At 35.6% G+C, this 64,428-nt stretch overlaps 5 protein-coding genes, 1 long non-coding RNA gene and 1 pseudogene across 7 annotated transcripts; 2 read left to right on the forward strand and 5 right to left on the reverse strand.

The window, feature by feature from the left end:
* Nucleotides 1-11,696: 11,696 nt before the first annotated feature.
* Nucleotides 11,697-12,690, reverse strand: LOC108852401 (uncharacterized). Its single transcript, XM_018625901.2, has one exon. It carries the CDS (start codon nucleotides 12,422-12,424, stop codon nucleotides 11,981-11,983), a length of 444 nt encoding a protein of 147 aa, XP_018481403.2. The 5' UTR covers nucleotides 12,425-12,690; the 3' UTR covers nucleotides 11,697-11,980.
* A 14,161-nt stretch (nucleotides 12,691-26,851) lies between these two features.
* On the forward strand, nucleotides 26,852-32,383 carry LOC108833989 (uncharacterized). Its single transcript, XM_057008029.1, has 3 exons — nucleotides 26,852-28,039; nucleotides 28,288-29,784; nucleotides 29,855-32,383. The coding sequence occupies exons 1-3, from the start codon at nucleotides 26,852-26,854 to the stop codon at nucleotides 32,381-32,383; spliced, it is 5,214 nt and encodes a 1,737-aa protein (XP_056864009.1).
* A 679-nt stretch (nucleotides 32,384-33,062) lies between these two features.
* LOC108854563 (uncharacterized) lies at nucleotides 33,063-34,835 on the forward strand. The gene is made up of 3 exons (XM_018628161.2): nucleotides 33,063-33,285; nucleotides 33,421-33,569; nucleotides 33,691-34,835. Exons 1-3 carry the CDS (start codon nucleotides 33,208-33,210, stop codon nucleotides 34,655-34,657), a joined length of 1,194 nt encoding a protein of 397 aa, XP_018483663.2. The 5' UTR covers nucleotides 33,063-33,207; the 3' UTR covers nucleotides 34,658-34,835.
* A 61-nt stretch (nucleotides 34,836-34,896) lies between these two features.
* LOC108854562 (cellulose synthase A catalytic subunit 4 [UDP-forming]) lies at nucleotides 34,897-39,112 on the reverse strand. The gene is made up of 11 exons (XM_018628160.2): nucleotides 38,997-39,112; nucleotides 38,717-38,909; nucleotides 38,526-38,644; nucleotides 38,361-38,430; nucleotides 38,118-38,277; nucleotides 37,413-38,025; nucleotides 37,181-37,318; nucleotides 36,975-37,100; nucleotides 36,690-36,902; nucleotides 35,676-36,563; nucleotides 34,897-35,596 (listed from the first exon to the last, which is right to left on the reverse strand). The coding sequence occupies exons 1-11, from the start codon at nucleotides 39,030-39,032 to the stop codon at nucleotides 35,009-35,011; spliced, it is 3,144 nt and encodes a 1,047-aa protein (XP_018483662.2). The 5' UTR covers nucleotides 39,033-39,112; the 3' UTR covers nucleotides 34,897-35,008.
* Nucleotides 39,113-39,467: 355 nt separating this feature from the next.
* Nucleotides 39,468-41,460, reverse strand: LOC108848913 (acid phosphatase 1). Its single transcript, XM_018622376.2, has 3 exons — nucleotides 40,961-41,460; nucleotides 40,159-40,368; nucleotides 39,468-39,906 (listed from the first exon to the last, which is right to left on the reverse strand). The coding sequence occupies exons 1-3, from the start codon at nucleotides 41,389-41,391 to the stop codon at nucleotides 39,729-39,731; spliced, it is 819 nt and encodes a 272-aa protein (XP_018477878.1). The 5' UTR covers nucleotides 41,392-41,460; the 3' UTR covers nucleotides 39,468-39,728.
* A 12,090-nt stretch (nucleotides 41,461-53,550) lies between these two features.
* On the reverse strand, nucleotides 53,551-55,581 carry LOC108853018 (uncharacterized). Of its 2 annotated transcripts, none has more exons than XR_008944237.1 (7): nucleotides 55,377-55,581; nucleotides 55,098-55,294; nucleotides 54,697-54,994; nucleotides 54,380-54,607; nucleotides 54,216-54,316; nucleotides 54,018-54,123; nucleotides 53,551-53,913 (listed from the first exon to the last, which is right to left on the reverse strand). It is a non-coding gene; the product is annotated as an uncharacterized LOC108853018 (long non-coding RNA). The 2 variants fall into 2 exon arrangements; XR_001949650.2 differs by having other exon boundaries at nucleotides 54,697-54,852; nucleotides 55,377-55,577.
* A 3,435-nt stretch (nucleotides 55,582-59,016) lies between these two features.
* Nucleotides 59,017-63,045, reverse strand: LOC108850516 (putative auxin response factor 21; annotated as a pseudogene).
* Between the last annotated feature and the right edge of the window lie 1,383 nt (nucleotides 63,046-64,428).

Genomic DNA, 64,428 nt, shown 5'->3' on the forward strand with positions numbered 1-64,428 from the left:
TTCCGAGTACTAGTCTCTGGATCATCATTGAAGTGTACTCCAGTACGCATGTTGCTTGGAGCTTGGTACTGCTGGTTTCGGTTTGGAAACCTTTCAGCAGTTTGGTTAGCTTGAGCCGCGGGTCTCTGCTCAACTCTGGTTAGCCTATCTCCAAGGTCTTGGCGCATCTCCTTCATCTCTTCCCTCATGGCGTTGAAGGCTTGCATCATAGTAGCCAACTCGGATGCTTCTCCCATGGTTCCTGTAAGTTAAAAGATTAAACCTTAGTGCTGTTCAAGGAAAAGAAATAAGTAAAGATGGGATTTGATGCAAAAAGGAAAAGCAAATCAAAGAAAGAAACAAAAGGAAAATCGAATACACTAATATGACAAAGTCTACCAAAAAGGAAATTTGAAATATGCAATTTGAAGAACACGTTTTGAAATTTCTTTTTTTTTTTTGAAAAGATGATCTAGCTAAACAAAATAACTCGATCTGATGATGCACTAATGAAGAACACACTTTTTATGGGTTTTCAAATATGGATATGCAATTTCTATCTATATGAAAAGGAAACAAACGATTTACTTTTTTTTTTGAATGAAAAGATGAACTAACACAATTTTAAAACAAGTAAAGAGGATAGATACAACCTGATGCTGAAGGAACTTCAGCTCTGATACCAGAAATGATACAAGCCTAGGCTGAGAAAGGCTGTAAGATCCAAGCAAGAGAGATGGAGCCGACTAGATCAAGAGGTGGTTCTTTTGTTTGATCTAATCAACCAAGAGAAACCGTGTGATAAGGACGAGGTGGATTGAAGTGCACCACACGAGAGATGGAAAGCTCGTGATACAACACAAAGGAACCTTCAAGCCGTGGAGGTATTGGTCTCACAAGGCAAGGAGGCGGCGAGTTCTGTTCGAGAGCTCTAGGTTTTCTTTGAAAGAAATTTTTATAAAATATCAAGTGTACTAAGAAAAATGGTTTTGCAAACATATAAATAGACTAAGGAACAGGCTCCTTTGCGTCACAAATAAAGATAATAAGCTATAGTTCAAATAAGGAAATTTTGAAGAATGGAGTCTTCTTTAATCTTGGACCGAGATGCATATAGGTGATGTGATAAGCTAGTTGTGGCCTCGTTAAAAACCTTCCTCCGGAAAACCTCATGGGACAAAACCAAGAGCAAGGAAAAGAGCACACACAAAGAGCTTGCCTAGTTGCTAGCGCCGTCCAAGAGTCTTCTTAATCATTTGGATCTTCTATGGTAATGATCATCAAATGGTTGTGGCTTTGATCAGGGATGAATGGCCAAAGATCTTCTCTTGATGCTTGATAGTTCTCAATCGGCTCTTCCATCTTCACATCAACTCTCTTAGTGTCATCTTTGTTAGCTCCATCAGCTGGTTTAACCTGTCCAAGATCAGAAGCAAGTATCATGCTCTCATTAAATTTATGTTGAAGTATCTTAGCTCTTTGTCTAGTGATAGCTCCCCTGAACACGGTTGGTATGGGCACTTCTTGCTTTATCTCTGGTTTGGTAATGTTGCTGATCATGTCTTGAATGTCTGGTTCGGTTAGGTCTGGTTCAATGTCCTCATCAGACAACAACACTAGCTTCTTTCATGCTTCGGTTAAAGCATGCAGACAAAGAAACCAACTGACGAAGCTGGTTGATGATGATGGGAGAGAGGCCTCTACGATATCAGAAATGGGGAAGGTAGCGACTGATTATTTTGATAATCTCTTTAAGTCATCACCCTCCAACAACATATCGGAGTTTCTGGATGGGCTCAATCCGAGAGTGACAGAGAGGATGAACCAGAGGCTGATAAAGGAGATAAGTGCGACAGAAATACGAGCTGCTGTCTTCTCTATCAATGCCGCTAGCGCTCCTGGTAGTGATGGTATGAATGGGCTTTTCTTCCAGGAATATTGGGATATTGTGGGAGTAGAAGTCATAAAGGAAGTCAAAGACTTCTTCTCTAATGGGACCTTCCCGGTGGGGGTGGAACTTGACACATATTTGTCTGATACCTAAAGTCAACAACCCGACCAAGATGGTTGATCTAAGACCAATCAGCTTGTGTTCAGTGATGTACAAGATCGTAGCCAAGGTCCTTGTTAATAGACTCAAACCGCTGCTGGAGTCTATTGTATCTCCGACGCAGTCTGCTTTTGTGCCGGGGAGACTCATCTCTGACAATATTATTATTGCTCATGAGATGGTACATGGGCTCAGAACTCATGAAAGAATATCTAAAGAGTTCATGGCGATAAAAACAGATATGTCCAAAGCATATGACCGCATTGAGTGGACGTACTTGGAGAGGTTGCTAGCTGCTCTTGGCTTTCACTCTGTCTTCTGTGACTGGATAATGCGATGTGTAAGATCAGTTTCGTATACGGTGTTGATAAATGGGGAGGAGCAAGGAAAGGTGCTGCCCAACAGAGGATTGCGACAAGGGAATCCTCTGTCTCCTTTTCTTTTCGATCTTTGCACTGAAGGTTTATCTCACAAACTGAATGAGGCAGAGAGAAGAGGGGAGATCACGGGTATAAGTTTCTCAGAAGAAGGACCGGCAGTGCACCATCTCTTTTTTGCAGACGATTCTCTGCTTTTATTGAAAGCAAACAAAGCTGAATGCGCAGCAGTCTGTAAGATCTTGAGAGAATATGAAGCAGTGTCTGGTCAGATGATCAGTTTTCAGAAATCTGCGATCACCTTTGGTAACAAGGTTAGTGAAGAAATGAAAGCAAAGATCAAGGAAGCGACTGGGAATTCCAATGAAGGTGGGACTGGAAAATACTTGGGCTTGCCGGAGTGTTTTAGTGGTTCGAAAGTGGAGATGCTGCAGTATATATATGAGAAGATGACGGCTAGATTTCATGGATGGTATGCTTTTTTCTTGTCGACTGGGAGGAAGGAAGTATTACTGAAGTCTGTAGCTATGGCTATGCCAGTTTTCGCAATGTCTGTTTTCAGACTTCCAAAAACAACTTGTAAAAGGCTTACTAGTGCGATGACAAACTTTTGGTGGAATGCACAAGAAGGGAAGAATAAAATGCATTGGGTGTCTTGGGAGAGAATGTGTTTGGATAAGGAGGATGGTGGAATGGGATTTAAAGATCTCGAGAAGTTTAATCAAGCTTTGCTTGCAAAGCAAGGTTGGCGGCTACTAATGGATCCATCATCACTTTGTGCTAGAGTTTTGAAGAACATGTATTATCCATCGGGGCTTTTTCTAGAGGCTATGCTTGGCTCAAGACCATCGTATGCGTGGCGAAGTGTCTTATATGGTCGTGAGCTGTTGACTAAGGGCCTTAGACGCAATGTAGGCTCGGGAGAGAAGATTAATGTCTGGGTGGATAAGTGGCTTTTCGATGAGGTCCCAATTGCACCGATGAGAAAGCAAACTTTCTTCAATGTGGGCTTAAGAGTGTGTGATCTCATAAATCCACAAACAAAATCGTGGGACAGAGGGAAGTTGGAGGAAGTCTTTTTTCTCTGTGATATAGAGAGAGTTTTGAAGATCAAACCGGCTTTGGGGAAGGAAGATTCACATGAGTGGGTTCACAACAGAAGTGGGGCTTATTCAGTGAAATCTGGTTATTGGCTGGCGTGTAAGCTTGATCAATCAACTGTGAGGAAGCAAGCTCAGAGTAAACCATCACTTAATGGTCTTAGGAGTCGGGTCTGGCAAGTAAGAACAGCTCCAAAGATCAAAATATTTATGTGGAAGGCTCTGTCGAATGCTCTTGCAGTTGCTGAAGAGTGTCTATCTAGGGGAATGAAGGTGGACTCTAGGTGCCAGAACTGTGGTGAAGATGGAGAATCAATAAATCATGTCCTCTTCACTTGTCCAGCTGCTCGTGTTGTGTGGGCATCATCGGGTATTCCATTCCCACCTAGAGGTTTTGAGAACAGAACTCTGCATGAAAACTTCTACTATCTTCTCAACCTGTGTAAAGATCGAAGGATACCAACGGAAGTAAGTCGTGTGTTCCCGTGGGTTCTTTGGATTTTATGGAAAAACAAGAACGTCTTCAGGTTCGAAGGGAAAGGGTATGAGCCGGAGGCTACGGTTATAAAATGCAGGGAAGAGGCGAGTCGTTGGTTTGACGCTAACGCAGCAGCACGTTGTGAAGAGGCTAGGATCCTGAGGAAGTCCAAGGTAGTGAAGGCATGGAGAACGCCAGAGTTCGGTCGATTAAAGTGCAATATTGGTGTTGCGTGGGATAAGAAATCCAAGTTGGTGGGACTAGGATGGATAGTCCGTAATGCAGAAGGAAGTACAGTATTGCATAGTCGAAGAGCTTTTAATGGAGCTCAATCTATTTTAGAGGCTAAGCGTTTGGGGCTGATTTGGGCTGCTGAGAGTATGATTTCTCATAGGATTCACAATGTCACCTTGGAGATCGAGTGTCCTGAGTTGGAGGGGGCCGTTAACAGACCAAAAGAGTGCCCGGCGTACAGAGGATATGGCGTGTAGTTGGAACTTGTTCTAAATAATATTGCAGAATGGGAGGTGGCTACTGTGTCTCGAGCCTCAAACAGAGCTGCTTACTTGATAGCAGCTAGTGTCACGAAGGGAAAGAGGCTTCAGTCCTATGTAGCGCAAGGAAGTCCGTCGTGGTTTCGGAACCTGATTGTGGAGGAGACTACGACATCTGCAGTGGGATAGTACTCTGATCCCGACTGGTGGTTTTGGCTTTTGGAGTCTTGAGAAATGGTTTTTAGGCTCGCTTTCTTTTTCTCGGTTTGTTTTGTTTTTCCAGCTCAGGTTTGTTGTTTCTTTAGTTGTACGCTACCTCCATCATACTTTTTTCTTTCAGAGTTTAAAAAAAAAAACTTCATCTAAACATAATATTATCTATTAATAACAAAAGAGAAGTGCCTGTGAAAAATTGGATTCAGACCGCTTGGAATCAGTTGAGAGGAACACACAAAAGAACGAGATCCAAACTCTGATGCTAACAGTCAGCCACAGATGATGAAGCTAGCTTTGACTAGTAAACCGAAAGGAGAGATCCAAACTCTGATGCTAACAGTCGGCCACAAATGATGAAGCTAGCTTTGACTAGAAAATCGAAAGGAGTGGGGACAAGCAATGGTTGTGAGAGGGGAAAAGATACACCCTTTGAATTGCGCATCACAGAGGGTGGGTGCCGAAATATGTCGATGAGGAGTGAAAAACTGGTAGCATCTCTGTGTTAAACTTTTTTTTTTGTTTATTCAGTAATAAAGTGTTTGTTTGCAGGGTTACATCTTCCTTGGTCGGTTACTTGTTTCGTTTGCCAGTCGGTTTTGTTTTTGTGAAGGCTAAACAATTTAGTAACAGCTTAACAGACCTTGAACATTATCTGTTTAATCTTTTCTCGGGACGGTTAAAATGGAGTTTAATAATATGTCTGGTCGTATTGGTTTGCTAAATTCACTTGTAACCGTTGGTGTAATGAATTGTCTGTTTCAGGATTGCATCTTTGTTAGTCGGTTACTTGGTGTGTTAGTCTAATAATTTGTTTTTGTTAAGGCTAAACATTTAAGTAATCGAACTTGGATGATAGCAGTATGTTTAATCTTTTAATGGAACTGTTAGAAAGGGGAGTTTAGCAAGGAGTCTGGTCGTTTTGGTCTGTTAACTTCACTTCTAACATAGAATCAGTTAAAAAATAAACTCCACTTGTAAAAGTTAAATATATATCGAGCCCCTGGGAAAAAATCATAACATAAACAGACCAGAGTTCCGGTGAAACGAAAATTGCTAGGTTACATGGAAAAAAAGAAACACACCTAAACAACAAATCTAAAACAAACTAGAAGAGATGTGGGGAAGAAGACGAAGGAGGTAGAGCCTCCACCTCCAACAGATGCAGATGGCCAGAAAATCATGTTATCTGGGACATCACTACAGCGGAGTGTCCATGCCAGCCCATAGAATCATCACCAATGCACCTTCAAAGCTAAGCCATCTCGGAGGGATCCCGCGGCCACATAACGCCAGAACCATAAATAACACACGACTCTCGAACTCTTCCGTCTTTTATTGAGAAGGGTCTCCACTTTCTCACACTGGCACTAGAAGCCATAGAAATCCAAGCTATTGACACTGTTAATTGAGAATGGAAACGATGAACATAAACAAAACTGATTTATAAAGAAGAAGTATTAAAAAGGTTTCGAGACACTAGAAATTTAGTTTTATGGGGAAGAAATAGGAAAATAATATAATATGGCAAGTAGTCTGAAAATTAAGATTTCGTGTAATCCCTTATATAATAAAGTAGAAACATTTTGTAAAGTGTGTTCACACACATTGACACAAAAATGTTTACGTGTCAGTCTCACGTTCATTTAACAATTAATGTTTTCACACACTACTTTCTTAATTCTATTGTAGACAATTTAATGTGTTCACACACTAATTTTTTTAATTAACTCTTTTTAGTTTTCGTATTATTAATTTTTGTATTAGTGAATTTAAGTTCTCTCCAGACAAGTACTAAATAATATCATTACTGAAAAAAGTTACAAAATCATTAAGATTTACATCAACTAAAATGTCAGAATGAAAATGTTTTTCAAAATTTAAAATTCTGTGTTTTGCCGAACTTGGCCATAGTTAGGTTTATGCATACAAAAGAAACAAATAATTATGATTGGTTATTAAGAAAATTTAGATGAAAAACACCACACAAATTTAGATCTTAGGTGATTTTTGTGATAATTATTGGACCACACTTTAGGAATACCAATAAAATGGTTGGGCGTGGTGTTAATAGTGTTGGGTAAGATAGTTGTACTTTTATAAAAATATTTGGTAAATATAACAAAAACACAATATACTCAAGTGAAATGGGTTAGATTTGCCTCGGAAATAATGTGATCTCTTCACTCGATACATGAATTATGTTTTTTCGATCGATTTTGCAAAAAAAATTTAAAAGCTTTTCTGATTTTTTCTACAATCTGATTATGTTTCTAATTCTAAACACAAAATAAAACATATAAAGTACTCAAATGAATCTAAAGTTTAATATCCGGATAACCAGATCCGAATCCAATCCAAACTAAAATATTGTGGATACCGAAAATATCTAAAACACAATTATATACTTAAATATATTAGTTCTTTTAAATCTTATATCTATTAGATATTAATTAATATGAAAATACCTAAAATAATAAAATATGTTCAAAATACTAAAAATATATTATTTTATACATTTAAATATTTAAATTAAATTAGTTTAATGTAAATTTAAGTATTTAGTCTTATATTATTTAAAATTTTATATTTATATTATTTTATTTTGGATTTTGAGGATTACGTATATTTAATTGTTTTTTAAAAATTACATAATTAAAAATATACCCAAACTCGAACCTGACCTGAACATGTAATGCTTCGAACCAAATCCAAACCACATTCAAATCAAAAATTGTAAATATCCGAATCATATTTAAATTTCTAACTCTAAAAATCAAAATCCAAAATCAAAATATATCAACTAAATTCGTATAGATATTTTAATGCTCATCCCTTGAAAAAAATATACGACATATCTCTTATTACAACTTAAATAAATAATCTAATTAATTAATTCACTCTGTGCACAGCGCAGATTACTACATAGTGGTTGTTAATAATCAAAACCAAACACATGCAAATAGGTATCATACGAAATAGGAATAGGGGTAGAATGATCCATAAATTTTTGACAAAAACAAAGAAATGCCTAAATGTTTATAGAGCTAAATATGGAATAAAGTGTGTGTGTAGAGTGCAAATACTCTTTTTTTTTAATATAAAACCACACTATAACCCGATATGTAAAATACCTTTGACATTGTTCTTAACTATTAAAAAGAGTTTATTAAATTATCATTTATCAAAACGATATGCAATTAAAATACAGATATTTCTGTTTATATTTATGCAATTAAAATACAGATTTTTTTTTTAATTAGGGTGTTTTGTTCCAATTTTAAATCTCAAAAATACATAGACGTATGTCTTATATGTATGTGTGTGGTTTGTGATACTAATAATAGATTTCAATCCAGAAGAACTGAGGAGCAACATGGGAAAAAGATAAGTAAGTCTGTAAATTTATTTACAGTTTTTTAAAGATAAATGTGTTTCCAGTTAGTCAGTGTTATTACAATTTTGATTTTTTTGTTTGCTGTTAATCAGTGGTAAATGTGTTAATATTTATTATGTTTATTTTGGCTAATTAAGTTTTACTCATGAAAACTATGGGTATATATTACTAAACTTTTTTTAGTAAGAAAATATATTTCATGTGCAGCACAGGGCAAACACTAGTTTAATATATGTTACGGGTCATGAAGGGCGTATACAATTTTGATTTCATTTGAAGCCTACGTAAAGTATGCAACAAGAGAGAGGTTCAACTTTAGATTTTTTGTAATTGTTTTCACCTTTCTGTTGTTATTTTACCTTTATCATAGACTACAGATTAATAAATTATAAAAGATAATATATTTGAAAATAGTCTTTTTTATCAATACAATAGAATAACCAATTCATATAAAGGAAATATAGGAAGATGGGTTAAAAAATCTGTAGTATATAGAAAATATGCTTTTTGTTTTTTACTATCATATAATATAATGGAAAACGAGATTACAAAAGGAAACAAATAAGAGAAAAGACTTGGAAGACTTTTTTTCTTTGGCTTGGAAGACTTTTTTTCTTTGGCTTGGAAGATTTCGTAGGTACATTAGGTATATTGACGAAACAAATACAGAAGTAAGCAAATTAAAAAGAAAACAAATCTCAGAGAAGAAATAATAAAAAGAAACATTGAACTTGACGTGGTGATGACACACTGTCTTTTAGTTCATCCTCATCCTCCTCGCCCTCCAGGCTGTATATATCTATGGTTCTCTCTTCTTCTCCAACCCAACACACATGTTCTTCAGTCTCGTTTCGTGTCCTCCAAGTTTTTCTACACTGCAACCGGCAAAAAGTAGGAGAACTTGTAAGATTCGTAACGTAGACTGGATGACCTACCTGATAAACCGGAGATAAAATCCAATGGTGGTAGTAACAGTGCCAGAAAGAAGAGTCTTCTTCGAACGGTGGGCAAGGAAACGCAGAGATAGGACTATCTTCCTCACATTTGTAGAGAATACCCAGATTCTAGAGCAGAAGTGCATGCCTACTTTATCTAAGTACCACGTAAAGTAGGCATGCACTTCTGCTCTAGAAACTGGGTATCCTCTAGAAAATGTGAGGAAGATAGTTCTATCATCTGCCGTTTCCTCGCCCACCGTTTGTTCCTTGTTGAGGACCCCTTAAGAACCACCTATTACTTGATTCAACTTTTTGGAAAAAAACTGTCAATTCCCATCTGGTTCCTCTTCACTATCGCCCTTAGCCTCGCTTCCATCTCTCTGTAGTTAAAAGCTGGGATGCACACAGGCGTTAAATGCTGCTTCATCTAAAATAGAATGTTTTTGCGGTCGTTGTGGATGACTATGAGGTCTAAGTGCTCTCCTGTGATACTCGTGATATAAGGTATCTCTGGAGAGATGTTGCATATCCTCAAGTTGGCCACGAATGTGCTGATAATTGTGTTTGTTTTACAATAATGAAAGAAAAGAAACTTAGTTTCCCAAAACCGAGTAAAACATATTTGCATAACAATCCTTATGATTGTGACTAATAACAGAAAAAGAGTTTTACTCTTAACTTGAGAGAGAAACAATAATTTTTTATTTATCTGAGAAAATATGAATATAGTTTACAAAACAGTGACCATGTCTTTATGTAGACATGAAACAACACTAATGAAAGAGTGCAAAGGTAAGAGACATAACCCTTCTCTCTTGTAACCCTTAACATACTAACTACCCTTTTATACATACAATTCAAACTAAACAATGTGACTCTTGATATTGAGACACAACTATTCAACCAAGAGACACAACTTTTACATACACCCTTTAATAATATATGACCAAACTTAATTATAAACCAACAGAATGCTGGAAAATCTGCGTAGGACAAGCACATCAGGCACGTCACGAGTTGGTCAGCGACCATGCTATTAAAGTAAAGTTTTGTTTCCTTTTATTTATTCTAATGATTATAGACAAATAGAAAGAAACAAAATTCCAGTTTGATCTCGGGTTTACAAGAAAAATTCATTTCACCTTTCAAAATATCTTTTATTTTCATTTTATATTTTATTATTTATTCTCTTTTACTCCAAACTTTAAAACGTGTCCACGTTAATCGTTTAATCACCAACCGCCAATGGCTTGTCAACCGGGGCATTTTGAGACAACTAGCGTAAAAACTCAAAAGTTTAACCAACATTTGTTTTCTAAATTTTGAGGATACAGTCATTTTAGTAGGATGAAAATTTAATAAATTTGGATAAAATCGTTTAAAACAAGTAAAAATGGCTGGACTCGTGAGAAAGAATAATTGGAGGCGGGAATTAGGGTAACAATTGTGGAAGATAAATCAGTCAGTCAGAAATTGAACGTGAATTGAATAAGATTTAGAAAACGGTGAAAAGATCTACATAAATAGATCTCTAAGATAGTTTGCATGAATTTGACTAATATTAATGATAATAAATACAAAGAATTAAAAATAAGAAATTGCAACAGAGAGAGTAATATAAATATGGAGTAGGTAAGGCAAATGGTTCATGATGAATAATTCAAATGGTTCATGATGAATAATGATCTAGACTTTGTCTTTTATACTGATCAACTCGTTCCAACTACTCTGCATATCTAGGATGCACGTGTCGTGCCTTTCTTCAGAGATTGTGGTATGTTGTGTAACCGATTGACCGCGAATTGATTGGGCCTTAAATGTTATCACTAGATTTAGAATCCGTTACCTCGGGCCTCAAGGTAACCCGTTTTATAGATCATATCTTCATTGTTAATTCAGTCTGTTGTATTTGGGTCTTTATGTACCTGACTTATGTGATAAGCCATGTTCCAACAACAGTCGACGTGACTGAGGAATAATTCACTATAGGTCATCACACGCTATTCAAACGTTTCAACTATATCATGGAAGGCTCGAACCACTAGATTGCAATGGAATTACATGTTAACAATACATATACTTAAAAATAAGTCAGTTTGACCTGTTCCGCAGCACTAACGCTCTATAATTTAGAACTCTATATAATCTCCCAAATTTATAGTAAAGTTGAATAATATATATACATACATAAAATTACAAATATTTAGAACACCAATTAATTTAACTGAATGATAGGTGGTCCAAAAAAAACTGAACGATAAGTAAGATGTTTTTTTTGTTAAAGTCAATAAGGAAGTTGTAAGTGGGTTTTCATTACAAACAAAGCAAATTAAAGATTGCGTACCTAAGAGGTCGAAGAGACACTAAAACCGCATGATTTATATGATCAAAGATAAGGTCAAAAGAGTATAAGCAAGATTCGAGCCTGACTGTGTTTAAAATGCAGTTAAATGTCAACGCCGTGATCCCAATTACAAAGAAGAGATGCTTAAAGAGTCAAAAAGATTCTGCTTCACCACCAAGAATCAATAAATAGCTTCAGATCAATGGCTTTAAAGTGCCAGTTTTTGGTTGGATTCAACAATTTTTTAGCAAATAAAAAAAAACCTTCAGATAACCAAATGTAAACTTAATACCCAAAGAAAAATAAAAATAAAATGAAAACGCTGATGAATAAAAACATTGATCTATTTATCATGCACATCGGAAGCGGAAAATTCGCAGAAATGATATGATATTTAAACCGGCATTCAATTTTTCAACACATTGACTAATCGATAAAATCACCCGATTTACAATAACACATTACATCTAATCCCAAACAGCAACAACAACAAAACACCATAATATTTCCGAGTCAATTTTGAAGAAGGCAACGAGGAGGAATGTCTTATGACTTTCTTGATTTTCCGGTGGACCAAACCAATTTGATTCCTCCACTTGTATTTACGCCATCACAATTTAAGGGATCGGGCAAGCTGTGAAGGGTTGACGATACCTGGCATGAAGGACCCCTCTGCCCTGAGGATATCAGCTACCTCCACATATCTCCTCCGTTTATTATCACTCGGCTCTTTACCATGGCTCTGCTTATTCTTCCTCCCCTCAGCAATCGATTCGGATCGAGCCGGATTCCACTTCTCTCCGAAGAGTGTGCCTTTGTTTAGATACTCGTGAGCCAAATAACCGGCAAGGAGCTGATTCGAACCGGCTTGCTCGGCGGTCGCAGACGTTGGCGGTGGAGCCACAATCAGAGTTTTCTTGAGAATAGATTTCATGGACGGTGGTGGATTTGTTACGGTTGTCTCAGTCGGTTTCTCGGCGACGCCACTCGGGAGAGTTCGTTTGTCTGACGTCAGCAGACGACGTGGCGGAAGATGCATCGTTCTGGTGTTCATGGCCGTTTGTTATTGGATGAACGCCACGTCAGCAGTATTTAAATAATATAACTACTGCAGTGAAACAGTAATCTTGAAATCAATAGAAGGAAAGGATAATTTAATCAGAGATGAATATTTTATATCTATCTCTGTTTATTAATCATAGATATAATATTTAGAAGTAGAGAGACAGAGAGAGAGAGATTAGACGCTGAGAGAGAGCGGGAGAGAAAAGAAGAATGAAAGGGCAAAGGGAGTCTGTAGGGTTCGGACAATATGTAGAGAGATATACATAGAGATACGATGCAAACTCTGCCCCTTAATATACGATGCAAACACCTTCTCTTCTTTACCATAATAAGTAGAGAAAAAAGGATTCTCCTCTTTTGGATTTTGTTTTGGTCAACACTCAACAGATATGTTTTCTATTTAATTCCGATTATTGTTTTCATTAAGGTAATAAAATCTAATATACTTAATATTGTTGACCAAAAAATACGAGTATAAGTAATTCACTTAATTTTGTCCTAATGCAACTGTTATACTATTTTTTTATAAATCATATCGGTTGATTCGGTCAGCCAAAAAAAACATATTCAAAACTAATAACTTGATTAACCTGAAAGTATATTATATTACCATCCTAGTTTGGAATAACTTCCGACTAGTATGAGGGTGGATAAATCATCTATTACGGTCCATCACATTAACCACTTGTGTCAAATCCCAAACACATACTGGTCAAATAATGATAATTTAATTCCTAATAAAAAAAATCAATCTCAGGACTGATATGGATACACACCAAAGCCCAAAATTTTGCCACTACACTACCATCACTTGGTTAGTAATAGTATATTCGCTAATCTAGAGTGCCTTGTATCGTAGAATGGATCTATGTATTACAGACTCCTTTGATGGTTATTTCAGTATTGGATGATTTAACTCATCTATAAACATATTGCAGTCACTTAGAAAAGCCACTTGCTTAAAACCAAACGTTCTTTATTGCTACCGTGCCATCAACACTACTTGAGCTTCTGGTTCCAATTGGTAATAGTTGGTCCGATTGACTAATCTATTCCTCCATGCTCATCTGATCCTTTCCGTGAAGCATCAACCAAACAATAATATTGAGAGTTCATGTAATGTAATATTTGCTTGTACTTTCTATGCAAACGTGAGGATGGATGTAATACGTTGATCTTTTTCTTTTTTTGGTAGTTTGCTTTCTGCCATTGCTGATATAGTCTCTTAATGTACCATGTACCATCTGTAGAATATGCTCCATTTTATGTTGGAAGATTATATTTTCTAATTTTCCAACCAACAAAAATATTTAAAACTTATCTTGGGATTTTTTTCTTGGTCTGAGCCAAAAGCACTTTAATATTATAGGATATTTTCCTGATTTAAGTCTAGTTCTTTATACTCAGTAGGTACAAGAGACCATATTTCCTTCAATATTCTACAGATATACATCAGGTGATTTTGGGTTTCATTTTTTTTTCCACACACTTTTCAAGTGCTATCAATTTTAACTCCTCTTTTCTTCAAATTTTCTGCAACTTCCACTCCTTGATGAACTAGTTTCCTAAATCCCATTCTTTTTGAAACTATAATTTTGTTCCAACCAATCTAAGGAATTATTTCTATCTTTTCGCGAGGACCACTGAAATTGTTTCATACGTGATGTGATTTCCTTTAGTAGCCTTTTTGGAAAAAGAAAGCAGGATATTGCATAGGTAGGTATTGCTGTGATTACAGTTTTTTAAAAGATCTATTTCCCTGCTTGACTAAGGAACTTATTATACCAACAATCCAACTTGTGTAAAATTCTTTGCTTAATATACTCAAAAGCCTTTTTTCTACGCCCTATTATTTCTTGTAATTCTAGATATTTTTCAAACCCTCCTACTTTATTTATCCACGTCCCAGCCTTTAAATTGTTTTGAGTATTTACAGAATTACCTTTGGAGAATGTGATTGCCGATTTTCCGTAAATAACTTACTGTCCTGAGATTTTTTGATACTGTAAACGTATTCATTAGTGTTTGAGATTCCTGCTCTGTAGCTCTGCAAAACACAAGTAAATCATCAGAAAAAAACAAGTGAGAGATAGCTGGACCTCCTCTTGAAGCCTTGTATCTATGAAGTCGACTTTTTTTAATTGTCTTTTTAATGAGTCTTGACAATGGTTATGTGCAGATGATATACATATAAGGCAAAATTGGGTCTCCTTCTCTTATTCCCCTTTGAAGTGTAATGGTTTTTCTTGGCTCTCCATTAATAAGAACCGAGTATCTCCTGGCTTTAGAAATATTGTGGACATTTTAAAACATTGCAGGTGAGTGAAGCATACAGAAAAGAGTCATAATACGATAATTATTCGCAACTTCTATCGAAAATTTGATGAACAAAATTAATTAACCTAAAAGTGTGTTTGTCAACATGATCTTTTTATATAATTTATGCTTTCTTTTTGCTAAGAGTGAGAGATTATTTTTCTCAAATGTTTATTTTAGAGATCAGATGTTTTTGTCTTACCGTAGTGCCTGGCTTTTAGTATAAGTTCTTTCGAGTCAAAAGTTAAAGCAATACAATGACTTGAGAAATTTTGGCTCATCTCTTGTATTTTCAGCATCAAATACTTTCCTCTTTCTATCTCTCTTGTCCTCGGTAAATTCTCTTCTGTCTCATTGTTTGTTGACATAGTTATAGGTTCTGCTTTTTATGTGTATAATAATACTTAATTCCTTTGATCTATTTTGGTTGATTTTTTTTTGGAAAGTCAGTGTATACTGCCTGTTTTTTGTTTTCAAGGAATTTCACTTCTTCTAATGGCTTTAGGTTTTGAAGGTTTGTGTTAACACAACCTACTATGTATTGTAATTTGAAGAGTTGCAGCCCACTGGATTTATCCCTCTCCCTCTGTTGGTCCTTCTCTGAATCTCTAGTGACTTCTCTGTCTGCTCGTTGTGTAACTTTTGGTTGCCTCTGTGTCTCTTTGTGGCTCACTTACTACAGTACGCATGTTCTATACCCGCTACTCTTTGGATCCTTCTAAAGCTATCAAGTTCTGTACTTGATATATTTCTCAGATTTATAGGTCTTTGTAAGATGGGTTTGTTAAAAGAAGAGATATACCTTCTGGTCTGGACTGTGAAGTTTTGCCCTCCCCCTTCCCAATGATTGTGTTGGTCATGGGTTGGTTCATGTACAAGTTTAATTATTTTTTTAACACTTCTTTTTTGAGTTATACAAGTTTAGTTTTTCACTTGCAGTGTTCTTGATAAGTAGATATAGTTTCAATGTACAAGGGACGTTCTTTTTATAGCCTTGGTACAATCTTTTATTGTAGTGGGCAGTTTTATTTGGTTTGTGATGTAACCATAGATGCATTGATGTTATTTTCTCTCCATTTGCGGCAGATTAGAAGGAAAAGTGATAGTATTTGCTTCTTTATGTTGAATCAAATTCGCTTGGGTTTTCATAGCTTGGTGTTCTCTTTGATGAAACCTGTTTTTATTCCAATTTTTTCACTTGGGTTGAGCAATAGTTTCGAAGGGAGTTGTGACAGATTCACAAGCTGATTATCTCGAAAACCCGGTTTAGCTATCATATTTACTTTATGATTTCGGTTCAATAATTTGAGGTTTGTCCCATTCATTTTACTTTTGCTTTTTGCTTTAGACAGCTTATTAGTCATGTGTGACCGTTGCTGAGCTTACTTTATGTATTGTGTGACTGCTTTTTGCAGAGTATCAATCAAAATAACAACTTCATCTTATCCTCTCTACGCTTTCAAAGCAAGCTCTATCATCATTGAGATCCTGTTCCTTCAAGGTGATCTTTCTTCCTTTGATCACTTTTAGACTTGATTTCTCATACCTTAAGCTCTTGGTGAATTTTAGACGGGTTTTTTACTCTGTTCTGACCTAAACTATTACATGAGTATTGTGTCAATGAAAATTTTCCGCTTTTTGGTCTCATGTACAAGTACATGTTCAAGACTCCCCAGTATTGTAATGTTCAATTTATGACCTTTCTACTATTGTTGCTGAGTAGTAGCCGTTTTGGATGAAAAAGTTACGATTATTTCAACTGGCTTCTCGAACTCGTCTGCAAATCAAACAGTTAAGAACTCATTCACCTTTTTAGAAATTTATTTTTTTAAATGTTCTCTGAATCTTATCGGCTATTCGATCTTTTATATTATGTTTTGATGATTTATATGCTCATCTTGTGTTTTATTATGCTAATAGTGATATGGCAAACTCCCGGGTTTGTGATGCCTTATTATGTTGTAATATTTTCTTCTCTGATAGACTTTGAAACTTAATTTTAATTTAATGAAGTAAGGTTTGAATAAAAAAAATATGGAACATACAATTTCATTCTTTTCTTGAATGATTTTCTTCTTCTCTAAACAAAATTAAATTTGTCAATCCAAAATTCTTTTCACAGAACTTAAACCATGAAAGATATAGTGATGGAATCGATGGTAGAATACATGGGCTGACAGGTTTTGAACCTCCAGAGACATAACTCTAACATACATGGAGACATAATCCAAACAAAAGAAACTACAAAGAAAACTGATCAATAGAGACTTGAGACAAAATCACCATAGAGTGAACACCAGAAATAACCCAGAACAGAGAAGATAAAAGAAACTAGATAATAAGTTAAGAAGTGAGACATCCTAGTAGCCACTCTAAAGACATCCTAGTAGCCACTCTATTGGCGAAGGAAGAACCAGCCATCAAAACTAGGAGTCATGCTGATACAACCACCAGAGGAAACCACACCGCTATCTTCTACAGAACCAAGACAAAGAGCAACATCATAACCAGCCACGTTCATGCATCTAGACCAAACTGTCATCCAAACCAACCAGAAAAGAATATGGAACTCAATGATTCTTGCGAGTTATGCTGGCTATATAATTAATTTGTCCCTTTCCTATTTATGGACATATATACACATTTACACCCACTACATGCTAATGTTTATTAAAAGTTTAACTTAGAAGTTTCCTGAGTTACTTTGTAATCTCTTCTTAGTCTTAAACCAAAACCTAAAAAAAGTTCAAACCCAAATTAGAAGTGCAAATAAAACCCCACTAATAACATACTTCCTTTTTCTGCTAACGTAATTTTTTTAAATATACTAGGATTTTGTTCGCAATGTACATCTATACTATTAAAAGAGAAGGAGTCTTAAAAATCTACTTAAAAAGGTTGTTGGACCTATTGAACCTGTCTAATACTATTTATTAATTAATTTTTGGCCATATAATAAATTAATCTAACTATAATTAACCTAACTATAACTATGCAATATCAATAATGCTTCATACCCTATATTTTCTCCTATAATTAAACGGAAATTATAAATAATCCAATCAAATTTATTATACTTTCCATATACAAAAATTCTCCTAGACAGGATATGGCATTTTAATAGTTAATATAGATTGACTGTAACATTAAAAAAAAAGAAAAATACAGTACTCATGTGAACATGAATCTGAATAGTATCTAATTATAAAGTTACTAGGTGATCACCCGCGCCATGCGCGGAGTGATGATTTTAGAAACAAAAATTGATTTTGAATTTAATATTTGTGCAATAGAAATTGGAAATTCGTAAATTAAGCTATAATAGATTATATACGTATAATGTTGCATTTTGTCTTTTGCGTATAATAACACAGAAATGAATATCAATCAAGGCATAATTATATATTCTTTCTTTCTATGAGTATATAAATGTGTCCAGCAGTAATATTGAAAAATGTCAGATGAGTTGATGTTGAAATTGTTTATTATGAGGTGATATGCATGCATGGACGAATCTACATACACCAGCATGGGGGCAAGTGCCCCCGTAAAATTTATATTATTTCACATTTAGGCTGTAAACTATAGGTAAAATATTCTGGTGGTTTTAATATGCCCCCATCATTTTTCAAGATTGGCGGTTCAATGCATCTTCGATATTGTATTTTTCATTTTCTTTCTCTTTTGGGTTCCACATAAATAATCAAGATCAGAGTATTCCGTGTAAATCAATAATTTCCTTATTCTGTAAATTATCTTTTTTGTCAACTAATTATTTCCTTTCTTTGTCAACTCTAATGATTTCTTTAAGAAAAAATTAAAGACTTATCTCATGCATGCTATAGAAATATATTTGGTAGTACTTAAGTTTATATACTTGGAGACAATTTAGTCTATTTCATTAAAAATTTAAAAATATTTATTAAAAAATTAAATAACTTAAAAGAAATAAGATAATAAAAATTTAGTCAACAGATTCTGAATATTTTTTTTAAGTCACAATATATTTTATATAATGGACTAAAATCAAAGTTTTATAGTTCACTTATTATATAATTTTATTTAAAATAATAATTATAAATTAATTATAATATATAAAATATATATGCCCCCAGTAAAAAAAATCCTAGATCCGCCACTGTATGCATGTGGTTGAACTTTATGCATGTTTGTTATATATATAGTTTAAAAAAAATATCACGAGTTTTGAGTACCTTAAATAGAATATGGTAAAAGAAACGTTGAAGCAATTAGGGCAAATTATAATGATAATTTCTAATTTATAAATCTTCTAATTAAATTGATACTTCCTTATTTATAAATCGTAATTGAAGAGAACTCCCAATTAATGGGATCTGATGTTAATTATCATTATTTTTTTACAACTTGTTTTCCAAGTAAATCCGATATTTGCTACTCCACTTCATAAATATGGTAATTTAATCTGCCATGAGTTTATAAGCAAGTATACGATATGTTAAGATCAATATTGTCGATTTTTTGATTATATATAGTAAAAATAATCTGCCGTGATTGAATAAATATGGAGATTGGATCTTATATCAGTGTATAAATAAATATATTTTGATTCGAAAATACCTTTTCCTGGATTTTTATCCAGGGACGAAAGTAAAAAAATTAAAGGCTTCAAACTGTTTTTGATATAAACTTTAATGTGGTCAATTAATTACTAATTATATACACTATGAATGAGTATTTATACTTTCTAATATTTTTTATGATTGATACTGCATATATGGAGGGCTTTATTTGATATAACTTAAAATAAAAGATCAATTCATATAAGTTAATTTTTTTAATTAAAATATATGTGTATATGTTTTAATAAAAAAATTAACAGCACTCATATATTATAGGTTGTAGGAAAAATCTCCATATGTTTTTTAGAATGATTAAAAATTGTTGAATATTGGGTAAATCATATTGTATGATGCTAACTATAATCAATTCAGTTTCTATTAAAAAATGGCTATGCAAATTAATATAGTAATACACAAGCGTAAGAATAATATAGGCAATCCCGAATTGATCAATAATTATAGAAAAAAATATTTTTCCCAGACAATGATAAAATGTGAGGAGATATAGCAATAAGGCCAAGTATTTATATACACAACATGCATAGGTCTACGATGCAATCAACGCTATTAATGAAATAATTATGGGTCGAAATATTTACATCACATATTTGTTGCAAGGTTTGCGATTTACACAAGGCGATTGCCAGTAATTTAGGAAAGATTCCGAATAAATGAATTCTCAAGTAAATGCCGAGAAGCAATATGGAATATAATTTGAATCAAATATTACGTTTCCATTTGTATTTATGATTCGACGTCTATAATCATTACCCTAATACCATAAAGTACGCTTGGATACATAATCAATGGTTGACAGTGTTATAAATCATGGATGATTGTTCGGGCGAAATCGTGATTGAGAGTTGATAATGGTTGTTTTAGGAAAGCACATAAACCAAATCAATTAAAACAATTTGTGGTTTGCGAGAGTGAATATTCGTTTATCAGTCTCTGGCAAATTGTTCCACCAAATTAATAACCAATATTATCATCGTCGACATATGTAATAATTCAATCAAAATTGTTTATTATATGTTATTTAACCAAAATTAATTCTCTCAACATATATGTAACATCATGACAATATTAATCACAAATCAAACATAGTCTATACATAATATTTTGATTGTATTTGTCACATAGACTGAAGTTCTATAATCGGATAAAAATACTGTATTTCAATGTAAAGTCATACATTGTATTTGTCACATAAAATGAAGTTGTATTCTTGATATGTACATCATGCAAATAATATAGACTCCAGCACCATTATTTTATACATATGATACAATATAATAGATTCCTAAAGAATCTCAGATATAAAATTGATGAGTTAACCGAATGATACACTTTCTAAAAAGTGTTAAATTGGTCAAAGAAAGTTACAATAAGCAAACATGAATCGTGGGTTAATTAATTAATATTGGTCAGTTATATATTGTAGTGACCAATGGCATATGTTGTAGTAATCCTAGTTAACAAAGGGTTTTTCAAAAAAGATGTGAGAGGACTTATGACACTGCCACGTAGGAAATGGCACTCATGTAAATCACACATGAAGTTAAAGTTATTTTTTGTGTGTGCCCCTAAAATAATATATAGGGGATTCCATAACATATTTCCTACGTTTTTGACCGTGAAACATTAGTAATACATTTTTTTAACATTAGTAATACTGTACATATGTTCCGTGTTTATAAAACTCTACTATTGTCAATTGATTATAAGTTATCCCTTTTACATTCGAACTGGATGTTATATACCATGAACCATAAGCAATACTTATTACCAACCTTACAGAAACTTTAGTGTCATCGACCAATTACATGTTTTTTTAGCTGATAATTGGCTCAATACCCATATGGAAGATTGATATTTGATATTTGCCTATAATAAGACACAAAGGTAGAATACTGTTGTTTTTTTCTCCCAAGCTTCCAAAAATATCCGTACTATCTCATCTTCATTCCTCTTTCTTCTTCCCCTTCGCTTCTATTTCTTCTTTTTTTCCTTTTGAAAATTTCCAGATTGCATTACTTCTGATGATCACAAAGCTTTATATTTTTTGTATTTTAAATATAGTGATAATTTCTGCTTAATTTTTTTCTGATTTTAACTTTGCTGCTTTATTAACATACTAAAAAGATAAGTTAATTGTAATATGTTAATTATCATATATTATGAATATGAAGTTAATATCATCCCTAAAACATTAATTATTAACCGCTAACAAAAATAGTACTATCAGTTAAACAAATCATTTATGTTGTCAACAAAATATTTATCCAGGTTAAAATGAATCATATTTCTCAAAAAAAAAACAAATCAAAATACATTAACAAACCATGTAACCGCTAAAAGTTATTTAGCGACTAACAATTCTTGTAGCATCTAAAGATAACTATTTCGTAACATCAGGGCAGTTATTAACAAACAATGTAACCACTAACAAACTATGTAATGACTAACAATCCATGTAGCGATTAACAATTAAGTTATTAACATGATACAAATTTTATTTACATAAAATACTATTTTTTACACGCTAAGAATTTTGTTATCGATTTATATTCATTTATAAAGCTTTAAACAAATCATTAACTAATAAATTATATAATTTAGTATTATTTATCAATTTAATACATTATTTAATGGCGAAAACATAAAGTTAACCAATTAAGATTAAAAATAACGAGCAAAATAAAAAAGATTACCATGTTATAAAACAAGTTAGCATGTTAACAATGATAGTATTCTACAAAAAAAATATTTACTTTTATATATATCTTTAAAGTGCTAACATAAAAGTTATTTTGAGAATACAAACAATGACACATATCAAAACAAAATCATTTGGAACCAGATGTGAATGCACAAATAGAAATTATTTGAGAAAATAATTCTGATTGCTGTACCAAATAACTCAAAGAACAGACCCGGCACAAAAGCAATAAACAAACACCCCCAACTGAAGAAAGCAACACTTACGTAAGCTTTGGACTGAGTTATCTTTCCTGAAAACAAAATCAATTACCAAATCTTGCTCTGTTTCAGAGCTATGTAGGGTTTCGGCTCATAGTGACCAAAAAAAAGCAAGAGAACTATAGAGAAGAAGAAGTTCAACAAAGAGAATATGCTATTAGATGTTTCAGAGTTTCAATTTGATTTATTTATTTTGATTTAGTTACAAATTAAAGAAGAAATAAGGTTAGAGATGAAAAAAAGGTCATAAATAAAGTTAGAAGAAGAAGAAGAAATGTAGTTGCACAAGAAAGAGAAGAGATAAGAGAGGTCACAGAGAAGAAAGAGAGCAGGAAAGAGAAATGGAAATATGGGTATTATCGGAATAATATTGAAACTGTCATTTCATGGGTAAAGCTCAAATTGAGACTCTTTTTATGGGTATAAGTGCCAATTTTCTTTTTTAGAGAGAAATCTAGATTATATATATATATATAACATGAACCATATTTACTAATTATCTATATTATTAAAAGATAATCATTTTCAAAATCTACTCTAATTTTTTTTTAAAATCCATATATAACTAATTAGTATTTTTATCCTACCATTAATTACTCTAACCATAAGATTTCAAATATTTTAAATGATTTATTATTACTCCTCATTTGAGTACACCATATATATGCTCAATATAGACTTAAATATTTAGACATTAATTGTAAAAATGAGTTAGCATATATCATAGAATTTTTATACCATGTTATTTTACATTATATAACTAAATATTTACAAAAAAAATTGATAAACACTTTAGTAAACCATCTGTTAAATCAAAATTATATATACTACGTTAAATTATTTTATAAAATTATTTATTATAGCAATTTGTTATTAAAGATAAGTTTTAAAATTATTAAAGCCCTAAAAACTTTGTTCGATTTTTTTTCAACAAAAAGAAAATAATTCTACAAACTATTAAATTAACCAAAAATCTCTCGAGTAAATCATAAGTTTCACTAAATAAACAAATGTAACTCCTATAAAAACCACACAAAATATAATGAGAGAACTAGGTTTGGGCATTCAGGTCTTCGGGTCAGGTATAAACGATTCCTTTCGAGTCCATTTTCTTCGGGGTCCTAGACATTTGAACCTGACTAGGTGTTTAAAAAAAATTGGTTTGGGTTCAAGTCGATTCCTTTTGGATCCAGTTCAAGTCAATAATTCAAATATCTGTAAAATATATGTAAATTGCTACATAACGCGTCGGATCGGTTTTGTATCTAGGACGAAAATACTCAAATTAGGTCGAAACACGAAAAACACCCGAAAATCAAATGAATACCTGCAAATATTCAAATACTCAAACCCAAAATTTTACTCGATATCTTACCCAATGAACCAAAAATATCCAAAGTTTTATCTGTCTACCCAAAATTTCTTTTTTAAAAATTTGAAATTTTATCTTAAACCAAAACTATAACTGAAAACCTGAAACCAGAACTTAAAAAATATTTGAAATACTGAAAATATATCTAAAATACCCAAATATAAATAACACACAGAAAAATATTTTGGGTACTTGGGATACCCGAACTTGAACAGATATCTTCTGGTCCAAAAGAATCCAGTAGGTACTTTGCCCCCATCCCAGATTAAAACATGTCTTTCGTGTTGGTTTCTTAATATTCTTTTAGGGTCAGATAAAATGTGCATGTCTAAGAAAAAGTTACACAAGATGAATACAAAAACTCAAAAAAACTTATTCATAATTATATAATTTTAAACAAATTTCTCTCTTCAATATGATATGAATGATTAACATAAGAATGTACAATAAACCCAAAATATTAATTATATTTAATTTTGTTTGTAACCCGGAAAAACCCGCGTTTTCGAAGCGCGGGTCAAAATTTAGTGATCTATCTTATTAATTTAGAGTCCTATTTTTATATCCTGTTATAAAGTTATCATTTAAATTTGAACCTATTCAATTATAGTTTCATTAAACTAAATATAATCCTGAATATAACATAATCAACTCTATTAATTTAGTTAAACATTACTCCGTTTTAAACGTGCCATGATTTCTGTCAGTATCATTAAGTGGTTGCTACGTTAAAACTTTCCTATATTTATGGTATGATTCCATATATCTTAACAATTAATTTAAACTTAATGTTTTCTGTTAAATTCATTAATACTTGACATAATCTTTTATATTCTACCTGAATACGTATATGAACGAAAATAGCCATAAATATACAGCTTCTCCTGAAACTTTTCATTATCACAAAAGAACCAAAAAAATTATAGAAAAAAAGACAATTCATTTTTCAATGGTTCCTTCCTTTAGAATCTATAACCTTGCTAACAGCGGAGCTGCATCGATTGAAGAGTTTGATAAGTTAAATTTTCTGATGGGTGAAGATATATAAAAAAATTGATCAGAGTTGATCTAAAATATATTCTCCCAGTTTCTAAAAATTGTCATTTTGACATTTTTCACACAAATTAACAAAATAGCTGAAATATATGTAAAATTTTATTAATTACACATCTATGAACAATAGTATTTAAAATAAAAAAATACTTATAAAATCAGTGCAGTTTCCGATTATTTTTAGCTGAAACTAAGTATAATTTACATTAGAATTATAAAGTGATATTTTTCTATAACAAGAAAAATAAAATGACACTTATTATGAAACATAGAGTATTTCTTTTGAGAAAACGATATTCGAGAAACTCTAACCTTGATATTTGTTGACTAACTTATTAATCTGTCAAAAGATTAGTGAGGAAAGTGTTGGCATGAATCAATCTTTCTTTTATCTTGATATTGTCAATATTATTTTGACAAAACGGATGTCCAAAATTTATAAATAATAGCTGAAATCAGAATTTTGAATATAAGTGATTGCAATGACTATTTTATGTTGTAATTATATGACTATAAAATATGAATAAAATTATATAAGGGAAATAATATTATATCATTGTATCTATGCAATTTACTATTTCACTTTCAAAATATAAAAAAAATTTCAAAAATAATACCATTAACAAAAAATGCCATTTAAGAAATAATATTAAGCAAAGTATAATATTAAAAAATAAAAAATAAATAATATTAAGCAAAGTATAATATTTAAAATATAAAAAATAAAAATAATAATTCTTATTTATCAAAATGGCTTAACACACATGTAAATAATTCAATACAATTATGTAAAAGCAATAATAGTTTATACAAACTGGTAATATTAAAATCATTTATTTATAAATTGTAAGCATAAATAAAAAATATAAATGAATACTATGGCACGATCGTGTGGGTATGAATCTAGTTGTAAATTATATTCAGCTGTAAAATTTAAATTGGAAGCTGCATGAAAGTTTAATTAAATTGCTGTAATTCCTAGTAACAATCTCCGCCGCTTATAAAGAAAGGTTCATGAAGGCTTACACAAGTGAAGAATATTAAACAAAATATTGGAAGCTTCCCTGGATTTTGTTGTAAAATACAGAGCACTGAGATACATGTGCTTTTCAGCTGTAAAATACGAAATTTTTTTTTGGCTAAAAATATAAAACACACAACCTTTAACTGAAGCATAAAGTAAAAATCCATTTCAGGTTCACAAAACAAAACTTGGAATAAACAAAAAACATTTGGATTATAAACCTAAGACTTGTAAAAATCAGTGTTTTTGAAACCGGACCGACTAACGAATCAAAAATATTTTGGATCATGGATTATTTTGGTTCAATTAGATTTAAATGGATTAAATTGAATTTAATGATATTCTGTAAATAATATGAATATTCTTGCAAAGAGAGATTATATCAAATAAAATATTTTAAAAACCGTAATGTTTAGAATTTTTTTTTAAAAATAACAAACTGAATATATAATGAAGATAATAAAATAACTTAACTGTTCAAATCTAACATCAATACTAAAAAGAACATTTCAACTTTATTCCTTAGATCTTTATCACTCTAAATCTTCATACTTTTAAAAATAAAGTATACATACATTAGTTTAGTTTTGAAATAAAATTTAAAATCATACTATGATTGAGTTCTTCGCCATCTTCACGGTATTCCTCAAGAAATTTATTTTCTACTTAAAAAAAAAACAAGTTCCCCGTCTCCTTCTCCTTCCATGATTAAAAATTATGTTTTATTAATTGACTCAAGATCATATTAACATATTACAAAATGAATGATAACACACAAATATTTGTATAAACTTCACAATTAACTAACATGTTGTGTGTTAATTTCCTTTCCTCATCTCTGCAACTCTTGCCTTACTTGGCTCCCTAAGATCTCTCAATATCTTTTCCTCTTTCCTTTTTTCTTAAAATTGATTGATCTTCTTTCCTTGTTCAATGATGTCATTAAGGATTAGCGTTCAATATTGCGCTATCAGAGGAAAATTTTCTTTGACTCTTTCGGACCTCTTACCGAAGAACCACGGCGCTTTCCCGCTACAGCACCACCACCTCCGCTTCTGTTTGGGGACTATGGCTGATCTGTTGCACCAGAGTCTCCGTTCAATGTCTATTGACGATGATGAGGTGCCTCTTACACTACCGGACAGTCCGAGATTCCAAGTAGTTGATGGTAATTCGCTGAGTTTGTTGGGTAGGCTGCTGAACCCGGATTGTCAGATCATGGCGAAGATGATAGACTACATGCCGACGGCGTGGCGTGTCTATGGAAGAGTTAGGGGTATGGCCCTATCTAGAGACAGATTTCAGTTTATCTTCCAGAGAGAGGAAGATCTCCTAACTGTTCTCAAAGATCGCCCTTGGTCATACAACCACTGGCCAATGGTTCTGGAGAGATGGACGGAGAACCCTGCACCTGATTTCCTCCGTTACATGCTGATTTGGATCCGCATCAAAAACATTCCAAGCAAGTTCTTCACTGGTGATACGATGTACATACTTGCATCTGAAGTAGGTCATGTTGAGGAAATTGCGTATGATCCTAAGGTGTCACACACGAAGGACTACATACGAGCTCTGATCACTTTTGATACAGAGAACCCGGCGAAAGCATCTCAGAAGCTTACAGTGAGCAAAGAGGAAACAGTTACCATTGAGTTTGAGTACGAGAGGATTCATAAAAAATGCTACCACTGCTTTCGTCTTACCCATGAGAAGTTCAGGTGTCCTATGTTGAAGAAGGGACCTAAACAACAGGCCGCGGCATCTTCATCTAATGGTTCTCACGGCAAGACCCAAGAGGAACTAGTTCCTGCTCCTGTTGCTCAACCATCCTTGGATAGCCCTCCTGGTTTTCCTCCTCTGTTTCCTGAGCTTCCCCCTCAAGAGAGAAAGCAAGCCTTAATATATATTTCCCACTCTGATAGTACGGAGAGACAAGCTAGGATCATGCGTGTCCGACAATCCATTGAGGACCAAAGACAATCGCATACTGCGATCCTTACAAGGTTCACTTCTGACTTGGAGAAAGGAAAAGGTCATGTCTTCTCATACCCAGACTCTGACCAACTCCCCCATGATCGCCAGAACCCGAGACAGACCTTGTCGCTTCCTGGGATCAGAGACAAAGATGCGCAAGAAGCTTCATCAGAATCTGAAAGCTCTGGTGCTGCTATGAACTTAATGTCCTCTATTTCTACGGGTTTCCAGATTGGTCAGTCTGACAAGACACCATCTGCCGGTGATAGTAGTGCTATTAAGGTGGCTCGTCGCCCCCCCCCCCCCCCTCGTGGAGACGTCGTGCACAAGCTGGCAAGTTACCTCAGAAAGCATCAGTATCGACTGCGTTTACTCCACCATCGTCGGAGTCTGGTGGAAAGCGTAAGCCTGATTCAGTCTCCATGTCTCCTTCCAAGAAACTCTCAACTCCCTCAACTAATTCGGTGGCTTCCGGTTTGAAGCCGCTGCTCCCCCAATGAGTGTTTGGAGCTGGAACTGCCGAGGTGCAGGGAGCACTGAGGCAGTTCAAACTATCCGAGAAGTTCGTCGGCGATGCTTTCCGGATATTGTGTTTTTTGATGGAGACTAAACAAAAGTTTGAGTACATGTCAGGGTTACAAAAGAGTTTGGGTTACGATAAGATTTTTACGGTTGAACCTCGTGGTCTTAGTGGAGGTTTGGCGGTTCTCTGGAAGGATAGTTACAACATTGAGATTCTTTCTGGAGATAGCATAATTATTGATTTGAAAGTTACTTGCCGTTCGATGTCTTTTTTCCTCTCGTGCGTCTATGGCGACCCAGTGAGAGCGAGAAGACAAGATGTTTGGGATAGGCTGACTGATATTGGAGTTGGAAGAGATGAAGCTTGGTTGTTGACAGGGGATTTCAATGAACACATGTCTAACGATGACAAACTAGGTGGTGTGTTGCGTGATGAGTCCACTTTCTGTGGCTTCAAAAACATGGCTCTGTTCTGTAAAATCAGAGAATTACGAAGCTCAGGGAATGTACTTTCTTGGCACGGTTGGCGTGATGGAGTCTGGGTTCAGTGTCGACTGGACAGGTGTTTTGGGAATGATGAATGGTTTAATCTATTTCCAAGATCGAGTGTTGAGTACGGTGGGATGTGGGGATCTGATCACAGAGATCTACTCATTGGTTTCACGATGGAACAAAAGGAGCTTAACAGGGGGAGATTCTACCTTGATAATAGAATGTTCTCAAAACCAGGGTTTGAGGAGGCGATAGTGGAAGGCTGGGGCTTGAGTGATGGTCAAGCAAACCTCATGGATCGTATAGCTAGCTGTAGAAGGGAAATATCCAGATGGAGGAAATCCTCAGACCTTAACTCACATGAGAGGATCGTTCGCCTTAAAGCAGCTTACGAGATTGAATTTTCTAAGGTTTTTCCCTCTCGTGTGATAATGAAAAGTTTGAAGCAGCAGCTGGCTGAAGCTTACATGGAGGAGGAGTTCTTTTGGAGACAAAAATGTCGAGAGGAGTGGCTAAAAGATGGTGATCGCAACACCAAATACTTTCACAATGTTGTCAAGGGTCGCAAAGTGAGAAACAGAATTCTAATGCTACTTGACGATCTGGGAAGAGAACATTTCTCTGAAGGCTCCAAAGGTGAAATAGCGGTTGAGTATTTTCGAGAGCTGTTCCTCAGTACGAACCCTTTCGACTTGGAGTTTCTGTTTACTGATTTCCCCAGCCGTATTACAAGTGAGATGAATGAAGGTCTCACGGCTGCTGTTTCGGTTGAGGAAATTAGAAAAGCTGCAATGTGTGTGAAGGGTGGAAGCGCTCCTGGTGAAGATAGGCTTACTGGTTCCTTCTATCACAAGTATTGGCATATTGTTGGTCTGGCGATTACAAAGGAGATTCTGCAGTTCTTCGAGACTTCAGTCATGCCAGATGGTTGGAACCATACCCAATTAAGCTTAATTCCGAAGATCACTAGTCCAGTTCAGATGCAAGATATGAGACCCATTAGCTTGTGCTCGGTGCAGTATAAAATCATATCTAACATACTGTGCAACCGGCTTAAGGGTATCTTGCCTGTGGTGGTTTCAGAGACTCAGGGAGCCTTTGTCGGGTCGTCTAATCTCTGATAATATTATCATCGCTAGTGAGATGATCCACTCGTTGCATACTAATGAGAGAGTCTCGGAGGAGTTCATGGCTGTCAAAACCGATATGTTGAAAGCATACGACCGAGTAGAGTGGAGTTTCCTAGAGACTTTATTGGAAAGAATGGGTTTTGATCGAGTCTGGGTTCGGTGGATCATGACTTGTGTCAACTCTGTTTCTTACTCGGTTATGTTGAACGGGAGCTCACATGGATATATCAGACCAGAGCACGGATTGAGACAAGGAGACCCACTATCTCCTTTCTTATTTATCTTATGCTCGGAAGCTCTCGTCAACTGCTTGAATACCTCAGCTGCTACTGGTCATCTTCATGGCATCCAGATAGGGCAACAGGGTCCTGCAGTTCACCATCTCCTTTTTGCAGATGATAGCTTACTGATATGTAAAGCTAATGCTCAAGAAGCATCGGAGATTATCAGTTGCCTAAAGCGGTACAGTGACGCCTCTGGTCAAAGAATTAATTTTCAAAAATCTTCGATCATCTTTGGCTCGAAAGTGGTTAATGCAGTTAAGGATGAGGTTAAGCAGACCTTGGGTATTGAATCGGAGGGGGGAGACGGGACTTATCTTGGGCTTCCTGAGTGCTTCAGTGGCTCTAAGCGCCAGCTGCTTGGGTTCTTACGTGAAAAGCTTCAAGGTCGTCTCAATGGGTGGTTTGCGAAATCCCTTTCTCAAGGGGGTAAAGAGATTCTCCTTAAGTCTATCTGCTTGGTGCTTCCCATCTATGTCATGTCTTGCTTTCGACTTCCGAAAGATACATGTGCTAAGCTACGAAGTGCGATGATCAAATTCTGGTGGAGTACTGGTAATAACCGGAAGAAGATTGCGTGGGTGTCCTGGCAAAAGCTTTGCAAATCCAAGAAACAAGGAGGGTTGGGTTTCAAAGATCTGGAGAAATTTAATCAAGCCTTACTAGCCAAGCAAGCAGCTAGAGTTTTTAATAATCCGGAGTCTCTTCTAGCCCAAGTGCTAAAGCAACGGTATTTCAAAAATAACTCTTTCCTTGAGTGTGGCCTAGGCTCGCGACCTTCATTTGCGTGGAGAAGCATATTGCATGGGCGAGAACTTTTGCAACAGGGCTTGATGACGAAAATTGGTAATGGTGTGGGTACCAAAGTGTGGTGGGATCGTTGGATTCTCGATGGAGCTCCCCGAGTTCCAGAGTATAGAGAGGGCTCTGTTGTTGACCTTACTCTTACAGTTGAGGATCTTATTGATCATAACTCACGGGTCTGGGACAAAGCGCTTGTCGAAGAGACGTTTTCACACAAAGATGCAGGGATTATATTGAAGCAGAAGCTCGACCTTGATCGTCCAGATGCAGTGGTGTGGAGCCTCACTAAGAATGGAAGATACTCATCCAAGAGTGGATATGATTTGCTTGACTCGCTCGAGGAACTAGCCTCTCCGTCTCCTCCAGTCCCTCCAATTGAACAACAGCTCTGGCAAGCTCTATGGAAAACGAAAACGTCTCCGAAGCTTCGTCACTTTCTTTGGCGCATTCGATCGGGAGCTCTGGCTGTTAAAGAGAGACTGAGCACAAGAGGTATTCACTTGAACACAACGTGTCCCTCGTGTAACGATGGAACGGAAGACATTGGTCATGTCCTCTTTCACTGCCGGTTTGCGCAAGATGTTTGGGCTTTGTCTTCAGTTCCAATGCCGCCTTCTGGTTCTTGGTCTACCTCTGTGTTCCTCAATCTATATCACCTAATAGCTTGCAGTAAAAAGAGTGATCAGAATCCGGAGGCAGGTCTTATTTTCCCTTGGATTCTGTGGCACATATGGAAAGCTAGGAACAGCTTCTGTTTTGAGCATATTCGCTTGGACCCAGCGGTGATATTGGATAAGGCTACAGTAGAAGCGGAAATTTGGAGAAAGCTTCAGAACCCAGGGCAAGCTAGAGCTCATGTCTCCGCAGTGCAAGATTTGACTCCTGTTGTTTGGACTAAACCTCCGCAGAACTGGGTCAAATGTAACGTTGCTTCATCGTGGGCTCCAAATATTTCCCTCAGTGGAGGTGCATGGGTTGTTAGAAATGATGCAGGTGCAGTGATTTTCCATAGCAGAAGATCCTTTAGTAACCTGGAGACTACATTGCTCGCTGATCTTATCTCTCTCCAACGGGCGGTGGAGGCAATGGCTAGTCTAAGAGTTGACAATGTTTTCTTTGAAACATCATCTTTTGTGCTTCAAGAGGCCTTTCATAGAAGATCCCTGTCTCCACAGATTAACCAACTGGTATCAGGTATTCTTCAGAGCCTCAATTCCCTTTCAAATTGGAGGTTAGAACATGTGGAGAATGGGAGGAACAGAGTTGCTGGTCTTATTGCTCAAAGTGTCACTTCCGACCTCCGATTTCACTCGTATGTAGCAACAGGGGGTCCGTCCTGGTTCCACTCTCTGCTTGCTCAGGAAGCGTCTACAAACTTTCCACAAAATCTTTCCTAGTGTGACCTTACACTTGCTGTGGAAGACGTGCTGTAATACTACCTACTGGTGGTCTTTTTCTTTTAATTTTCCTTTTATTTCCTTTGTTTCTTTGCCTTTGTTGTTTGGTGTGGTTTTTCTTTATTTCTTTTCCTTCTTTGTAGTTGTTTCTATTAAGGCTCTGTCCTCGTAGGGAACAGATTTTTCGTTTTCCTTATTCAATGAAACTTTCAGTGTTAAAAAAAAACTAACATGTTGTATGTAAATGAAAGCTATAGTACAGAGATGTTAAAAAAAAATAGATGATACTTTATTATTATTTCACAAACCATATTTTTATTTAAAAAGAAGAAAATTTAACTGTTTTACTAGTAAAGTTTTGGTTTGTATACGAATCAGGGTTTTGGCCGGTTCATTGGATCGCTGGTTTTCAGAGTTTAACAGTTCAATATAAATTTTAACCGGTTCAATATAAATTTTTAACCGGTTTAATTTTCATTGAGCTAAATTTCAGTGGACCGATAATATATTTGATAATAAGGCCCATTGATTACTTTTACATTTCTTTACAGTAAAGCGAGGCCCCACAGAGCAACGGTCCAATTTCGAAGCCTAATGTGTGTGGGGTCAGATTCAGAGACTCAGACATTGTAACGGTCGTTTTTCCTTTTCCCCCTCAAAATAAACATTTTAATAAAAGGTAAAATTTAAAACAAAAGGAAATCTGAAAAGAATAAATAAAAGATAACCTAAACACACCCCAAATCAATGTCGAGTCTTTAATCTTGGATCAAGAATCGGTGAAAGCTCCTCGAAGGAACTTTATCTTCTACTCTCTCGAAGGAATGGGTTGCTTTCCAGGTTGCTTCGGTGGCCGGAAGAATCGCCGGCGTCAGAGACGCAGGGAGGAGCCTCGTTTAAATGTAAGTTCTCTTTCTGAGCTGCTTCAGTTAAAGCTAGCTGGTTTTTTTCTGTAGTATCTTAACAAAGTTTTCAGCTTTAGTTTATGTTTGTTTTTTCTGAACTAAAGTAATATTTTTTATTTAATTTATATGTAGAAAATCTCTGAGGGTTCTACAAAGATTGTTCATCTGAATCTTAGTGTTCCTATTGTTGAAGAAGTTCCCAAGTCTAAAAATGATGTTAGGGTTCTTGCTGCTGTTGAGGAAGTCACTAAGGTTTCTGTCACTCCGACCACAGACATCTGGTTAGTTTTGTTATATTCTTTTAGATAAAACTGTTGACTCTTTATGTTCTTGTACCTAGTATCATGTTTTTAGCTTAAACAGAATTTGAGTTATTGATTTTGTTTATTTTTAATTTTGCAGTGAAGAGAAAACTGAGGAGAACATCAGTCCGAGTCCAACTCGTAAGAGAGTGACTTTTGACTCCAAGGTAAAAACTTATGAACACATTGCAGTAGATGAATCTGTTGAGCTCTTTGAAGAGGAGAAGAAGAAGGACGAAGAGGTGAAGCCTTTGAAGTCGAGTCAGGCTCCATGTTCATCAGAGGGAAGCGATGTTACTTCCAACTCGTCAAGTTCTTTTCCTTCAAACCATAGATATCAGAATTGCAGAGAAAGTGACGATGAGGAAGAAGAGGATGATGATGCTGTAACAGATTGTGATGAAAGTGATCTAGAAGATGATGATGATGGTGATGGTGGTCTGCTTGATGAAGACTATTATGATGATGATGATTATGAGGAGAAGCAGCACAACTGGGATAACAACAAAGTTTACACCGAGGAGATAGCGGATAATGTTTTGAATAAAGACAAGTCTAACACGAGTGCTAGAGACAGAACCGGATATGTCAACGCCGTACTGAACCCCATCGAGAATCTCTCCCAGTGGAAAGCTGTGAAATCCAAAGGAAGAACAATGCAGACGCAGTCTCGAAAGGAGAACGTGGATCTCATCTCCGACCAAGAACGACACAAACTAAATGCATCCTTCAGCTTAGTGGAGCCTCAGGTTGTTGATGAGTTGCCATCATTCAGCTTGAAACCGAAATCAAGAGATGAAATCAAGAAACAGAGATCCCAACAAGTACCAGCTGTTGACGCTAGTCTCTCGACATGGTTATCTACATCGCAGACCACCACCAGCTATTCAAAACCGGATCAAAGCTACGATGAAAGACCTATACTTGGGGGGTTAACTACAGAGGAGATAAAACAGTTCTCAGCAACCAACTCTCCAAGGAAATCTCCAAGTAGAAGCCCTGAATCACCTATTATCGGAACAGTTGGTGGCTACTGGAACAGTCACTCAATGGCCACAAGCAGGTAGCGGAGAAGAAGTATGATGTCCAAGCTCTAATGATGGCTTACGGTTCCACACAGGTTTGGTTACAATGAGTTAATTTTTTTTCATTTATTTAAGATTAATTAATTGGTTTTATGTGTTTTTCTGTGTATTATAAACCAAATCGTTGTGTTTGTTGCAGCATATGTGGTGTGTTTCAATTTATTTGTTTGTATTTTATATGATCCTTTTATCATAACTTGTTTGCTCAAATAAAAGAAATATAACACCCAAAAACAAGAGTAAAACTAGCCCTCTCAAGCAAGATGGCTCAAAAGGACGGCCAAAACGCAAACGCGATACAAAACGCACATTTATAGTCTTTAGTTTCCCCCATTAACAGTCGACGCCACATTGCTTCAGTAACGGACCCGTCTGTTTCGCCAAAAACGGATCGATCCGAACCCAAACCAGCGAGAAAATAGACGCCAAGAGGATCGACCAAAGCACAACGATCGTCGGAGTTCGGTTCTGTCGACCCATCAAACCCTTGAGGAACGGGTAAAGATGAACGATGACCCAAAACGCGAAAAACAGTTTCCCGAAAAGCGGTCCCCACGAGCCGTACCCATTGTTAATGGCGTCGGAAACTCCTGCGACAACACCGACCATGTTGAGGATGATGAGGGTGGTGGGAGGGATGAGAAGAGTTGTCCATTTGAAGAGGTAAAGATCTCCAAACTCGTCGGCTTCGTCTGAGGCTCCTTTCGACGTGACGGTGAAGTTTGTGTCGACGCCGAAGAGGACTTTGAGGAGACCTTGAAAGACTGCGAAGAGGTGAGCGGAGACTCCTCCTATCACCCAGAACTGCTCGTTACGCCAGAGGTCAGTGATGCTCACTTCGCTCCACCTCAGCTCCAAGATCGCCGTCGCAATGATTGATAGGAACAACGCAAGGAACCATATACTCGCAAAATTATTGATCTGATCAAATAAAAAAAAATATATAAACTTTGGGGGTAAAAAAATAGGAGTTTAAGGGTAAAAAAGTAAACAGACTAACCGTTGGAATAATAAACTTGCCGGTGAGAAGGCAAACGGCTGGGATAGTACAATAAGCGAGGAGAGGAATAGAAGTGAAAGGATAGACAATGGTGTTGATGTAAGCGAGACGTTCAAGAATCTTGAGCTTGCCTCCCCAAGCATACCAGAGTGGGCAATGACGGCTAAAGAAGATTTCGACGGAACCAAGAGCCCATCGAAGCACTTGGTGCAACCGGTCAGAAAGATTGATGGGAGCTGAACCTTTGAAAGCTGGTCTTTTAGGCATACAGTAAATCGACTTCCAACCTCTACAATGCATCTTGAAACCCGTAAGGATATCTTCCGTCACTGATCCGTAAATCCATCCGATCTCTTTGCCCCACTCAGTCTTCTCTTCGTATCCACAGCTAATGACATGGATGGCTTCTTTGATGAGCGAGCTCGTGTTCGTCGCCTCCGGTAACCCTCCTTTCTCAATCAACGTCGACGCGATGAACACGGGGGACATACCGAATCTCTTTTCGAAGTTTTTCTGCGACATTAGAGACGATTTATCGTGCTCGTCGTACCCTTCGAGCCCTTCTTCGATGTCTTCAAGATCGAATATAGCTTCTGTGGATCGCTTTCTTGAATAGCTCATCGTCGCTGCACTCTCCTTCTTTTTCTTCCTTCTTAGTCCAGATAACAAGCTCTTGATCCCTGACTTCTTCTTGGTATCCGACTTCGGTTTTCGACGGCTGCCTCCGCCGCAGCAGCAGGAAAGCCACGACGGCCAGCAATCGCATGTCATCTTCTTTCGTTTTTCCGACACTGGAGGTTCGTATCCGTACAGTGCTGGTCTGTTGAATACACATCCTGTTCCGACGTAGACTGGTCCTTGAATCCCATCTAACCCTCTCATGTTTATCTGCAAAGTTTGACAATACAGAACCGGTTTAGAAGAAATAAAACAGAACATATTTTAAAGGTTTCTAATTTTTTTTTTTTAGAGTGATTTTTTTTATGATGATGATAATGATTGATGATGACTTACATCAAAGAAGACGATGTTTCTGTTGGCGTATCGATCATTGTGATCGATACCATCGAATCTCTGAGGGAATTGAACATAGCAAAGCTTTTTCCCGAGCTGCGGATCCATCAGGAAGCACATTGATTCCCTAATGGCTCTACTGTTATTGATGTAATGATCACAATCCAAATTCAGCATAAATGGTGCATTTGTGAGCACTGCAGACACTCGAACCTGGCACAATCCATAAACCATTATCAGTAAAAAAAAAACAGTTACTTCTTTTGATGGGCTTGCTATGCTTACCATTGCATTCATGGCTCCAGCTTTCTTGTGGTGATCGTAACCAGGACGCTTCTCTCTCGACACATACACAAGGCGTGGCAGTTCGTTACCGTCAATGTCATAAGCTCCTTCCTTTCCTAGATACACCTGAAAAAGTATTTTTTTTTGTTTTAGATCCAAATGTAATGGTGTTATCGGAAAGAGAAGAGACTCTCCGTGAATGTGACCTGAATCATCCCGGGATGATCACGAGTGTTGTTCCCAGGCCATGGTGTACCATCTTGCATCACCCATCCTTCTTCAGGTTTCTTCTGAGCTTTAGCCACTAAAGAATTGATCCTCACTTTAAACTCTTCATACTCCCTCTGCAAAACAATCGAGACAAGAATGTATAAAGATCCGTTTGCTTGTATTGCAAGCAATGATCATTCTTTTCTTTTTTGTTTTTGTTTTACTGACCTTCATTGCTCTGCGGTCTTTGACGAATGTAGTTTGGACTTTATCCTTCAAGTAATCAATCTTCTCAGAGAAGTAAAACTCTGGAGCTCTTGGCTCTACGTTGTACTTCTTGCAAAACGGAACCCATCTTCTCGCAAACTCTGACGTTTCAGACAACGTATCGAACAGTAGCATGGAAGCACCGTCATCAGACACATAGCAGCTAACCTTACTCACCGGATAATCAACGGCTAATATGGAGAGAATAGTGTTGGCTGTGATGATCGGAGGTTCCTTTAGCGGATCCACCGTACTGACAAACACGTCAACCGGTGCGAGCTTGTTCTTCTCGCCATCCCTTTCGAATCTCATAGAGAGACGGTCGAGGTAGGTTTCGCGGTTAATAGGGAACCATTTCGGGAACTGGTCGAGAATCCAAGAGAGCGCGAACCAGATCTCGCAGATGACTGAGATCAGCCAGAGTGGGTACGCGTCTTTTGCTGGCGTCAAGATACGGAAACGGAAGAAGAAGACTAAGATGACGAGACGGAGAACGATGACGATCCTGTAAGGACTGATTTTGCTCGATGAGATTGGGACTTTTCTCCAGAGAGGTTGTCTTGCATCAGCATCTCTGGTAAAACAAACAATAACTTATTTACTTGCGCTTCAAGTCTTTTATTATTCTAGGTTAAAAAGAAAGATTATTTTATTTCTTTTTATTACAGGTATTCTTCTTCATCGGATTGGTTGTCTTGGTCTTTTGTTTGTTCTCCTTTAACCAATAAACCTCTCTTCTCTTGCCTCGCTTTCCATTTATCAACTCGTTCTTTCCACTCAGCGTCTGTGGCGCCATCTCTCTCAGCTTCAAATTCTTTCCCCAGCACTTTAAAATTAAATCACACAAAGAAAAGGTCTCAAAAGTTTTGCTCTTATGCATTTTATATGTATAGTAGACTGTAAACGTACCACTTCCGGTGGAAGAAAAGGCCCGGCCATTTGAACGCCACTGCTGCTTACTATTGTAGTCTCCATTTTCCTGCAATACCCAGAAAATACTCAGTATCTTTATTTCAATTGGGAAGGAGTGACAACAAAGAAAATTGAAAGCATGGATCAAAGTCATTAAGTTACCGATCCATAGGCAAAGTTCTGGTGAATGGAGGAAGCATCCTTGCGATTCTTGGTATTCAACTCATCATCTGAATCATAAGGACCACTATTTTCTTGTTCTTCTTCATCTCCTGGAGAGCCTACGATTCGAGAGTTCAGCTAGGTTATTATGTATTTGTTAAGACCAAAACAGGGTTTAATCTACTTCTTACCTTTGTGGCGTTTGTAGGGAGTGCTGCACTGAGGGCAGCATTTGTTACCGTTGCTACGCTCATACTCATAGCACGGTTTGCAAACAGGGAACGCGCACACGTGGCACGCCACGAACTTTTGCCCATTGTCTCCGTCTTTAACCTCGTCGCTACAGATTCTACAGATCTTAGCTGAGAAGGAGGAATGACGATGCTGCATTCACGAAACATAATTACTTTTAGCATTTGGTAAAATAACAAAACAAGCTTCCATATTTGTTGTTTTTGTTTTAAGTTTTACCTCATCGTCGAAGCTGGCCATGGTGTTTGGTTCCATGGCGAGGCAAGCTAAGCTCCGAAGCAGAGCAAAATGAGAGATAGAAAAAAAAATGTGTGTTTGATAACTGAATAAATCAGAGTGAACTTTGGCGGTAATATAAGGGGAAAATGTTAAGGGGAAAGTAAAGGTTGTACCAAACTGTGAGGTGAGGTTGGGTCTGAGGTTTGTGTCATAAGATAGCTTCAAGAGACAGCAAAAAGAAAAGATTTGGTGGAAGAAGGGGACAGATCAGTTTAGTCAAGAGTTTATTTTATACATTTATTTGCTTGAGCGCTTCCAACTTCTTCTGCTGTTTGTTACTCTTTTTAGTTCTTTACCATTTTTTATAATTTAGAGTAGCTTTCAAGTTATTATGTATACCTACTTAAGTCTTGCTGAATGTTTACTTTGATCTTATACCTGAACTTCATCAGATCGGCAGATCCAATCAGATATAAAAAGATGAGATTACTTATTAAAAAGAGCCCATAATCAATTTCACAAAGGCCCAAAAATTGTAATACAATGAAAGAGAAACAGCTGAATTCAACAGAACCAAAGATGATCGTGGTTCATAATATCACTCATAAGCATTTGACTTTTATATAAACCAAAAATGACAAAAAGAAAAGAAGGGAGATAATAAGCAGACTCAAGAATCAGATTGAATCTCTGATCTTTTTTTTTTTGGTTAGAGTAGTAAATATGATTTGATCAAGCAATGTAGTAGATGGAGTTAGGGAGCTTGAAGGTTCTCTTGGGAACTGGGCAACCTGCAAAGCTGTTCCATTGTGCACCCATCACTCCCCAAACTCTGTATCCAAGACTTGTAAGCCATGTCCTCACATCTGCTTTGTATTGGCTCACACTTTTCTTCTCTTCCTCTTCTCCCCTGTAAATTTTCGGTTTGAAAACTCTATTATACACGGTTCATAGTATTATACCAGAAAGCTCCAATATGTTGATTGCTCATCATAGATTTATATGAACCTTGACATGCAACTTAGTGGTTTGAACAAGTATTTTAGTTTTGGTTTTATGACAAGAATTAAAAGAAATTAGAAATGGAATTTCTGTTTTACATGATTATAACTTTAATTCAGTTACAACAATCAAAAGAGGACTTGAACCGAGGAGTATATACCTGAGAAGAAGGTTAGACCAGCCGTGGTAACCGACTTCAATAAGGTTTTCGACGGTGGCGGATCTGAGATACTCTTTACGAGAAGAGACCAAAAAGATTTTGAAGCCTCTCTCTCTGATCTCGTGGAACAGCTTCACCATGCTTGGAACCGCTGGTGCCTTTCCCAAATTTTGCCATTCCTCGAACTTGGTCGTGTTTAGTTGCTCACCACTGTGTCAAATCATTGTAACATTTCAGTCCCTGTTACTATAAACCGGAGCAAAGCGAACCAGAAGAGAGGAATGATAGATGTAAACAAACAAACCGAACTAAATCGCTACTAAACCAAATCTCAAACCAAGCTTTGTTCTTATAACCCGATCGGTTCCAATGTCTTATGATTATCAACCAGATCCAACTGATGTGAGATCTATTAGTGTAAGCAAACCAATTCAGATCCAATCATACCATATTTTGGTTATAGACATTAAAAAAAACATTCATACGTTAAGCAAGATTGTTTGCTTTAACCAAAGTTTTTTGTTTATATATATTGATAGTTAAGTTCTACCACTCATATAAAAACAACAAACGAAAATTTTTGTCAAATCCAAACTATATTACAACATTTATAAAATTATATATAAGAAATTAAAATAAAACCACTCATCTTAAAACATTTATATATACTTTAATAATTACTTTCACCCTTGTAAACCCTTTCTCAAAAGAAAAAAAAAAAATTTCCCCAAAAACTCAAATTAAGATTTTCTCAAATCAATCAAACAGGACCTAATCTATATGGTATATTAATTTTTCTTACCCGAAGCATCCGTTGCTCTTGTGGTAAGGAATGGTGGAGAGAAGAGTGTCATCAATGTCAAAGATCCAAGCATCCATGCCATCACATTTCTTCTTCTCGCAACAAGTTTTTCCGAGGTATAGGACGGCTTCATCAACGGCTCTCTCCACGTCATCCTCGTATTGAGATGACGTCATGTACTTTTGGACGAACCAGACGCACTCCTGTGGCACCACCGTGAAGTCTCTGATGTTGTGAAGCTCCACGTTGACTCTCCAGCTCTCGCAGTATCCGTTTAGGTTTGATACTTTCAAGGATCCTACGCCGTTTTGGCTGGTGGTTGTGGTTGGCTTGCCTCCTTTGAGCTGGTTTAGGATGTTCCAGTCACGAGCTGAGACCATTGCGGTGAAGAAGCACGCTAGGGTTAGCGAGAGCAACAAAGATCTAGCCATGTCGATGATGACTTGATCAAGTTGACCGATGAAGAAGATTTACTTGTTTTGCGATCTGTTTCTAATATGGTAATGTCTATATATAATATATAGAGTATCTAGTAGCAAATAAGTGTCAACGTAACAAAAAAAATAAGTAAATAACAAATTTTTTTTTTTTTGAAACTGTTGGGAAAACTCACCACACAAAACTCGTTGAAGCACTCTCTGACACATTTGTCGTAATACGTTAGAAAGTATGAGTTTGTAGATCTATGGAGAACAGATGAAGAACACGGAATTATAGAAGATAGACACAAGAATTTGATATTTCAGGGTTCACCTAAATGTGGTTACGTCCATGGGGCCTGGCAATGAGGCAAATCACTATAATCTCAAGTACAAGATATAGTACCTCTCTCTCTCTCTCAACCAAAGCTTACAACCAAGCTATGTCCTTTCTTGTCACCTTATTACGGCTTGCCAAGTTCTTAGTGTTAGAGAGAAGAGTGCACACGAGCTCCTCTTATATAGTAGGAGTTTATTACATTAACCTAGTTGGATTAGGACATTCGCCCCTTTCCATAAACCTATTAGGAAATATTCCAAAATACTTGCAACTTCCATAATTGTCTTGGTTTAAGTTATGCGATCTTGTTTGATTTCCATCACCAAATCCTGACGAAGTCCCTGAAGTATTCGCTGACGTAGTTTCTGAGGTAGTCTCTGAAGTAGTCTCGAATCCCAACAAACTTCACCTTGATGACATCAAACATGATCCACTACTTAGGTTAAGCAAACTCGTGCTTTGCCAGGCGATGCCGAATGCTCCTTAGTGTTTGGACATCCCAAGGAAGTTCACTGCTTCCTCAAACTTTTTAACCGGAACAACCTTGGTTAATATATCAGCAGGATTCCAAGAAGTACATATCTTCTTCACACTTACATCACCTTGAGCGATGATATCCCTGATGAAGTGCATCTTTCTGCTGATGTGCTTAGTTCTCTCATGATACACATTGTTCTTGGCTAGACACAATGCACTTTGAGAATCACACGATATCACCACTGTGTCTTGCTTGAATCCAAGCTCCTCCGCTAAGCCCCTTAACCAAATTCCTTCCTTGACTGCTTCAACAAGCGCCATATACTCTGCTTCAGTCGTCGATAAAGCCACTACGCTTTGTAGACTCGATCTCCAGCTGATTGTATTCCCACCAGCCTTGAAAACATAACCTGAGATCGACCTCCTCTTGTCCAGATCCGAAGCAAAATCAGAATCACAGAAACTTTCAACACTAAACGCCTCATTCTTCCTGAAGCACAGTTTCAGATCTTGTGTTCCCTTCAGGTACCTCAATACCCACTTAACCGCAGTCCAATGAACCATCCCAGGCTTACTCATAAACCTGCTAACCAACCCTAACGCATACGCCAGATCACACCTTGTGCCTATCATCAGAGGCGGCCCTTGGTAGAAGCTGAAGAAGTTGTTGCTTCCGGCCGCCAGAGAATATAAAAATTTTCGGCCTTGCTTTGACAGAAAGTCCTCATTAGCATTGGTGGTTAAGGTTTAGGTAACAAAGGTTTAGCCTCGCGGGTTCGATTCTCCTTGGGAGAATAAGCCATTTTTTATTTTTGCTTCTAGCCACTTATATTCTAGGACCGGCTCTGCCTATCATACCATACATTATGCTTCCGATAGCATTAGCATATGAAATATCATCCATACATGTCTCTGCTTCATCATCTACTACAGTTGACAATTTGAAATGTGCACCAATAAGTGTTGATACACTCTTTGACTCATCCATGTCGAATACCTTGAGAATCTTCCTGATATAACCAGATTGAGACAGTGTTAGAATCCCTTTTGCACGATCTCTCTCAATATCCATTCCCAAAATCCGTCTTGCTGGACCCAAGTCCTTCATCTCAAATCTGCTGCTCAGCAACTGCTTCACTTTCCTGATCTTTGCCGCATCCTTTGATGCAACCAACATATCATCCACGTATAGCAACAAATAGATGTATGTACCTTTGGTTACCTCCTTGATGTAAACACAGTGATCATATTCACTCTTTACAAAACCGTGACTAACCACAAATTGATCAAAACACTTGTTCCATTGTCTTGGTGCCTGCTTTAGTCCATAAAGAGCCTTCTGAAGTAGACAGGCGTGATCCTCTTTCCCTTTAACCTGAAATCCCTCTGGTTGCTCCATGTAAATCTCTTCTTCAAGTGTACCATGAAAAAACACAGTCTTTACATCAAGTTGCTCAAGCTCCAAATCCTGATTCACTGTAATTGACAACAAGAACCTTATGGATACATGTTTCACGACGGGTGAAAATACATTTTGATAATCAATACCCTCTCTCTGAGAGTATCCCTTAGCAACTAAACGAGCCTTGAATCTAGGCTTCTCAACACCAGGTATACCAGACTTCAATTTAAAGACCCACTTGCAGCCTATCACCTTCCGCTTACTAGGCCTTCTCACAAGCTTCCAGGTTTGGTTCTTATCCAGTAAAGTCATCTCTTCACCACATGCTTCAGCCCACTACTTTTGTTCTTTGATGTTCATCGCTCCATGATAGTCTTGAAGTTCTTCAGCACATACATCATCAGCTACATATAGTGCAAACGCTGCTACATCATCTGAGTCAGAGTACCGTGCAGGTGGCACTATTCTTCTCCGAACTCTATCTCTTGCTAGCTGATATCCTTCAAGACTTTCACCTTATTTGTCATCTGCGTCAACAGCTGACTCAACTATTTCTTCAACATCTCCACCTGAAGTATCAACTTCTGGTCCTGACGTAGATCCTGCTGTATCTTCCAGCACCGTCTGATTTCTTAGCTCCTTTGTGACATCTGCTTTCTTCTTGCAGACATTCAAATCCTTGTAGACTTTATCTTCTGTAAATACCACATTCCTGCTTATAACACACTTCTCCTCATCAAGAAGCCAAACTTTGTATCCTTTCACACCCACTGGATAACTTATGAAGATTCCCTTTTTAGCTCTGGCCTTGAGCTTTCCTTGATCTGCATGGACGTAAACCACTGATCCAAATCTTCTCAGGTGCAGATAACCGGGCTTCTTGCCCAACCAAAGTTCCTCCGGAATGTTCCCATCTATGGAAGAAAATGGACTCATGTTTGTCACATATGTTGACGTAGATACTGCTTCAGCCCAGAATTTTTCCTCTAGACCCAACTCAACCAGAAAACATCTCACCTTTTTCATCAGAGTCCTGTTCATACGTTCAGCTACACCGTTCTGTTGTGGTGTGTATGCACAAGTCCTATGTCTCTTGATTTCATGTTGCTTACAGAAGCTGTCAAACTCTGTGTTGCAGAATTCAAGTCCATTGTCTGTTCTAAGACAACACACCTTCTTCTTGACTTGATTCTCGACCAGCTTCTTCCATTCACAGAATTTACTAAAGGCTTCTCCTTTAGCAGCTAAGAAATATACCCAGACCTTCCTACTATAATCATCGATAATAGACAGGAAGTATTGCTTCCCTGACAGACTTGGTGTCACACTTGGAGATCCCCATAAATCAGCATGTACATACTTGAGAACTTCACCTGTATCATGTTTCCCGATGCTGAAGCTTACTCTCTTATGCTTCCCCATCACACAGCTCTCACAGAAATCCAAAACACCAATCCTCCTCTTATCGATCACCCCTTTCTGGGCCAGAATCTGTAGATTCTTCATGCTCATGTGCCCAAGACGTCTATGCCACAAGACTGTCTCATCCTTAGATAGTTTCTTCTTGACACTGCAGTTTACTTCACCTGATACAGTCTCACCATCTAACAGGTACAATGACCCGGACAAAGTTCCCTGAAGTGCTAGCTTACCATGCTTGTAAAACCTAGTCTTCCCATGTCCACCGCTATGCTCAAAGCCCAATAAATCCAAGGTTCCCGTGGATATCAAGTTCCTTCTTAATTCCGAAATATACCTGACATTCATGAGTGTCTTAACCGAACCTCCATAAGCTTTGATGTTGATTGTACCAATCTCTTGCACTCCAACCGTGCAATCATTACCAAGAAGAACTTGTCCTGAAGTCAGCTCTTGAAACATGTGAAACCAATCCCTCCTACACGTCATATGGTAGGAACATCCAGAATCAATCACCCACTTATCATGATGCCACTTATCTCCTACCAAAAGTGCATCATCGTCTGAATCAGGATCTATCACAACCGCTGCCTCACCTTCTTCTTCATCTCTGCCATACTTCTTCTTGTATGCATAACACTCCCTTTTGGTGTGTCCCAGCTTCTTGCAGAACCAGCAAGTTATCCTAGACCCTGAGATCGATCTAGACTTGCCCTTGCCATTCCTCACAGGATCCTTCTTCTCAGTTCTTCCTCTAGCATAGTGACCTTCACCAATATCATGTGAAGCCGAAGAAGATTTCAGATCCTGATCTTTAGACCTTGCTGCACTTGTCACCTCTTCCAACGATAATGTATCTTTGTTGTACTTAAGCGTTTCCTTGAGAGAGTTGAACCGTGAAGGAAGCGAGTTCAGAAGCAAAATCGCTTGTACCTCCTCTGACACAGTTACATTCACGCTTGACAGGTGAGAGACAATCTTCAAGAACTCATCGATATTCTCATCCATACTCCGAGTATCAACCATCTTGAAGGTATAGAACTTGTGCTGCAAGTGAATTCTGTTGGGTAGAGTCTTTGAAAGATATAACCTCTCCAGTGTAGACCATGTAGAAGCAGCTATAGTACACAACTCGATCTTCCTTAACACATGATCCCCAACATTGAGAATGATCAGATTCATCGCCTTCTCTGATCTTTCAAGCCTTTTAGCTTCCTCTTTCACCAACTGTCTTTGTAAACATCCTCGTCTTCATCCTTCTTCCTTGCTGAGACAGGAGGTGACTCAGACTCTTCTAATACATCCTTTAGACCAAGGACAGATAGATGCGCAAGCATCCTCTTCTTCCACAACGAGAAGTCTCCCTTCCCATCAAACCACTCCACCTCAATCCTTACTTTATTAGACATTGAGAACACCACCTAAGGTTCTGATACCACTTTGTTGGGAAAACTCACCACACAAAACTCGCTGAAGCACTCTCTGACACATTTGTCGTAGTACGTTAGAAAGTATGAGTTTGTAGATCTATGGAGAACAGAAGAAGAACACGGAATTATAGAAGATAGACACAAGAATTTGATATCCCAGGGTTCACCTAAATGTGGTCACGTCCCTGGAGCCTGGCAATGAAGCAAATCACTATAATCTCAAGTACAAGATATAGTACATCTCTCTCTTTCTCTCAACCAAATATTACAACTAAGCTAGGTCATTTCTTGTCACCTTATTACGGCTTGCCAAGTTCTTAGTGTTAGAGAGAAGAGTGCACACGAGCTCCTCTTATATAGTAGGAGTTTATTACATTAACCTAGTTGGATTAGGTCATTCGCCCTTTTCCATAAACCTATTAGAAAATATTCCAAAATACTTGCAACTTCCATGATTCCATGAGAAGTAATATTTCCAGGAACCTATCACCTTCAATAAAGTGATATTTCATTTTTCTAATATGACGTCCTTGTCTTAGTTTAAGTTATGCGATCTTGTTTGATTTCCATCACCAAATTCTGACGAAATCTCTGAAGTATTCGCTGACGTAGTTTTTGAGGTAGTCTCTCAAACTGATAAATAACAAAATTTTGCTGCACTATGTTAGTTTGTCTATCGAATTTGTTTCACTATCAATAGAAACAAAAAAAAAATGTTGGAATACGTTACAAAAAAATTGGAATGTAATTTTATACAGTTTTTTTTTGTCTAAGTACCTTTTCGATATTTTAGATAAAGCGTATCATGTTCATGTGACAAATAATTTAAGTTTAAAAACTATGGGATAAATGTGAATGACAGCACATTTTAGATAGAGCTGTGAGGACAGTGGGCACCATGTCTTGATGTGAAATAGGCAAGAAACATCCACTCCAGCTCATACGATTTAATATAACCAACCGTCTCGGTCGTCTATATAAATGTGTGCTTAGATAATTACATACTTGTTAACAAAAAAAAAAAGATAATTACATACTTATAAGATCAGATTTTATTCGAAAACATAATATATACTCCATTTTTTACTCCATATTAAACAAAATGGAGTAGGATTGGATATGTCTTAACAATGTCGAAAATTGAGTTTACTCTAAATTGGTCAAAAAAGATTTTACTAAAGAAAGACCATGGAGTAATCTTACCAATTACAGTATTCTATTTTTGACTTGAACTTTTTCATTTATGAAATGATCCTTGTTTTTTTTTTTGACAATGAAATGATCTTGTAATGTTAGATATTTTTATTTCATACTTAAATAGTATTTAAAATGATACAATAACACAAAAATATGACATTCCATAAAATATTTCTTAATAACTTTACATAAAGATGTATAAACTAATAAAAATCATAACTAAACATAAATAATATAAAAATAAAAATAATATAAAATAAATGAATTAATAATTTGGTAAATTACTTCCGGAACTACCAAGATAGGTGAAGTATTGTCCGAAATAGATAAATTTGAGTTTGATATATGCACAAACATTTGGATCATGTACGGAATTCAAATTACAAAACAATAATTTTTATGTTCTTTTAATGCATGATTCTTTTTTTTAAATTAGGAAAATTTCATATGATAAAATTGCACTAATTGAAGTTGGAAAAGAAAATCTACCTCTATATATTGAAATTCCAGAAGATGAAAATATTATTTTTAGAATTTTCTTGTTCGATTTAGTAAATTAAAGTTAAAGGATCTCATTGTTGATTAAGAAATACATTAACTGATCACTTGTGGGAAAATATCCAAATTCTCATTACTAAAAAAAATATGGTATCTTATATATTTTCTTTTATGATTTATCGTATTTTTTTAGTAACAGATGTTTAATTTTTAAAAATATATATATATATATATATATTTTTTTTTATGGAAGTTTTTTAAACATAAAATAGTTGAGTTAATTGTTAAAATTTTATATGTTAAAGGTATTATTAAAATTATTAACTAAATAAAAAAGAATCATTTATGAATATTTTTTGGAGTAAAATATAGAGTAATATATTGGAGTAAAACTCAACTAATTTTGACATTACATCCTTTTACTTTTTAGAGTCAAAATAGAGTAATACATTAGAGATATTCTTATTAGATCAGCCTTTGGAGTTGACTATGCTCTCTTGTGGCATATCGAGATTGGCTTTCAGTTCTGTGAAGGGATGTTCAGAATACAAAATTTTCTTCTTTTTCTTAAGATTTTATTATTCACCAGAGATATTATAATTTACGATGGAGTTGAGAATTATTGAACATCACAGCTCATTCCATATGTCATGTTAACTACTCCATAAAACAATATCATTAATCAAATTAACAGGTTCAGTTGACAAAACGAATAAAAACAAATTCAAAAAACCCGGATCGATTTTTATTTGAATATAGACAAACAAGACATTTTAGTCACATGCATGAGAACTTAAAAAAAAAAGAAATTGATAAAACCCAAATTTAATTTTACTAAGAAGAAAATCATAGATGTGAATCATTCATATGATTTTTTTTTAACTGAGGATAAAACTGATTGAAAGAAAAGTGTCAGAATACAATAAACAGACAAATCAATTAACCTCCATACCATAACCAGAAACCAACCACACCCACTAGAAATCAAAACTCTTTCCAGTTTGAACTCTCTTTTCCTACATTCAGAGAGAGACACCAGCCTCAAAGATACTGACTCTCATTAACAAACAACTCGAATAACCAGTTAGTTGGGCCCGTAGCGACGTAAGACTGATGATGATCCTCTCTAATTACGCTTTGAGCTATGAAGGATGTACCTCTATTAAAAATTCGAGAAATTACCAATAGATGGGCATCATTCATCATCTGAAGAGATCTTCTGATTTCATCACTTTGATACCTAAATGTCGGCCACTCCGCTGGTCTCAGAGCCGCTCCAAACTCTTTCTCAAATTGCCCTGCAAATACAATCTTATTGAGGTGGAGACTGACCATGCTTTCCACCGCCCACATAATAGATCAGAATTTGGCTTCTTCCTTGTTTGTCACCTGAGCAAAGGAGCTTCTACTGTGGAATAAAACCACCCCTCTGTAATTCTTTATCACCCACACTACTCCCATAATTTTTTTATTTCTTGTTCCATTCGTATGCAATATTACACATACTCCAGCCTTTAGGAGATGGGGACCATTTATGACTTTGTTTTGATGTCACTTTTGGCTCTACTTGGACTAGTTCTTCTTCCACAATCTAAGCCAGAAACCATTCTTCCGAGTCCTTAAAGGCCTTCTTAGCAAGATCCACCGCAGACCATCTGTTGCCTTTAAACAAAAGCTCGTTTATACTCTTCCATAGAGTCCAGATTACCTACGGCCAAGCTCTTATATTCTCTAGCTCTCCAATCCTTCTCTTTTTATCCCCAACAGATAGTTTAAGTTCTGATAAATTGACGACTCATGGAATCCATTCTCCGGAAGCGGAATACCTGCTTCAGTCCAAACTTTTCTAGCCAGTGGACACTGAAAGATCACATTATTAATCGACTCCCCTTCATTACCACAAATCTGACATCTTTCGTCTACCTTCATGCCTCTAGAAGGTAAATAGAAAGTCAAAATTAAACTACATAGATCAATAATGGATGTGATGGTTCAGCTGAAAATTAGTGAATAATAATGGATAAAAAGAAGAGAAAGAACAGAAAAAATAATTATTTTTGTTTAAGAAAAATATGGATAGTTGTGAAAAGAATATATAATTTTGATTCATAAGAAGAAAATAAGGTAAAGAGAACATTTGAACTTCAGTCGTGAGACAAATCTCCAAAATAGCAAACCTCTGAACTGAAGAAAATTACTATATGATGTTAAAAAAGAGAACTACTATATTTTTGCCCCTAAAACCTTTGTGTTATCTTTCTTATTAGTGTAGTGTTTGAGGATATTATTTGTGTTTGATAATACTACAGTGAAACCTCTATAAATTAATAATGTTGAGACTACACCAAAACTATAATTATTTATTAATTTATAGAGATTATTAATTTATCGAGATACTAATTAAACCAAAAACTCAATTTGGGACTATGAAATTATATTAATTTATAGAGATATTAATCTATCGATTATTAATTTAAAGATGTTATACTGTAGGTACAAATGATATGATTTTAAACTATCAATTTTTATTCATATGCTTTCGTTCAACTGGTATGATTGGTATAACTTACAAGATTAATATGACTATTATTAAAGATATCTATCGTAGTCGAGTAACAAAATTTACATATGAACTTGACAATAAAATCTATAATAACTAGGGTCGGTCCGCCTACGGACGGGATATACATTATTTGTAATCTAAATTATTATTATTTTATGATTCTGTGTTATGTTTTTGGTTTCATTTGCAAAAATAAAATGTGTATAAAAATAGTTTTTTTGTCTTTTAGAAAGTTTTAGGTGAAGAGGGATTATATGTGATAACATATAGTATGCTTGTTAGCAATAGTTTTAAATGTTCTTTATATATTTTGTTCTACAATTATATTTTTCTTAAAAATTTTGATTTTGTATTATGTATAAATTGTTCTTTATATGATTAGTATATTTATTCTTTTGTAATTTTTACTATTAATTTTTTTTTGTTGTAAAAAGATTTAGTTTTAGTCTCGTTGAAGTTAACTGATTTTTTAATGATTTTAATGAGAGTATATTCTATTTTTATTATGGTGGTGTTATTTTTTATCAGCTTGTTTTTTTTTAAATCATATAGTCACTTTTTATTGATCTTCCTTTCATATTATGCAATTATATATTTAAATATTTTATCATTTCATTATTTTTTTTTGAATGAATGTTAAATTTTTATTCACCAAAAAAACCTGTTTACATCAAGTGCTTCCTCTACTAACTTGAATAAACTTTTTGATTCTATACAATCTAGAAACCAGAAATTAAAAACCAGAAATTACATTCTAGTTTCAAACCAATACTGGAGACTTCTCTCCATACCCTTCACCCCTTTTGATCTCAGTATACTCAGCTTGTTTCTAACTCCCTTCTCAATCATCTTCTTCAATGCAACAATGGGAAGTTTTTTATCTCCATGTTTGAGCTTGTTTCTCTCCCTCCAAATCATGTACAGCGTGACTTGAAATGAATATCGTAGACAAAATAATCTCTTCCTGTCCATAGACACTTCTGAGATCATTTGTACAATTTCACTCAAGTCATTAGTATAATCCTCTCCCATCATACCCTTAGTGAGATGCTCCCATACTTGTGACGAGTAAGAACAAGCAAAAAATAGGTGATTCCTAGTCTCCACTTCATTCTTGCAAAGCAAACATGTTGTATCCACTCCCTGGCTCCACTGCGCAACTCTGTCTAGAGTAGACAGTTGAGCATAGCAAGCCAGGTTATGAACGCAAACTTCGGAGTTGCATTTGAGAACCAAACACTGCACGCCCAACTCTGTTCACTCTTTGTTTCCCGTGTAAGGCACCAAGTCTCATAAGTCGAGAAATTATCTTTATATCCCGACCCCTTCTCCACAAGCTAATATCTTCTGTTTCATTCATCTTCTCTCCTACTCTTCTCAACTCCGCTTCTATAAAATTTAGCTCATGAGATCGGTGTCTTTTCCTTCTTCTATTACTCAAAATTGCTTCCTCCACAGTAGCTTCTCTGCGTATACCCAAATCTATAATTCCTCTATCACCCAATTTATCAAAAATCACTCCACATTCTGACCAGTTGTCGAACCAGAAAGAAGTGTGTCTGCCATTTCCTATTTCCTTCCGATAGAACTTCTTAACAACATCCCTTAGCTTCAACATTTTTCTCCACATCCAGGATCCTGCTTGCGAAGTACTCTTCACTTCCCAAAAACTCTTTTTCTTTAGTAAGTTTCCTTTAATCCACTTCCCCCACAGAGATATACCCGATAGCATTCTCCATACCAGCTTCAAACCATACACCATATTGACTTCTTTAAGCTTTCTAATGCCCAAACCTCCTTCACTCTTTTCTGTACAGACATCTCTCCATGCTACTTTGGCCCCTGTAGAGTTTAGAGAAGGCCCAGACCAGAGAAAAGCAGAGCAAATCTTATCCACTTCCCTAATACAACTGCTAGGAAGGCGGAAGACCGAAGACCAAAAGCTAACAATGCTTAGAATGACTGCTTTTATCAACTGCAACCTCCCTGCATATGATAAAAACCGGCAAGTCCATGTATTAATCCTGTTACGAATCTTTTCCAACAATGGCTGATAGTCTTGGGTCCTCATCGACTGCGTCATCAAAGGAAGTCCAAGGTATTTGACAGGTAAAGTACCTTCTTCAAACGGAAAATTTGTTAGAATTCTTTGCCTCTCACCATCTGAAACTCCAGCCATATATATTGTGGACTTCTCAAGACTTATCTTAAGCCCAGACTATCCTTTCATTATTAAAAGCATAATTCACTTCTTAAATTCAATACATAATTTATTAAAACCATTTTATATTTTTGAATATAATAACTTCACATTTATCAATATATCATCAAACCAATGTTTTCATTTTTTTGTATTAGCAAGATGTACTTACATATCATATATATTTTACCATTAATCTTTAGTGAATTAATTATTACTAATTATAAGTATTTTTAATTTTTTAAAAAATTTACAACAATTTTCATTATCTATTTTATTATTTTATTTCTACTCAGATGCTTGTTTCACCATTAAAATTTTTGGATATATTATTTTCTTACTTTGTCAGTTGTTTTACTTTGATTGTAAGTAGAATAACTTTCTAAAACCGTCGGTGGCTTGACACATTTTTTCAATTTATATTTATTTACATTTACATAATATAATTTCACATATATATATATATATATATATATATATATATATATATATATATATATATGTATATATGTTAAAAATTAAATATAAAAATATAATTACACACACTATTTTTGATCAAGTCAGCTTTCGTTTGCTTTTTCTTGTTTCATGCATGTGCTTTTATTAAAGTGGCTCATCCATTCTTGCTTGTAAACCAGTGTTCAATAGGAGATATAAATTGTCACTCATACCGTCAGTATCATTTCACATAAAACATAGAGAGTAGCATCTATGAGCATCATGAGCATCATTGGTAGCTAGAGCCTAGTTCTTAGTTCTTGTACCGATGATAATAATATGTTAATGCTTTATTATATTGTCTCTAAATATCTTTACAGTCATGCTATCTAATGTCTGACATAGGACCGTCGTGTTCTCAGATGGCTTGACCGGTTAGGATGATTGTCGCCATTTGTGTAAACTGGGTAGGGATTGTTGTGTGGTTTCGATCCGGAAGCCAGAGCCAGAATCTCCCTCTGGATTAAACGTCTCGCTCATGCTTGTCTGGTTAGTCTCCCCTAGTTGTTTCTGTAAATAAAGAGAAAAAAATAAAACAAAACAATCCGATAAATAAGATAGAGAAATCATAGGCTCATATACACATGTATGCATCTAAAAGTCTTGAAAGATACCTATATTGATGCCAGTAGCTCTGCATTGGCACCAGGAGCAGGTAGAGCTCTTGATTCTTTTGAAAACCGCTTTTGTTCATTCTGTTTACTGCTCGCACCTTTCCTTCTGCTCATGAGAAAATTTTGGATGTGTTTTAATTGTTCACAGAGATGGTTCTAATAAACAAATCCGAAGGGTTAGAATGATCTTAATCTTACCGTCTTGCTTTCTCTTTAAGAAGCCTGATATCAAATTCTTTCCTTGGCTGATATCTCGGTAAGCTTGATGGGTCGCTTGGAAAAGGTTTTGTCGTAAAGAACTGAGGAAAATGTCAGTACGTAAATATTGAAGACCGAATCTAGAATAGTTCATAAGTCAGAACCTCGCTTTGAAGGGCAGAGGATGTGGTTCCACGTGCTTCTGGCTCTACAGCTAGGACATCAAGGAGAGCCAAAGCTTAAGAAGGGATAAGATCCTTATACGTATCAGCTAAACGTCGCTTGTACTGATGTCTATGTTTAGAGATGGTTGCTTGCTGCAATCTTGATCTTCTCCAATACTCCTCAGAAGGTTATCCGGAGAGTCTAACGATCTTATGCATTTGTTCTACCTGTTCATACCAGAAATAAAACTCTACTTTAATATCTCCATTTTCTGCTCTGACATTATATTTTAAATGGGTTCATAGTGGAAAAACACCTATGTTCTTCCGGGAAGAAGAGGCTTTCCAGTAAAGAGCTCAGCAAGTATGCATCATGTGCTCCACAGATCAGCCGTAGTGACTCCGTAGTCTGTGGAGCCGAGCAGAAGCTCAGGCGGGCGGTACCACAGGGTCACAACACGGCTAGTCAGAGGCTGTTTCCGTTGGTAAAAAGTAGAAAGACTAAAATCAGAAATCTTGAGATTATTGTTACGATCTAGCAGAAAATTTGATCCACTGATGTCAGCTATGGCAATGTTCTAAGCTAAGCAGCAACTGCTTCATATAGCATTTAATCTATAACAAAATAAACAAATTCAGAATGTTATAAAAAGATTATAACCACACACAAAACTCAATTTGCTACAAACTTCCGATGTTTTATTTATTTATTTCTCACCTGTGCCTGAGAGAACTTAATCCCAGGGGTTGAAGCAAGGCCAGTAAGATCATGATCCATGTATTCAAATACGAAATCAGCTGAGCATGTCGATCCAACACCAGCTCCCCACCATGCTTGACGTTCCTGGCCACCTCAAAAACCTAGCCTCCACGACGGACAAACGCATCCCGGACTTCAGATCGGGGAGAAAAACTCTGGAATTAGCCAATTCAAAATCAATCAGTATAAGACATAAGAGATAGGAAGAGGAGATGGGTTCAAGGGGAGGAATCCCACCTCTATTTATACAGATCCTGGCACCGCCTCTATGATTGAAAGGAAGCTTTGAAGACATTAAATCACAACGGTTCTGTTACAGAGACTGAATCGTCTTCGGCCGATCTAAGAGAGGTAGAACACAAAGACGTACAACGTACTGGAATTATGGTTTCTTTCTGCGCGTAGGGTCACTGGGCCGCTTAGACAGAGCGCGAGTCGAAGCCCGTTCGAAGTGATTACGAAAGATGAAGCTCAGTGCACTGCGTTTCATTTAATGCGACACATGTCATGCTCTCGTCGCACGAATTTCCAGGCTGGCGTCTGACGTGTACAGTCTTAGGAGGGAGAAAACTGTATTCTATACTAGGTTGAGACCCGCGCCTTGCGCGGGGTGAGATAAACATTAAAAGGATCAATTAAAATTTAAACATACATATTTTTTCATGGTCTGTATTATTTAAAGTGAATTATATAGAATTTAGAAGTATATATTTCTAAAAAAGGAAATAGACCGGAGTACATAATATATTGAGTCTTATGTAAAGGACTTTCATTCTTGTATATATTAGTTTATATTTAGTGGACTTTGATCTATAAAATAATTGTATTTTGTTATGTCTTAATTCACAATATCCTAAAATCAAGAAGAAAATTGTTTTAAAATGTACAAAAAATCAAATTACCTGAAAGAGGATAATGACCACGAAAATAGCATGCTACTTAGATTGAGTGTTGTTAAGTTTGACATTTTATTTTTTCACAATTATACTATTAATTAAATAGAAACCTATATAAATTTAAGTTTATAGGTCGAAACAAACAAATCATCTCTGATACAAAATTCCCTCAAAGAGATACAACTGTTATAAGACTCACCAACCAAGTAGTCCGTATTCAGACAACCATCCTTAATGGACTCATACTTGACCGGATCTAAACCAGTCAAGTTTGAAGGCAAAGCATCACACATTCTTAGTGAGTGGTGGGGAGGAACACAATTCGGTAAGGGTGCTTTGTGGTGCGATAAGATCCAGCAGCCATTGTGACAGTGAAATTCACCATCAACTTCGTTTCACCTTGACTGATTTTGGTCACGAACTGACTAACCAATTCTTTCTTGACAGTACCATGAATCATATCGCACTGGAAGAAAAAATAGCAACACAAGAATATGAACATAATTTACAACTTTTTAATATAAATTCTGAGTGCTTACTTTTGAATCAGCTAACACCATTTCCATCGTTTCTCCCACAACACCAGAATACTGCTTCCAAAGACGAATCACCTTAACACGGATTTTCCACATCGACTTGAAATGCTTCAAATCGCCAACAAAATCTAAACCTACCATTGATCTTCTGTATTGTATATCAAAGAACGTTAGAGAGAAAGAAATAGAGAGAACACGATATAGTTGAAGCACTTCCACGACTTATATTTATATAAGTTACAAATTATCTTTCATTAAAATGAGATTGATTTATCAAATATACGGTACTCAATACTGATTGCCAATTTATCAGCCAAAACATAATTTTGTGTTTTTATTCTTGGAAGTTTATAAATACATATAGAGAATATGTTAGGTTAATATTAAATTTTCGAATCAAGAATTCCGTTGGTGATATATTGATTGAGAATGTAATATAAATCACGGCAATCAGAATTAAATTATTCTCCATGTAAAAATTTATGATTGCGATCAATACATTCCAATACAATATAATATTGGCCAAATCAATTACCTAAAATTGCGTTCAAAATCTGCAGGTCGCAAAAATATCCCTAATTTATATTTGAAATCACTAATGTTTTTACAAAATCATAACTACGAAATCACAATAGTATATTGAATCAAATTTAATATATATTAATTTTGATTTCGTGAAATTAGGTTATATTTGAAAACAATTCATTTTGATAGTTCTTATTCTTATTCTTGTTTCTTATATTTGTTATTATTGGAAATTAATATTGCAATTTTAAGTTAAACAAATTGCATGTTCGATTCCACTTTTATTTGATTGAATTTTTGTTTCAGTTTATGTAAATGATAATAATAAAATTCATATAAAAAATATAAGAAATAAAATATTACCGGTACTGGAAAATCATAACATTAGCAATTTTTTTGAGAAAAAATTGTGTTTAATAGAGTTCAAATGAAATCGAATAGAAAAAGGGATATCGATGTATGTGAAGTATGCGTACAAATATGTTGCCGTTAGCATCCACATTATGTACGATATACGAAACATTGTTATAAGTAATCGACAAATATATATGGAAGGTCTGTCGAATGACAATATTTGTAATTTTCTAAGGTCAGTGAAGCTTTTTTCATAAACAGACTGAGAAGTGTCTTCTGTCTGCCACGTTGCCATAATGAAATATATACTTGTAATCCCTAATGACTGATCTTATAACAAAATATATAGAAAGTGAAAATAATGCAGTAACTTTCGTATGCAAATCATGGAAAAATGAATCTAATTAGTTCTTAATTCACTCACTATTTAATATTTGACTTGGTTTAGTTTCCATATGCAAAACAAATTTGGAAAATTTTCGTAAAGATAATTTCAAAAAATGGAAAGTGGAAAGGAAGAGAATAATCAAAATTCGATTTCGAAATATCAAGATCATAATTCACTCTCTATCTAATATGATTCATAATTCGATTTCCATATAAGTCATCATTCGATTTTCATTGCCAAAAAAGAAATTCTTTCCACTCTCTATTTAATATGAGTCATAATTCGGTTCCCATATGCAAAACAAAATTACAAAATCTTCTTAAAGATTATTTCAAAATATAGAAAGTGGGAAGAAATGAAAAAATCTCGTGGACCATACACTCCAATAACGAAAATGACTTCTTTCCTTTTATACATATGCGGACATGAAACTATATATCATTTTCATACGAATATGCATGTCTGTCCAATAGCAATAGCCGTAATATCCTAAGGTGGGTAAGCCTTTTTCATAAAGGGTCTGAGAAGGAACCTCGTGCCGACACGTCATCAAAATGGCAAACTCGAAAATATAGTACTCTTTAAAGGTTATTCTCTTTTTTTGCTTCCATTTTAATACTAAGGGGATATAAAGATTTTACCACATATGAAATAAACAATACATTCGAGAAAATCTAATTGTTTTACAAGGGAATACAACTAAATTGTTTTGGGTACAACTATGTAGAACATAAATTAGTTATTTTATGGGTTGTTTGTAGTTTGACAGCACAAATTATAGTTGTTTTAGGTGGTTAGTTACAAATCATATTTTGATTGTTTTTTAATAGTACTTTTTAATTTTTCAGCTAGAATTCTAGACAATAAAGGGAGAAACTTGCACATATAAATTAAGGGAGAAACTTGCACATGCACAAAGTCTCAAGGATATAAGGGAAATAAAGAGAAAGGCTCCCTTGGAAATACAACAAATACTAGAGTTTTCGAAAATAAAACATAACATAAAAACATAGGATAAAAATAATATAAGATAGATATATGGTTGGTCCATGATCATCATCTAGGAGATAGGAGAAGTAGACTTGTGGCCTCGTTAAAAACCTCCATTTGGAAAATCCAGTGAGAAAAAACCAAAGCAGAGAAAAAGAGCACACACAATCTACTTGCCTAGATGATGATCAGTTTGAAGGTAGAGTAGCTTGAATGGTGAAGAGTGTGTCTTGGTTGATCAAGCCTCGACCAAGACCTTCTTCTTGCTCCAATGCTGTCTTGAGTGAGCCTCCAATAGCTTCATTAAGTTTCTGTGATCTGGAAGAAGTGTTGGAACTTTCAGGAATGGCTAAGATATCTTCATCAACAAGCTGGTCCATGATCATACTGTCTTTATTAGCATGCTGGTCCAGAATCATATCAAAGTATATGAATTATATAAGTCATCTAAATTTATTAAAACATTCATATTGAAAAAATCAAAGATCAGAATAAACTACAGATGCGAGCGCGCGTGCGCGCACACACTCACATATATACATATATATATATATATATAATATATATATATATATATATATATATAAAAACATATATATATTTCTAATTAATAACTATTTTTTTTATGAAAAGCATGTTTAAATTGTACTTAATAATTAGTTTTAAACTTGACTAATAAGTACTCCCTCCGTTTCATATTACTTGTCGTTCTAAGCTTATGCACACTTAAGAAAACATTTAATTTTACATATTTCCAAAATAAAAACACTATTACCAATACACCTAACCATATATCAACCAATAGAAAAATAGAATAGAGAATGTTGTCAATAAGTTTTACACTGAAAACCGAAAACGACAACTATTTTGAAACAAAAAATTTCCTCTAGAACGACAAATAATTCGAAACGGAGGGAGTATAAAATAAGAAGATGGTATCTATTTCATACCTTGATATGACTTTTGGTTTGGATGTAGTCAACCTTTTCTTCTGCAGAGATTTTAGAAATATTAGATTTTTATATGATTCAATTGGTATGATGGGATCCTTTGTTTCTGCAGGAATTGTTAGATCAACTCCAAACAGTCTGCAGCTAGTAGTCGTAGTGGTAGTTGACGGTTCTTTCATTTCTTGAACCATTTGATCATTGTAGTTTTGCTTGGACATGGTAGGGAATGAGTAGCTCATTGAAGATTGTATGCTTGACTGTCCAATTTCTTGGCCTCGAGTCAATGTAGGAACCCACATGTTTGAACCTATAAGAAAAAATAATGATAACTAATTCACAAAGAATTTGAACTTATTTAGTAGTTTTTACTTACCAAACTCATGCATTTCGCTTTTACGTTTATTTTTTAGAAAAACTGATTTGAGAATGTTTGGTGAATGTATGAGAGGCTCGATCTCCCATGGAGATACATTATCAGGTCTTGGAATTGTTGCAGCTTCATCCCATTGTACCTATAAAATAAAATTAGTGTATATTATATATACTTTCATAAAAGATATATTTTAAAATAATATAATTAAAGTATAACTAGTACTAATCTTACTTCTAGACTTCGCCATTCTGAATCTTTCTAGTGAGGGAGAAATCTCTCACTCCTACTATTGTTCCACAGTATCTAGTATAGTAAAATCATTTTTGTAAGTAATCATATTTTTAAAAGTAAAATAAATTTAAAGATTTACCTTATTTCATTAAAATATTTTCCTTCAAACTTCATCAAAAATTTGGAGCCTATACTAAATTTCTTACTCACTCCATCTATAAATTTATCAAAGTTGACAAGGAATTGACTCGACCTGATATCATCATATAAAGTAATAAATAAAAGTGTATTTGTTGAAGAAAATATTTTTATAATGTTTAATTTATTAACAAAATATTTTCTTTACCTGGACTTATAGAACACAACGAATATACTTCATCTGTTCCAAAATAATTGAGTTTTGAGGTTTTTGCACGTTGATTAAGAAATTACAAATTTTTATTCTATTTTTTTGTTTACCTAAAAATAATAATGATTAAAGTAATTTCAACCAATAAACAATTATACTACAGAATATAAATAATTAAAAATATTAAAATGCATTTATTTTTTACCTAGAAACTTGAAAACATCACTTAAAATGGAATAAAAAAATTTTCCTAAAACTCCACTTAAAGTGGGACGGAGGGAGTACATTTTTTCTAATAGCATTCAATGCAGTAGCAACTGTACCATTGTGCATACTCTGTTTTGAAATTAATAATGATGGTATGTTGTGTTGTTCATTATTAGCTGCTTTTATGACTCCAACTCTTGATTCCCCATTCTCTCCTCTGTTAAAAAAAGATAGTTAAAATCCAAAGTCCAATAAACAAATAAGATATAAAATGAAAGAAATGTATACCGAAGGAATACAAAAGAGTCTCCAACAACCAAATCTTTTTTTTTTGCAAACTCATTCCAACCAGATGTGAAAAGATGTCTCTCTGGTTTACCTAGTATATTGTTTGTAAGAAAATAAAGATAGTAAGTAATACTCATAAATTTTGATATCAATAAAAATTTGTTACCTCTTAAAGTGTGTTTAAAATTCCATTCATGACCATGAATATCTTTGGAAATTACCTCTTGACTTGGTGTCAGCCGAGATGTATCCTAAAGAATTATTTGATACAAAATATTATATAAAATTTTACAATTTGAGTGAATGTAAGTCAGTGTTAATACCAGCAGAGGAAGACATTCAATGGCATGTCTTTTATTCAAAACAAAACTACCCTTTTTGTTGGTATCAGAAGCACTTAACACCTTAGTAAAATAGCTAATGTTTTGTATGTTGTTTTCATGTTTAGGAATTGGGATTTCAACTTCCTACAATAATAAAAATTCATATTATTATTAATTAAAAGAGATATAAGAAGACCTGCAATTAAGTTACTAAAGGAATAAAATATTATTTTGCCACTCACAGATGTATCAGGCAACAATGAAATTTCTGCATAAATTTCATCAGTTGTAGCCTCAACCTAAGACCATACATAAAATTATACCCAAAGAAATATAATTTACAGTAAGTCAGTATATCTCATGTGCATTTAATAAATAAGAAACATAAATAATCAATGAAAAATACCTTGAGCTTGATACTAAAAACATTGCAGAGAATTTTTGAAGGAATATCAAAAATTGGTTTTAGTTGACATATTTCATCATTCATAGATGTAGCAAGCTGATTATACCATCAAAATTTTGGGTAAGTTTTTCAAATCAAAACATATGTGAAAGATATAACAAATTTGTAAAAAATAAAAAATGTATTGCCTGCTCTATATGAACCGGTTCGACCGCTACTCGTTTTGTAAGCCGAGTTCGGTTCCGTTCAAAACCCGGATTTTATAAAACTCGGAAAATTCGGTTCAAAACCGGTGGAACCGGTGACCCGGTTCGACGTCAAAACCCGGTTTTTTAATTTTGTCACATTTTAAATTGTAATTAAGTTTTATATTAAGGGATAATAACTAATAATAAGTTAAATACTTAATAATACTTAAAGCCGTCTTTTCTTTTGTTAATAATTTTCGAGGAAAAAAAAGAAACCTAAACGTACATCTTCTCCTCTTCTCGTTGTCTCTTACACTATTCTCCATCTGAATTTTTCATTATCACAAGGTTTTGCTATTGTTACTAGTTAATGGAGGGGAATTGTTCAGTGAATGAACCAGATTCAGGCGTACCTTTTTCTCAACCTTCAGTTCGTCGTAAAAATGACACAGCCGTCTTTTCTTTTATATATGATTAATTATAAATATATAAGTGTATATGTATATGTATATATATATATTAAAATATATAATAAATAAAAAACTCGGTTCGACCGGTTGAACCGGTCCGACCAATCAACCAGTAAATACGTCGAGTCGGTGTCCAGTCCAGTTTTTAAAACATTGTCCGTCAGTAGCTATACAGCGAGAAAAAAATACAATTATGGATATATATTTTTTATCAATCAAAAACCAAAATCAAATCTAAAAATTCCTCGCTTATACCTAAAAATCCAGGTTGCCAATGCATGATTTGATCACTCGCCATCAGCTCTTATTGAAACACTGATCTGTTATTTATTTTTGTTCGAACAAGTTTGTTTTCTTATACGATCTTTATTTAAAAAAAAAATTCCACAAATTTCATGTTCAGTATTTATAGGTGAAACGATATTAATTCATTATTCCGATATGAGTTTTGACTAATAATTTTAACAAGTTACCGAAAAGTGTCGAGTCAAAAATGTATCTTTTAGAAATACCAAAATTTATTTAATATCAATAAATTGTGTTTCTGAATATGTTGTAATATTTATATAGAGAGGACATGGACCATTCCCGCCTCATAATTAGATGGATATGCCTTCCGAAAAAAATTACAAGACAATGGATCCTCTACTAAAAATATTAATGCATTTTAGCTCTTTCATTAATAGTGTTGGGGTCAAAACCGGTCACGACGAAATCAATGCCTGGAAGTTCCACCAATTCACGAATTGGTTCTTTTTAAATTATCAAATATTTCCGAAAATTAGTCAGCCAAGCAAAAGATGGTCCTTAATTGCCCCGAGAGATATCGAGGATTGGTCCAGCCTAGCCAAGGGCTTATCCGAGAGCAGACACGGGTCAGGACAGGTCATCCACCTCGCCCAAGGGTGAGGACCGCAGCGACCCGGCCACCTTGCCCAAGGGCGAGGACCGCAGAGCCTAGGTCACCTCGCCCTAGGGCGAGGACCGCAGTGTCCCGGCCACCTCGCCCGCAGACACGGACTGCGGAGCCTAGGTCACCTCGCCCTAGGGCGAGGATCGCCCTGTCTCGACTGCCTTGTCCACGGGCGAGGACCACCACGTCCACGTCACCTCGCCCTAGGGCGAGGACCGCCGTGACTCGGCCACCTCACCCACGGGCGAGGACCTCTCCGTCTCGGCCACCTCGCCCTAGGGCGAGGATGGTCCGTCCCGGCCATCTCACCCTAGGGTGAGCTCGGTCTTGTCCCGATACCATGCATCCTTCCCTAAGTTTTCGTAACTCGATCCTTGAATCCGTGAGCCTAATACTCCTGTTTCGTTTCGATTAGGATCGTCGAGGAAAAGTCCGGGAAAAAATCATGAAAGATTCGTTCGACGAATGGATTTTGATTCATCGTATAAAACGATTATGGTTAGCTTGAACACCCGTCGTCTTAACTATACGAGGGATTAAAGATCTTTTTGAGAAACCAATGTTACGTCGAAGGTGATTTCTTAGGAAAAATCGTAAAAACGTCTGAAGTCCAAAACGTCCTGGTAGGACCTGGAACGCGACCAAACGGCACATTTACGATTTTAAAATAAGATTGAGCCCAAGATGGATATGACGGTCTATTTTTATTTTATAGGAGGAGATAAATGTTAAGTTTTCCGAAGATAAACGTCAAGTTTCCCGATAGACATGAAGATCGATGAAAATGGAAAAAGCCTACCTCACGACAGATTCGGCCCAAGGGAAGAAGAGGAAAAGGGAAAACCGACCTTGAGGGAGTATATAAGGAGAGCTTAGGGCGGGAGAAAAGGGAGACTTTCTTA

The sequence above is a fragment of the Raphanus sativus genome, chromosome 4 (genome assembly GCF_000801105.2).
Source record: "Raphanus sativus cultivar WK10039 chromosome 4, ASM80110v3, whole genome shotgun sequence".
Classification (NCBI taxonomy): domain Eukaryota; kingdom Viridiplantae; phylum Streptophyta; class Magnoliopsida; order Brassicales; family Brassicaceae; genus Raphanus; species Raphanus sativus.

Coding starts and splice junctions, on each gene's coding strand:
- LOC108848913 (XM_018622376.2), bottom strand. CDS start 41,391: ATGGCTAGATCTTTGTTGCTCTCGCTAACCCTAGCGTGCTTCTTCACC. Junction 40,369..40,960: donor AAGAGCAACGGATGCTTCGG/GTAAGAAAAATT, acceptor GATTTGACACAG/TGGTGAGCAACTAAACACGA. Junction 39,907..40,158: donor TGGTCTAACCTTCTTCTCAG/GTATATACTCCT, acceptor GAAAATTTACAG/GGGAGAAGAGGAAGAGAAGA.
- LOC108854562 (XM_018628160.2), bottom strand. CDS start 39,032: ATGGAACCAAACACCATGGCCAGCTTCGACGATGAG. Junction 36,564..36,689: donor GAAACATCGTCTTCTTTGAT/GTAAGTCATCAT, acceptor CAAACTTTGCAG/ATAAACATGAGAGGGTTAGA. Junction 35,597..35,675: donor GCAAGTTTATTATTCCAACG/GTTAGTCTGTTT, acceptor TTATTTGATCAG/ATCAATAATTTTGCGAGTAT.
- LOC108854563 (XM_018628161.2), top strand. CDS start 33,208: ATGGGTTGCTTTCCAGGTTGCTTCGGTGGCCGGAAGAATCGCCGGCGT. Junction 33,286..33,420: donor GGGAGGAGCCTCGTTTAAAT/GTAAGTTCTCTT, acceptor ATTTATATGTAG/AAAATCTCTGAGGGTTCTAC. Junction 33,570..33,690: donor ACTCCGACCACAGACATCTG/GTTAGTTTTGTT, acceptor TTAATTTTGCAG/TGAAGAGAAAACTGAGGAGA.
- LOC108833989 (XM_057008029.1), top strand. CDS start 26,852: ATGGCTGATCTGTTGCACCAGAGTCTCCGTTCAATGTCTATTGACGAT. Junction 28,040..28,287: donor GTGATAGTAGTGCTATTAAG/GTGGCTCGTCGC, acceptor GCCGAGGTGCAG/GGAGCACTGAGGCAGTTCAA. Junction 29,785..29,854: donor GACCCATTAGCTTGTGCTCG/GTGCAGTATAAA, acceptor TGGTGGTTTCAG/AGACTCAGGGAGCCTTTGTC.
- LOC108852401 (XM_018625901.2), bottom strand. CDS start 12,424: ATGAACACCAGAACGATGCATCTTCCGCCACGTCGTCTGCTGACGTCA.